This window comes from Fringilla coelebs (assembly GCF_963513975.1).
Source record: "Fringilla coelebs genome assembly, chromosome: 4".
NCBI lineage: Eukaryota > Metazoa > Chordata > Aves > Passeriformes > Fringillidae > Fringilla > Fringilla coelebs.
Genome location: NC_140032.1, coordinates 68464209 through 68536297, shown reverse-complemented (window position 1 = coordinate 68536297; position 72089 = coordinate 68464209).

Genomic DNA, 72089 nt, shown 5'->3' with positions numbered 1-72089 from the left:
CCTAGGTAGAAGTTCCTTTTGCTTGGTCATAGCACATAACAAGGTTTCATGCCTCTCTTTTTGGCATGTGTGGTGCCACAGACTCCCCAGGAAGCTTACTTAATTCTGCTTCTTAATGAGCTGATCTCCAGAGGAGCAGCTATTTACTGATTCGTTGCTGGCTGACACCTTCAGCACATGATTTTCTCTCACAGTGGTCCAGGAAACTCCCTGCACCTCAAACCACAAGCACTGGCAAGAATGCTCATGCAGCCATTGTGGGATTTCTTCATTGTGCTGCAGATATTATTTAAAAATGGAATAATCCCTTCAAATGGCTTCGGCAGTAATGAGGGACTCAGGTACCTTAGAAAAAATACAGTGTAATTAAACAATACTGTTTTAAACATCAGTACATGCAAAAAGTCATGGAAGGGATTTAAATGTCTGTCTCTGGTTTATGCCTTGGACTGTATGTACTTCACACCTCTTCTTTTTTCGGGCTCACATCTTTGAACAGGAGGAGACCACCATGTATAGGCCAAATGGTAAAATGCATTTCTTTCCCCATTCCTTCTGTCCAAACTCTTGGAGTCATGGAAATGTTCAAACACTCCCTAAGTGAATTATGGCTGTATGAGAAAGACACTTCATTACTTGGCTCCTCCCTGTGGTCTGTGTCCTAATTTTTCAAGTCTTGATTTAAGTTTGACTGGTTTTTTTATCCAGAAATGCCCCATTTAAGGTCAGCTACCTCCTAAATTTACCATGGTGCCAAAATAACCCAAAGATGGCTTTCTCAGCTAGACATCAGCAATTAAGTGATCAATTTTAAAATACTTGTTTTTCCTTATTATTCTTTTGAGTAAAATTTCTTCTTGAATCAAAAAGTAGCAAGAGATGAAGAGCAGTTGGAAGTATTGAGCTAACCAAGCATGCTCAACTAATGAGGCGACCCTGCTATTTGTAACACCATTAAAAGGTAACATAAGAAAAGCTTTGCTTGACACAGAGTATAGGCACAGTGAAAATAACAATTTGTATATGCAAGTACTGTTCTCTAACAAGATTCTGAGTAAGTAAAGGATGAAGCTAAAGTCATAATTGGTCTCAGTTTTCCAGACGAAGGAGAAGGATTCAGGATTAATGTAAAGATTGTTTAGTTTTGTCTCCATCATCAAGCTACAAAGATAAAAAGTTGGGACGGAGAGGAGAGGTTTTCAGGACCCACAGCTGCTCAGAAAGCTTCCTGTCCTCTCTCTTTCGCAGACTCTTCTCTTCTTTTCAGGCCCATTTGGACAAACATCAGTCAGTCTCCTTTAGTCTGTTTTGGTGATGTTCTGTGGACTTCCACCTTATTTCTGCATAGCCTGAAATGTCTGTATTTGCATCCCAAGCTGCCCAAAATGTTCTTGAATTATTTCCCAGGAGCTTTCCTTTGTTCTTTGAGGGGGCAGCACTGCATTGCTACACCCAAGGTCTTGTCAGCATTCCCTAGAGATGTCTAATCTCGCAGGATACTGTAACCCAGGTGATTTAAATGCAGAGAGCTACAATTTGTTCCCAAGAAGACTTGGGAACAGATGCCAGTTATTTAAGGTGCTTACACTAAAATAACTTGTTGCTTTTTCTTTCTGTTTTTTTCCCTCGGTTATGTCTTTTTGTCTCTCACTTCTAATCCTCCTGTGACTTTGAGAAAAGTATTTTCATATTTGTGAGGCCTCTGGAAATTTTCAGAGCATTCAGATTATGTTCTGATAAAACTCTGACTTCATGAGTAGATACGTATGAAAAACCTTATTGAGATTTATTATCTCATCTTAAAATTGTCAGTAATATCTTCTGCATTTGTTCAGTCCAAAGGGATTTTAAAAAATCACATCAGAGCAGCTGGGGGTGAGAAAAGTTCATTCCTTATCAGTCATCCAAACTTGCCAAGTCGGTTTTATGAAAGCAGTGAAATGAATGCAGAAACTAAACCCAGCTTGATAACACTAAGCCAAAAGCGTAACAGGAAAAAGAGCAGTGCTGCGACTTCAGTTTTCCTCATCTGTAACTGAAATGGAAGGGATGATCTGGATCGAAGGCGTGTCAGCAGGGCAGGCAGACCCGCAGCACGGAAAATAAAAGGTCAGACACAAAACTCTTTCTTCCAAACTGGAATGCAGGGAATTGTCAACCAGGCCCCGCACACACAGAATGAGTGTAAATGTGATGGTGAGGGGCCCGATGCTGATCCTGGCACAGACGCTGTTCCCCATCAGCCTGGTGTCAGCTCAGGCTGTGCTGGGGCTGCTCCGTGTCACTGGAGCTGGAGCAGCTTCAGCCGTGTCAGAGCACACTGATCCCCACGGAGAACGTGTTTCACCATCACCCCAGCCCTGCTCCAGGCTCTGGTCACAGCTCCCCTTTGGCGCCTCCTCCGGGAGAAAGATCCGGCAGCACCAGCGCTGCTCCCCACGAGGCAGTGGCAGGAGGAGATGAACAAACACCATTCTGTCTCTACTTCACGTCTTAGACTTACTCAGAAAATGTTTCTACATTAAAGCATATTTCAGTATTTCTGGAGGTCAAATGGAAAATACTGAGTTTGCTCTGTTCAAATCAGTAATGTGTAAAAAGAAATATATTTAGAATAATTATTAAATACTTTAGAAGACAATTGAACATATAAGCTGCAATTTCTCTGTAGATGTTTAAGTAAAAAAATCTGTTAAAGGGAAACCTGTTAGATCTTCCCTCCTGCTTTAGCAGTTAGAGGAATATTTATATAAAAATAATGAATTGTAAATCAGGCGCTGGGTTTGAGGGGCTAAGAATGGGACTTAGTCCTGGGTTTGGGGGCCTCAGAATTGAGACCTAATCAGGCAGTTTTGGGCTTTCTCAGGCCCAAATCACTGCTGTGTTTCAGGGGCTCCGAATCAGACCCACTTGATCCATTTCTGGGCTCTCAAAGAGAGACCAAAGGGTGCATTTAGGGGGTCTCAAAATTCAGGTTCAGCGCTTAAAACCAGAGACTAAGTCCTCTATTTTGGATACTGAAACCAGGGTCATATGGCTGGATTTGGAGCTCAGGAACATGACTAAGCCTTGTGCTTTTTCAGGGCTTAAGTCAGAGACCAAATGTATATCTGAGGGTCTCAAAAACAGACCAAGTCTGTTGGGACCTTGAAAGCACTCAGCAGGGCTTGAGGGTCACTCAGCCAGGAGACAAAGTCCTGTATTTTGGAGGCCGGCGGCGGCGGCCCGGTGCCGCGTTTTGGGGCTCGGCCCGGGACGGTTTTGGGGCTCAGAGCCGAGCCCGAACCCCGCGTTTGGGGCCACGGGATCGCGGGGGCTCAGCACGGGATCGCGGGGGCTGCACCGGCAGCGCCCCGGCTCCCCGCGGCCGGAGCGGGACAGCGCCCCAGCCCCGCGCCGGCCTCAGCCAGTGCAGGACACCGGGAGGATCTGGGCGCGAATGTCCGGCTCCCGGCCCGGCCCCGGCGACAGCGCCCTCCTCGGGCCGGAGCCCGCACAGCGCAGAGCGAAGGTCCCAGCGGGACAGGGGCGGGGCGGGAATTGGGCACGGGCGGGCGGGGCCGGCGCAGGTGCTCGGGATGGGGCGGGGCCGGGCAGGTGCGAGGGGCGGGGCCGGGCAGGTGCGAGGGGCCCCAGGGCGGCTGCGCGGGGCGGGCCCGAGGTGATTTAAACCCCGGAAATCGCTGCAGCCGCCATTTGCTCCCCAGCGAGCGGTGGTGTCGGCAGCGGCCGGTCGGGGCTCCCCGGCGGGGCCCAGGTGAGGTCTCCCCCTCTTATCCCTCTTTTCTCCCCCTCCTAGCACTCACCCCGCTCCCTCTCCGCTCCTGAACACCCCTGCTGTCCTGTCCTGGCCCCCCTACACACCCTGACCCCCCCTCTACCCCTTCTTCCTCCCTCTCCTACACCCTACCCGGCTCCCTCTCCCCTCCTGAATCTCTCCTTCCCTCCCGTCACTGCTCCCTTCCCTCCTCTCCCTGCACACCCCGACCCTCCAACCTACCCCTCCTCCTCACTCCGCTCCCTCTCCCTTCCTGAACCCCCTTCCCTCCACTCCCTGCCCCGTTCTACGCACCCCGACCCGTCCCCCCATTCCCCTTTGCCTTTCCTACCTGCACCTCCCTCCCCCGCTCCCCTACAAACCCTGACCCCGCTTCTGTTCCTCTTTCTCATCCTCCTTCCACGTTCTATGCCCCTCCTGACCTCTGTTCCTTCTGCCCTCTGCCTCCCTCTGGCGCCTCTATTCCCCCGATCCCTCTGTGTCCCCTGCGACCCCTCTTCGCCTCTCCTCTTGCTGCCCTTTGGCCTCTATTCCTCCAGTCCCTCTGTGTCCCTTCCTGACCTCAGCTCTTGCTGCCCTCTGCCTCTCTCTTGTCTCTCTGTCCCCTTTTCCCCCTGTCTGTTCCCCCCGCAGCCGCGGGGTTCGGGGCGCCGCACAATAAAGCCCAGAGGGCCGGAGCCGGCGCCCCTTGGTTCTAAAAGGGTGGGGGCCCGCTCTGCGGGTCCCCCCTTACAGATCGCAACACCGCCCTACACCGCCCGCCTTGGGCCGTCCCTGCATCACACCGGGGTCAGGGCGGGCCCTCCTCGGGAGAGGTCCTGGGCCGGGTGGGTCAGCGAGGGCGGGGGGCCCCGGACGGACCCCCTCGTTAGGAGGGGGTCCTGGGGGGGTTTAGGATGGGCCCCCTCCTTAGGAGGGGGTCCTGGGGGGGTTGGGGGGGAGGGAGGGGTGGGTGGGGTGGGAGGGCCCCCTCCGGAGGAGGGGGTCCTGGGGAGGGGGGCGGGGTGGGCCCCCTCCGGAGGAGGGGGTCCGGGGTGGGAGGGGCTGGGGGGGGGGTCCTCCCCCTAAGCCCCTCCCACCTCGGACCCTCTCCTCCGGAGGGGGTCAGCCCCGGCCCCCTCCCTGGGACCCCCTCCTCCGGACGGGGCCCGGGGGGGAGGGGGAGGGTGGGTGGGGTGGGGGGGATAGGAGGGAGGGAGGACACTGCTGTTTCACAAAATTACGGTTCAGAGTGACGTGACCCCCTCTGCTTCCCCTCCCACCCCACCCACCCTCCCCCTCCCCCCCGGGCCCCGTCCGGAGGAGGGGGTCCCAGGGAGGGGGCCGGGGCTGACCCCCTCCGGAGGAGAGGGCCCGGGGTGGGAGGGGCTTAGGGGGAGGGCCCCCCCAGCCCCTCCCACCCCGGACCCCCTCCTCCGGAGGGGGCCCACCCCGCCCCCCTCCCCAGGACCCCCTCCTCCGGAGGGGGCCCTCCCACCCCACCCACCCCACCCACCCCCCTCCCCGCCCTCCCCCCCAACCCCCCCAGGACCCCCTCCTAAGGAGGGGGCCCATCCTAACCCCCCCCCAGGACCCCCTCCTAACGAGGGGGTCCGTCCGGGGCCCCCCGCCCTCGCTGACCCACCCGGCCCAGGACCTCTCCCGAGGAGGGCCCGCCCTGACCCCGGTGTGATGCAGGGACGGCCCAAGGCGGGCGGTGTAGGGCGGTGTTGTGATCTGTAAGGGGGGACCCGCAGAGTGGGCCCCGACCCTTTTGGAACCAAGGGGCGCCGGCTCCGGCCCTCTGGGCTTTATTGTGCGGCGCCCCGAACCCCGCGGCTGCGGGGGAACAGACAGGGGGAAAAGGACAAGAGGGACAGAGAAACAAGAGAGAGGCAGAGGGCAGCAAGAGCTGAGGTCGGGAGGGGACACAGGGACACAGAGGGACTGGAGGAATAGAGAGGCCAGAGAGAGGCAGAGGGCAGCAAGAAGAGTGGTGAGGAGGCCGGGTCAAGAGGGGCAGAGAAGGTGAAAGGAGGATGAGAAAGAGGACCAGAAGCGGGGTCAGGGTTTGTAGGGGAGCGGGGGAGGGAGGTGCAGGTAGGAAAGGCAGAGGGGAATGGGGGCGGTCGGGCTGGGTGCCCGGGGGAAAGAGAGGGAGGAAGGAGGGCTGGGAGGGGTACGTAGGACGGGAGAGGGAGAGGAGGGAAGGGGGGGTTCAGGAGGAGAAAGGAAGAAGAAGGAAGAAGGAGGAAGAAGGCGAGACAGAGCGGAGGGTCGAGCTGTGCAGGGAGGGGAGGAACAGGGGAAGACCGGGTGCGGGGCAGAAAGAGGAGAGCAAGGGGGGAGAGAAATGGGGGCTCTGCGGGCGGCAGGGAGGAGAGAGCTAAGGCGGAGAAAGGAAAGGAGGAAAAAGGAGAAGAGAGAAGCGGGGGGGGGGGAAAGCCGAGGCTCCCGCGCCTCACCTGGGCCCCGCCGGGGAGCCCCGACCGTCTGCTGCCGACACCACCGCTCGCTGGGGAGCAAATGGCGGCTGCAGCGATTTCCGAGGTTTAAATCACCTCGGGCCCGCCCCGCGCAGCCGCCCTGGGGCCCCGCGCACCTGCGCTGGCCCCGCCCCGCGCACCTGCCCGGCCCCGCCCCGCGCACCTGTCTGGCCCCGCCCCGCGCACCTGCCCGGCCCCGCCCCGCGCACCTGCCCGGCCCCGCCCGTCCCTGAGGCGGGGCCGCTCCCGGCCCGGGGCCGCCGCTGGGGGGCGCTGCCGGTGCCGCCTCTCCCCGCGGGTCACGGGGCTCTGTCGTGCCCCGTCCCGGCCTCCCCTGAGCCCGCAGAGCCCCGTGCCGCTGTCACCCTCCGTGTCCCGGCGCCGCGGGCGGGAGAAGCGGGCGGGGAGCGGGAACGGCCGGCCCGGCCCCGCGGTCCCGTCCCGCTCTGTCGGGCCCGGGGTCGCCGAACGGGCGCGGCCGCTCCGCGCAGGCACCGCAGAAAGGCTGGAAAGCCCCGCCCGGGGCCGCCCCCGCACCTTGTGCCCGGGCCCGCCGTGCCCGCAGCGGGGTCCCCGAGCACCGTCCGGGACCCGCCCAGGCCCAGGAACAGACACCGCGGCTCCCGCACCGCCTCCTGCCCCGGCACCTCCCCGCCCGCCCGGGAACGGCCCTGGGGCCTCCGGCACCCGAGACCGCGGCGGGGCTGGGCCCGGAGGTCGGCCCCACGGGCCCCGCCAGGCCGCGCTCCCGGCTCGGCACCCACCGCCCGTCGGCACCGGGGAGAGGCCCCCGGGTGTCCCGGCTCTGGGAAGAGCCTCGGCCGGAGCTCGGGCTGCGCTGCGGAGCCCCACGAGGGAGCGCCTGAGCGCTGCCCTCAGCCCCGAAGCCGCCCCCGTGAGGCCGGGGCCGAGCCCGGACGGGGCCGGGCCGAGGCTCCGTGCTCCGAGCGCTCGCACGCAGGATTTGGGCTCTGTCCCTGGGCCCCAAAATGCAGGATTCGGCCTCTGTGCTCAAGGCCTGGGCGAGCCTCGTTCTGCACTCCCCAAACTCCGGGCTCAAGTCCCTGCTTCACAGCCCTGCGCCTGGCCAGGTGGGATGGGTCCAAGTGCCAACAGCAGAGGACCTCGTCCCTGAGCCCTCCTCACCCTCACCCCCCCAAAAAAAAAACCCAACACCCACAGGAGTTAAGACTCCGATTCTGAGACCAGAAAAATGCCCAGTTTATTTAGTCTCAGTTCACAGGGTCGTGGAATTGACGGCGGACATCCCCACAGATGGTGACAGGGATCGGACCTCTCACACATTTGAGTCTGTTGTGAGAACTGCTTCAGACTAGCACAAAACCACCCGTGGGACAGATAAGAAGGTAGGGAGCCTCCCCTGAAAGGATGCCATAACCCGTAGCCTCCCTGCAATATCCTGTTATCCCAGCAATGAGACATCTATCCTATTATCCCCACCCCGGGTTTGCTGTGCCGCCTCCAGCTCACTGAGCGATGCCGCCGGCGGCTCCGGGCGCTCCCGCGGCGCAGGAACACCCACGGATCCGCTCGGCCCGAGGGAACCGAGGGGGTGCCAGGTGCCCGGGCCGCAGCGGGCAGCAGCCGGTGACGATCCGGGTGCTCCGCTCCGGGCCCTGAGCTCAGGCTGAGGGAGCTCCCGCCTGCCGGGAAGGAGCAGCTCCCCAAGGATGGCCGCGCTCCAGTGCCATGGCAGCTGCCCGGCCTCCCTCAGGGACAGCGTGTGCTTTGGAAGAGGAACTGGAGCCCCGGCGGTCGGGGATCGGCGGCAGCCGGCACTGAGCCCCTTGCACCGAGCAGGAGCAGCGGGACGTGCTCGAGCCCGGGACTCGCATCCCGCACGGGGACGCGGGGACGCGGAGTCTGCTCGGGCTCCGCCAGGAGGAGGAGGCGGATGCGAGCGCCCGGGTGGAGCCCGGTACTGGCAGCCGACAGGTCCTGAGGGGAGAACTTGCTCTGTGTTCCTTGAGCGGGATTAAGGGATGGCCAGAAGCTTTATTATTCATTTTACAGACTATCACACACCGACCGATACCAACGTGCATGATGCAAAACAGCCACAAAGTCTGCAGGCTCCAAAACAAAGATAAACAACGCTGTTCTCCTTTCCTTCTTTATGCAATTACACGTAGCTTAGATTAATAACACCTGATGCCATTTTCTTTGTAAAACTCTGGCCAACACCATGCACTGACTAGGTTTCAAAAGCAGAAAGATGACAGCCATAAATTAAACCCGATGCCAGGTCTTTGCATATTTAGCTTTCCATTACAGAAGTCCCTGGATGGATCCACGTGCTCCGCTGCTCCCATTATCTGAGATTTTGTCTCACTCTAATCTCATTAGGATGCCCTAAATCCAACCTGTTCTGCTTCTCGGACCAAAGCCTGCTGCCATCTCTGCTCGTGGCATTTGCATGGCACACGTGTCACCACACAGAAAATGGCAAAACAAATCACATCTCCTTCTTTCTGCAATAAACAGTTCAGCTTTTGGGGAGCTGGAGTAGCTCTCAACATAATCTAAACCTGGAGCTGCTTTTTTTCAAGTCTTCCCCTGTAGAAAACAGACGTTGTAAAATGTCACCAAAGCAAGAATTGCTGCTGAAGCTCTCTTAGCACACAAGGGAAGGGCCATTCATGGGGCTAAAAGTGCCTCATTCCCACTTTTCACTGCTCTTGGATCAACCTATGTGCTAATTTAGATCTCTCTGATAAGTCTTGATCTTTTGTAGTGGAAAAGACATGAAAGCAAAGCACAGGCGAGCAAAACCCCACCTGTTGGTATGATCCTTCCAACTGCTTTTATTTATGTGGTTCCAGTTGTATTTATTTCATTAAATAAAAGGCAAATCAAAGAGTTTTTCTATCTTGTCTTATCTTTATGTTGTCTTTTGCTTGCTCGGACTTTTGCTTTCTGCCCTTTGCCAGTCTTGGCACGTTCACCTTTCAGGATTCCCATCCTCTGCCCTGCCCGGGCTGCCTCTGGCTCAGCTCCCAGGGCAGCTGCTGCTTTCACCTGAGCTGTTTTCCTTCAGCTCGTGTCCCTTTCCATCGGCCACGCCTCCCAACTGTTCCAGCCCGGGAATTCCGCCTGCGAACGAGCAGGGATTCCCTACCCTGGCCCAGGGAAGCCTCCACCCCTGCACACATTGCCAAGGTCAGGGGGCTGCTCCAAACCTTTGGTGTCCCAGCGCTCCCGGATCACTCCCAGGGCAGAGCTGAGAGCCTGTCCTAAGGACCGGGACTGACGCACGCGGTGGCTGCAGTCACCTGTGGACACTGGATCCGGTTCAGGAGCAGGTGCAGCCAAGGCAGCCCATTTCCTGCCCACTGAGAGATGTCCAACACTTCAGCCCGGTAAGGCTGGCACACAAACCCTGCTCTGGGGCACAGCGGTAACTGCAGCGCATTCCGGAGAATGCAAACGCAACGATCGCGGCTCTCGGCTCTGAGGCTGTGATCGAGATCCATTCTCAGCCATTTCAAACAATGATTTCACCCCACTGCTTAGTTCTTTCTACAGCTGGGACTCCAGTAGGAGGAGAAGGAGGCAGTTTACTGGAGCCCCTTTCCTGCTAAACACTGAGGCTCGTTCGGGTCCTGAGAGCAAGCACAGCCAGGGAGAGCTGCGCTGCTCTGCTGGGACTGCACCCGGCACTCACGAGGGAGAGGTGTCCTTGTGAAAATCGGTCTCAGTTTTTTTATGGCTCATAGTTCCCACTGAAATGATTTTGACCAGAACTGAGACTGCTGAGCATCACTGAGCAGCAAAGGAGACATTCAGCACTCCCCATGACCTGGCAGAAACCATTGCTGCTGATGGCCTGAGCCCTGGGCTGAGAGTTACAGTGGTACCAGCAGCAACAGCCACCCCGATATTCCCCAGAAATACGGGAAACTGCCTCTTCCCTTTGTTGGGAGAATGTCTGTTGTGCATCTCCCAGTTACACCCTCAGCACTCACTTGGCTTCTGCAGACATTAATTCCTTATACCTTCCTCACAAGGCATCCCCACCAGTTCCATTGTCTGCCTGCTGGGCAATGCTCCTCTCCTTATTTCAAAGGTGAGAGCGAGGAACTTGGCAATTGCTCCTCACTCAGCTCCTCTCACATCATCTCCCACTGCTCTCACTTCCTTACCAGCAAGGAGAAACATTAAAGGGGGAAAAAAGTGTGTTATGATCTATGCAAGGCCAGAAAGTGGCCTGAAGAGACAGACTTTGGATTAACTCTGGCTGTATAAAACTAAAGTCAATTACTATTTCCTTCATAAAAAAAAAAAAAAAAAGAGGAGATTATTGAAGCTATTTATAGATTTATAGAGTCAGATTAAGGTCTGTTCCTCAAGGTTTTGGCTTTTGGCACTTCTGTAAGCAACACAAAACAGACTGTGGGAAACTGTGACAGACTGCACAGAGGAGGACTCAGAGGAGGAATTCATTCCCCCATCCAAATCAAATGAACTGACTAGGACAAGGACAGGAATTCCCTCTGGAGTGTCAGTGCTGCCCAGGTACTGGCAGGGTGACTCGCACTGCCACCCTGGCACCTCTGGTGCTCAGTGGGCACGGCTGAGGGGCTGCTGGGCCTCACTGAGCTCACTCCTTTGAAGGGAAGCTTTGTGGCATTGCTGAGAAGACGCCCTTCCCTATTTTCCAGGTGTCTCCTCTCCCAGAGAAGCCCCTGCTGCTCCCACAGGGCCCCTGCCTATTGCTGGGAGCCAGCAGAGCAGAGGCCTCAGTCCCCAGGGAGTTCCCGTTCCCCGGCTGGGATGTCCCATCGCAGGGGCCGGGCGGGGAATGGCACAGGGGGAATGACCTGCTCGGGTGCGCCCGCAGCTCCAGAACAGCTCCGCTGCCAGCGGGAGGAGCCCCATCCCAGGTGGCTCTGACACTGCTGGAATTCACTGCCACAGGACTATGTGGGTGTCACCTCACCATCAGAGGGACCCCACGGACCCCATCCAGCACTTTCAGTGCCTCTGCCCGAGGGCTTTCGGCAACGGGGGCACGGCTCTGACCGAACTCCTTCTGAACGTTCCTGTACAGGAAGGAATCCCAGTGGATGGCTCGTTTGCTGTAGCATTAGCTGTCAAGTGGCCCAGGTAGGTTTTTCTGTGTCTCAGTTTTAGATTGAACCTTTATAGAGTTAGATTCATTTTTTGTACAGGATGATGTGTCACATCACTCCTGAGCTGGGCTCAACTTGAAACAGCCCCAAGTGCACGGCGCTGCCGAGACCCAAGGCAATAATTTCTTTGGGGGCAGCCCAAAGCCCATGTAGTATTTCACCATTGGACCCAGTGACCAAAAGGGGTTTTTTTCCAACCCAAATGATTCTATGATTCCATATTCCCAAACTCTGAGAAGCTCAAACATCCATATTAATTTTACTATGCCAGACACTCCAGCTAAACCTGCAGTGCCACTGTGGACATACATGGAATCAACTGAGTTGGTTCGGGGTTTTTTCAAAAAATTTTAAAATTCCTTTGTCTGTTTTTCAGCTCCAGAACACAGATTAGAACAACATAAAGTGCCTTTTTTGGAACTCTTTTGCCAGTGAGGTCCTGCAAATCCTGTTCTGTCTGGAGGGCACCTGTGCAGATTTAGTTATGCAGTCAGGTTCATTGACAGAGTAATCCTAAGTGACTGGGAAAACTTGGCATGTGCCTTGATCCCCCAATGTTTCTCAGCCACGACATTGATCAGTTCTGGTCTGCTTCAGCAAAGCTCAGGCTGAGCTTTTGACAGTCTCAGAAGTGCCTGTGGTCAATGTCCCCAATCCCTTTCCAAGAGCATCCTCTCAGGCTCAGCTGATAAAGAGCAGATTAACCCATCACAGATATTCTCATTTGTCAGATGTGGCTGGCAAGGAGCAGCTTTGACCTTTAAGGCAGGAATGTGTCAGGTGCTGTCAAAATGAATCAGAAACTCAAACCAGCTGCGATACAGAGTTTCCAAGACTGGAGAGAGAGATCACTCCTCATGCCCCCAGAAGACCGCGTTCTCTAGGAACAGCAGTGGCAAACACCAAGAAATCCCTGCTCTACTCAAATATATTTTGGTGAACTTTACTGTGCTTGCAAGGAGAGGTGCCAATAAAACAATGAGTGATGCAGACAAAGCTCTGTCCCCTGGCAAAGGCACCTGACCTTCTGCAGCCCTGTCACCTCAGCCTTGGCACTGAGGATTGCTGTGTGCCTTGGGGAGTCTGTAAGGTGAGTTACAGCAACTGACAGGGAAAAGCTCTGCTTGCTCAGGTATCACTGAGTTCCACATACCTCCAGGTTTCTGTGGACAGAATCTGTTTCTCCTGGAACTGAAAGGGCCCCTTTTAAAACACCCCCACCTCACTGAGCCCAGCCGTGCCCTGCTGAACAATAATCCTGCCCAGAGTGGTGAATATCCCTGCAGGCCCAAGCCACAGCACGTGGCCATTGCATCTCCAGCCTTCAAGAGCCCCTGGGGAGCAGGGGAGAATTCCTGTTTCTGCCTGGGAAATGTTCTCTCCTGGAAGGGGAAAGCAGCATTTCCTTGCCCATCACCGACCGTGGCAGCCCTACCCCTCTGCCTGCCAGCACTGCCAGCGGCGCTGCTGTGGCTCGGAGGGAGCAGAGGAGAGGATGGAAGGTGCTGCTCCAGTGTGGTGCCCACAGCTCCTGAACTGCCTCTGGCCCTTCTCAGGAGCAGTTATGGGATCTGGGCGATCTTTCAGTTGGATCAACTCCTTTAACTTCTCCTCTACCTACTCTAAAAGAGAAGAGCCATCAGAGGGCTGTGAAGCGTTAGGGCAGAGGTGATGAGCTGCCTTTATGGGGCCTCTGCAGGGTGCCTGACACCAGAGGTCTTGAGGCACCTTCAGTGCTCTGTGCTCAGCCAAGGTTCCCAATCCCCAGCTGGAGGCAGGTGGAAATCCACTGCTGTCACACCTGAGGCTGTCAGGGATTTTGGCTGTTACCCTCAGTCATATTTACCCTATTCATGGTAGCCCAGTCTTAGGAAGGACAAGTTCTGCCACCAGTCCCGGTTCCAGGCTGTGCCAAGAGGGAGGCTTTGCAGTGTGCAGAAATTAATGCTGTGTTTTCAAGAGAAAAGATCTGTGTTTCCCAATTTGATTTCTAAAAATCTGTTAATTTTAATTTATTCATCCTAATTTTAATACAAGGTAAAACTAAAAACGGCTACACAAAGTAGATTAAGATGGAAACATTAAGAAAGATTAACAGCCTGTGAGTGAATCAGCAGCTTGGCCTGGCAATACAGGTGCTGAGGGTGCCAACTTAAGCTAAAAAGTCCCAGACAGTGCCCAAGGGATGCTGTATGTGCAGGGGTTCTCTTACTCACATGGCTGGAGTTGTGTTCTCCTGGTCAGGACCAGAGTCTCCATCGCTGCTCCAAGGCTGGTAAGTGAAACCAGACAGGAATTATTTGTGACTCCAACACTGAGGCAACAAAAGCATCATGGAGAAGTGCTGTTCCTTGTCCTTGAGGCCACTGTAAACACAACTATGAACAGAACAAAGCAGGCATTTGTAGGATGGTGTTTGAAGCTGTGTAAAAGATAATGCAACAGTTAATTTTCTGTTTACTTGGGCTTTTCCTCACCATCAGTTGCTACTTAATAAGTCCCTAATATTTTTCAGGGGCCTAACTTACAACAAGACAGCAATAACCATTACCTATTGTTTTCAATAAGATGCCATTTTCCTTTCTGGCAGGCAGTGATGGGCTTTTAATGGGTAACATTTGTTTCATAAAACTCCCAGATGCTGCCTTGACAATTGCAAGGCAAGAAAAGAGAAGAAAACAAGCCCAAAGCAAGGGCAGAAAATACCAAGAGCAAATGAAAGATTCAGTTTCCATTGCAATGATCTATTCTGTGTCCCAGGCTGATGCAGAGTTTTGCTGGATCTGGCATCTCTGGTGGCCGTGTGCTGCAGAGCTCCACTGAGATCCTGGCTCTCCCACCTGGTGCAGCCCTCCAGACATTCTGAGTCACAATGGGAAATCTTGGAAAGGAGACACCATGCAAGTGGAGCCAGTCAAGTAAAAGTGAAAATCATAGGGGATAAGCTTTCCAGACTATAAAAAATCCCAAATGTAGAAAAAAATACAGATGATAAATGAATGGCACCAACCTCATTCCAGGAGATGAAGTGCACTCTGAAGTAGCAGCAGTTTAACCTGAGGAATGGGAAAGCCAACATCTGTGAAGAGCCAGGACAGTAGCCGTGGCCATTGCTTTTCCATGTTAATTTTTTGAGCCCTCCAGCATATCTGGTGAGTGGCAAGAGGCACATTTTTTTTCCCTGAACAGACCCAAACCACGAGACTTTGAAGAGTCTGTCAGCACTGCCTCATGACTGGTGCCAGGGAGCTAAAGACAGGCGACTGAATGCTTTGGTCTGAGTGCTTGGACAAAATCCAGGGACTCCACATTTTCTGTGTTACAAAGGAAAACTGGAATTGCTACCACATATGTTTGAAGCAGTCCTGCTTACCTGCAGAGGTTCTGTTCCCCAGGTCCATGGGGAGGCAAGCCATAGGAGATGGATTTGTTTGCACACCCTAGGTCAGGTTCTCACACTTAGCCGGAACAGACTGGAGAGGGAGCATTTCCTCACTCGCTGCTTCTCTGCTCCTGTTTCTTCTTTTATGCAGAAACAAGAATTTCCAGAGAAGAGCTAAAAGGGTCATGACTAGCACGTGTCCACACCTTTGTTCTGGATGCTAAAATCTCTCACCTTGTGAGGTGTCTGAGTGTTACACAAAGCAAGTTTGTGAATTTTCCCTCATCTAATCCCACTGTCTTTACTCTGAATGACTGTCTATGCAATCCAGTATTTACTCATCACAGCTGGTCCGAGAAATACTGCACTAATAAAAACGATTTCCTAAATTTGGGTACTCTGCAAAAATTCACAAATTCAATTTGTTTAATAATGTGATAACAGCACACCATAATTTTAAATGAAAAACCTGTGTCCTCTCATTACGTCTGCAGGTCTTTCACATGGATGTCACCCAGAAACAAGGCAATGCAAGCTGATCTCCATAGAGAGAGACACACTGCACCCTGACCTTGGTGCACAGAGATTTTTTCACTTGTCACACAAACATTTTACTGGCACAAAAAGTAACTGGAGTGCAAAGGGAGCAGTTCCCTACTGACAGAGCAGCCATACTTCCTTGGATCAGCCCATAACTTGGGATTAAAAAAATTGTAAAAGTGAAAGCAGACTTTTTCTTAAAGCAGAAATGCCTAGTAATACCCATGTTCTACCTCATCTAAGTCTAAGAATTTTTAAGGCATCACATGCTGAGGATGGGACAGGGGAGCATCAGCCAGAGTCACTGGTGTCCTCTGAGGGCTTGCTGCTGGATCAGCCTGTAAGATTCCCAATAGTTTAATTGCAGGCAGGATTCAAAGCTCTGCAGATCACAGCTACCTGAGCAACACAACAGATTTTACAGGACAAGAACAGGTTCTGTGTATGGACAATGGACATTCCCACACAGGCACAGTCCCTGCGCTGCCACGGCTGCGCCACGCTGCCTCCTCAGGCTCCGATTTCCTGAGGCTTTGCCTGATGCTGTTCTCATTCTTCACACTGAGGGGTTCCATCACTCACTCACCCTGGGAGATCATTCCACAGTTTAATAGACATTGCTATGGCAGTTTTACCCCTGATATTCATCCAAAATTCTACTTTTCCTAATTTAATTCCATTCTCTACTAATCTTTTTTTCCTCCATGGGCATTAAGGAGTTCCTTTCTTATTCCAGATAAGTCAAGCTATTAGCAGCTAGAAATCAGTCTTACTCCTTAGCTGGGGAGATGTAACCTTGAGCAAGTACAGGTAGGTAATTATGGACTGTACTTAGGGGTCTGCTAAAGCTTTCTGCCTGATTTCCTGTCCCTGCAGGGATGATAATTGGTGTTCCACATGGAAGCATCCCAGCCCCTCTGGCAGCGAGCAGGGCAGCACTGAGAAGCTTCAGGAGCAGCTGTGTGCAGCCCCCCAGGCTGGGAGAGGAGAGGGAAGTGTGTCCCAGCTCTGCAGAACAGCAGAGACCAAACAGAGCTGTGAAATTCACTGCCCAAGGGACCAGGGCCAGACGAGCTCCTCCGCAGGCTGTGGTGCCCCGCTGCAGAAACAGGGCAACGTGACTCTTGGAAGTGAAAGTCCTAAGGAGAGGAAGGAATGGGTTATGTTCTGATTGCACACTGGCTTCAGTCAGGAGCTGCTCTAATAATCAGTGGAATGGGATGGGTCTGAGTGCCAGCTGAAGGGAAAGGCAGCTCAGGCTGAGGCCATGTGTGTCCCAGGTTTTCTTTTACTTTCTACATTATTTTTCCTTAATATAAATATCAACCACAACAGGTACTAACAGAAGACTCTGGGAGCCTTTCCCAGCTGCTTTGGGCTTCAATCCCCAAAGCTTGCCTCTCATAATTCAGTTTCACCTTCAGGCACTTTAAAGTTAATAGACTCATTTGAGCAAAGGGCTTATTGGAAATCCATGTTGGAAAATAGTGAGCGTAAGTGTGCTGGTGCCAAGCTATAAACACATTTATACAGTGCAGTAAATCAGTGCTGCTGCCTCTCTTTGGAAGGCCCAGGCCAATTAAGCTGAATGTACAGGATATGAGGATGGAACCTGTTCAGCTGCAGGCAGGTAGCAAAGACTGCAGCCACACCACCCTGCTGGGCCTCATTCTGACATTGCCCTGCCTGGCCAAATTTGATACCATTTGCTTTTGGCTTGTCATTCATTGACCGGTGAAAAAGAGCAGGGATTTGGAAAGGCACTGGCAGCATTGTGTGGGTGCAGCATGAGGACAGGCAAATCGAAGAGGCAGGAAAGGTGATGCCTGTGGACATCTACTGGTACAAGGTCCACAAATGTGCTTGGGCTCTGAAATGCAGTAATGGTGCTGGACTCACTCAGAATTCCTGCATAGGTAGATGTTGTGTGATTTGACCAATGACTTCTTACAAACCAGAAAATGTTCTTTGTTATCAGAGCATTTCATTCAACTACCTTAATTACCCCCCTGCCTCCTAAGTGCTACCTAAAATACAAAACGAGGTACAAAAATAGGATGGGATGTTACAGAGAACTGGTTGGCTTTTAGTGCATTTAGTCCCTGGATATATTTCTATTTTCTGTTTGTGTAAAACTGTCAGTGACTATTTAATGGAAAGTTACCATTGCCTGAGTAGGTGCTCAGATCATAGAAGCTGTAGCTGGAAGCTGACAGCTGGCAGAGCTGTCTTGTAAAAACTCTAAAATGCATTAGAATGCACACAAAAAAGTAATTTTTTTAAATGAGAGGGAAGAAGAAAAAGAGCCCTTTGTCCCATTTAAAAGGGCAGAATTCAGACTTTAGGAGAAAATTAAAAAGGGGGATTTCAAAAATTCTTTTAAAGGTTTTGTTTTCCTTGTAAGATTCAAAAAAGTCAAGCACTCTTGCTGCTACCCCAGTCCCTCATGCAAGATGGTCTCGTGCTACTCTGCCAATACCTAAAGCAGGAGGAAGAGATTTCCAAATAAAGTGCCAAAAGCAACTACCAGGTCACCAGCAGTGCCTGCCCAGGTCCTAACCCATGGCACTGATTATCCATCTGCCTTGTCAGCTGCCTGAACAGATCCATCCTATGGCTGGGCACAGGAACAGGCTGCCTTTCCTCTCTCACACATCTTACCAGGGTAGGTTTGTTTGGAATGATTTTTAAACTTTGTTCTAGTTGTTCTGTTTGCACCTTCACTCCTCTCATTACTTGTTTCACTGCCCATTTACTCACTGGAACAAAAATTGTTTGAGACAAGCACTAAAGAAGAGAATGTCTGTGAGAACAGAAACCAAACTCATTCCCTTCAGGAAGTTGGCAACTCACTGCACCATGATAAAACAGAGGTACTACCTTTAAATCCTGGCTTTTGAAAGCAAGGAGAAGCTCACATAAGCACAAAGCCCATAATACAAAACCCCAAATCCACAAATATCTCCTGTGAGCAGGGCAATGCACTCACCATGGTGGGGAGCAGCCCAGAGCCCCGGAGCAGCATTCACGAGCAGCTTGGCACTTGGCAGTCCTTTGCACAGGAAATGCTGCCACTTGAGCAAATAAAGAAGATATCCTGGCAGGGCCCATGGAAGCCTCTCTTTCTGACTTGTATCAGCATCATCTGGGTAGAAAGGGAAACACAAAGAGGTGGGAAGAGCAGTGGCCTCTGACTGCAGCTTCCCTCTTGCAGGCCCCTGGTCACAGCTGCTGCTGCCTACCTTAATCCTTTAATTCTTCACCAAGGCAAGGGGATGTTTTCCACCTTCACAGCTTCTTCACAGCATGAATTAGTGAGCTGACTCTACCCTAAAGTACATCCCAGCTCCCATCCTCTCTGCACCAAAGGCATCATTACCTGCAGAGCAAACAATAGCACAGAGTGAAGGGTGTCGCTGTAGGACACGAAAGAACGCACACACACGCACTGTTCTCTAGGTGAGAAGGAAAAGAGGGCGTTTATTCTCTGACTCTATAATTTATAGTTTTACAAAGGTAACAGTAGATTAGAAGATGACAGTGCTACTTCTCCACAGACACTGGCTTAACTAACAGTCTGTCAACAGTGTCTGTTTTCACAAGAATGTAAATTATAAGTTGTTTACAAGAAAGTGTGTAAGAAAGTTCTTTACAAGAATGTCAATATCAGAAAGCTTTTCTAGAAATCTCAAAAACCCAGAGTGACAGAAGGGTAAAAATCTCTGTTGAGATCCAGAAAGTGACTGCTCCTGGCTGCCTAAGGGCTGTTCCCCTCAGCATGGCACTGGCTGTGCAATGCATTTTCTTTCACACACAGTACTCTTGGTTTCTTAATAGCTCGACTGGCTCTTCCAGTACATTAGTCCCATTTGCTTCTACAGCTACATCCCTAACCAGCCTAATTTGTCCTCTTCATCATCTTGAAGAAATTTTGAAAGGCAGCCCAGAAATTTTTCTATCTGAGTTTTCCAAGTGTGTTTCACTATTCCAGTGTCTGTTCTATTGAGCTTGGAGCATCCTCATATCTACAAGGTGTGAGAGATTTCATTCAGTGCAGATCCTTTATAAAGACTCCACTCAAACACCAGACTGGGGTGGCTCCACATCTGCTTTTTCACACTCACATTAAACAGACTTAAAACAGTTGACTTATTTGTGGTACATGATGCTGCATGATCTGGAAATTCAATATCAGGATTGTATTTCACCCCCAAGTCCCAAGGGGTTAATAAAGGAGTCTGTTTGCTGATTGTTTTCCTGAGATATAAACTTATAAAAGTACATTAGTTCCTCATCAATTTGCAGTTTATCTCTACATTTTCCCTGATGGCCTTCCCAATAGCGTCCTGGGGAGGAGTGAAAGGGCTACAGGGATTCCAGAACAAATCCTTTGCAGATCAATTTACAATATGTACATTTGTTTACTTCTGCCATAATCGCTACGTCTGCTTTCCTGACACTAATTAATTAGGCCTCGTTTAATTAATTGTGTTCTCTGAGGAGGGTGCTGTTGACATTTTGCAGCTGGTACTTGAGGGGGGAGCTGTGCAAGGCAGAGTTCCTGACAGCATCCCTGGTTTGAAGTCCTGCAGCTCCCCACACCCTGCCAGTGCCCGTGGGCCGCGCTGGGCCGCGCAGCTGGAAGAAACCCGCTGGATCTCAGCCTCCAGCCCTCCTGGAACTGCCAAAAAAACTTCAAGTGGAGAAGTAACAGTCCAAAATCTGACTTGAGTCTAAATAAACCCCAAACACAGAAACACAGATGTAGATAGCATACCTTGAGTTTCCTCCCAGTGAGGCCTCCTCCTCTATTTATTTACTTACATAGATTTATCTCAACTTCCTTGGGTCCCACTTGGATGTGATGGGACAGGGCTTGTCCTGGAGCAAGTTAATAACAGCCCCATAGGTCTGCCCTGCACATCATTCCTGTGTGTGACTGCACGTCTTGTTTTACACAGATGGGCAATCATGCATACAAATGCTCCTATAATTCATCCCAGAGTTGCTGAACTGTTTGTACAGGCAACTTTCCATCTATTCCTAGCACTCCACATGCAACAGAGGTGTTTTCTCTTGGTCCCAAAATATTATTCTTCATTAATTGAATTTTGGTAAAACAGCTATACCTTTGAGAGCTGGAGATTCTTAATCTCCTAACAGGCTCTTTGAGGTCAGGGGAAGAAGAAAGTCTAATATTTTCCACAGTGCTATGTAACCTACTAATTTCTTGTCAAAATGGCATGTGTTTACCATCCCTCACTGATACTCTGACTGGACTTTGGCAAGGAAACCTTTGCCAACAACCACTTTATGAGCAAAACCTGCACGTTTCTCCCTGAGAGCTATTTTTTAAGAACACTTCTTTAAGGAAAATTCTTCTCACCAAATTTCGTGGCTGACTGAGGTGTCCTGCTCCCAGCCCGGCTGCACGATTTCAGCAGCATCGCACCAGAAATAAACGGGATTGTTTTTGGTGGCACGATGTCACATGCATTGACCATATCCCTGGCAACAGCGAGCCTGCCCTGTGGCTGTTTGAGAAGAAAGAAATGGAGTGAATCAGAATAAGCCACAGTCCCTGCGAAGAGGGGGAGGAAGAAAAGAAAGGAAGAAAGGAACAGCCACAGAGTGGGGTCTGGGAAGATTAGGTGCTGGTTTGAAAACACTGAGGAAATGGACTGAAACCCAAAAGATTACTTGTCTACTTTCTAGCTGCAGCAATAGTCATTCTCTGCTAATTACCTTCCCCTTTGTGCCATGGGTGCCATTAGCAGCGTCCCAGCAGTGCCCAGGCGTGCACAATGCATGTGCTGGGGGACGTGCCATGGCACAGCCACATTGCAGGAAGGACTTTTAATGCCTGAGTTCATTTTGTTTTGCTTGCAAACATCTGAGCTCTCCGATTTGGCAAAAAGAAAAAAAGCCAAAGAAGAACTGCATGTCATTCTCTTTAGGGCTCCACATAAAAATCCTAGCAGTGCTTTATAGACAGCAGTATGGTGGTTTTCCTAGCTTCAAATGCTTTCCTGTTCCTGCTACTCATCCAGATGGAAACGTTCTGCAAACAAAAGCAGTGCAGTGAAGGCATGTGTGAGTTTGCTCCCAGACACTTCAGATTGCACATATTTGTCTTACTCTCTGCTGTTGGCAAATCTGTCAATGAAGGCCATAACTACAGGTTTATCAGAAATGCAGAAAAGCCCTCTGTTCCTGTCTCTTTCACTTTGTTTTTCCTGCAAAGCAAGTTGTCAGCAAACAGCAGACAACACTCAACTGCTGTGAGACAGGTGATTACAAGAAGTAAGAAATACTTGATGTTTCTGAATGTTTTCTGTCTCGGTCTGTACCCAGGGTGCTGCTTTCACTTGAAATTGTTTTTCATGGCTGTTATCTAAAGCGCACAGCTTATAACAAAAAGAGCTGATTATGTAAAACCAAAATGCCACGGGGCTGTGAAAGCCCAATAACCTGAGTGCAAGGCCCAGGCTTGGCCTGGAGCCTCTGCACTCGAGTTTCACAAGGGCTTTTGCTGGCTTCCAGATCAGAAGGGGCACACAAGGTAGGGAGCACTGGCATCCTCAAATTTTTCATCACTAGAGCATCTTAATCTGATGTTTTGTTGGGTGATTTTGCAGTACTCCTCCTCCATGTTACCATAAACAGTGTAAAAATGTGTGAAACTGCTCCCTCTTGCAGGATAACGTTTGAATTTTAATTTTTAACTCATCACTAACAGAAACTATCTTTTCAGAAAGGCTGCTGTTACTGTTAAATTAGGAAGTCAAAAGTAAGTTTTACATAGAGGAGTTTGGTTTTTAGTGGAGCTTATTACTAGAATGAAGACATGGCTTTGATAACTTTGGAACATGCCCAAACTACAAATCAGAGTTTTTAACTTCCAAAGTTAGCATGCAGTCAGCTGCCTTTGTTTTTCTCTTTTTTTTATTTTCCCCAGAGCTTTGGCAACTTCTACTCTAGCTGTGCCAGTAAAGAGTAGTGTTATCTGCAGGATTTCTGCCAGAATTAAAAAAAATCATCACTTTAGACTTTTGCATCAGAGAAGCCCTGTCAAGAAATGGAGCTGAAGAGATCTTTCCCCTTGAGTAAGGCAAGGGAAAGATGAGGGAGTAAAGCAAGGGAAAAAAAGCTGAGAAATGCTGTTTAAAGCCAACATCACACCCTGGGACAAGATCAAGACTCTGGAAGGTTTCTATGTCTTGCAAGGCTGTGTTCATAGGAAGGGTGGTAAAATCAATTTTAATATAAAGAAGAACTCTCTTAAAAAAGAAGATTGAATGAGTATAGGCAAGTACCTTTTCTTTAGGCTCTCTTCAGGACTTGGATGCCTCTCTCATAAAAGCTCCAGATGCTCCTACCTCCTGCTTGGCTCTGCAAGCTTCAGCTCTAAATTATGAACATGATAGTGAACATCAGTGAAAGAAAAACAAATAAGGAATAAAGGGCTTGACTGGGAACCAGGCAGAAGCTCAGGCAAAGCACCTCCCTGGTTACATCCCACTGCTGCCCAACAAAGGCTCCTGTCTGGGCTTAGGTGCAGAGGAGGGGCAGCAGAGAGGAAATCCTCTCTTCCTGCCTCAGCACCCTGTTCTACCTCTGCACACATCCCTGGTACTCCTTGGCAGCAGCTCACACTGAGCTCACCTCCAGTTTGTACTGACTTGCTGTAAACACCAGCCCATGTCCCAAAGCTGGGCAGGAGAGAGGTTCTCTTTACTCTCTGTCACACCGAGCCTTGTCTTTATAGTTAGCTCCAGTGCACTTAAATTATATCCCTACTATGCTTGCACAAGATACTTATGCAGGAATTAGAGGGAATTAACAAAAAATCCCCCAAACAAACCAACCAACCTCAGGCTATGCAAACTGCTCCTCCTCTCTCTCGATGGCAGTTTGGAGGTGTTCTGACGGGGTCACGCAGGTGGCACCAGAGCAGGTGCTGCACTGCCATTCCCAGGTTTCCACAGATCAGCCTGTGCTTCACCTCCAGTATGGCCAAGTCAGCCTCCTTCTGAGCAGAAAATACATGAGATTTTGCTTCTTGCAAACAGCTCCTTGCTGTTAGAAACTGTCTGTGACGTGCCCGGCCCTAGAGGAGTGCCAGGCCCAATTAATATTTGTGTAACAAAGCATTTGGCTCGCCTCTGATGAACAGCAGAGGTCAGAGGGCAGAGACCTATGCTGAAAGCTAATTGCTGAAGTTATTTGTCTGCCTTGTGTTAGGTGCTGGGGTCCTGCTATACAAGTCAGAAGTGTAGAGTACTCTAAGTGCAATAGTGCAATTTAAATGCTTCTAACACAAGAGAGAAACAATTCACTGATCATCTCATTAGAGGCTTAGCTATTTACATCTGGACAGCTTCTTCTCTTTGATCTTCTAAAAAAAAGGAATGGAAGTTTAAGACACATTCAATTGCTTTTGTAAAGGTTCGGATCCAAAACCCACTTAAAATCTGGGAAATAACAATGAGGGGTTGTAAACTTATTACCCTCTGACCAGTTCTAGATACCAAACCAGAGAATTCCAATGTTAAAGAATACAAGAGTGCTGACTCCTGGTTTCTATTTGACTCCCATTACAAACCTCATCTGTATGCTACTAAACAAAACAATATCCTTCTCTCTGTGGACACATGAATGAGCTATATTGACATGGTTTGGTTTTATTTTTTGCCCCTCACAGTGTACAAAAAACTGCAAGCGCTGTAGCCTGAACATTTCCTGAGTAGAGAAATCTCTGCTCCCATCTATTGGTGAACAAGAGAAGAATGCCCATAAATCCTGTAAATCTCTTTGGTTGTTTTACCCAGGTCTCTGGATGGACAGATAATACAGGGGTAGGGGCTCTCTGCTACCATCTGCTTGTTCATAAATGTAGTGGCTTTTCTTTTATTTCACTCCCCATTCTTCCACTTTTGGAGACATGCCATAGTTACATTTCAGTGACCACAGAGACCTACCAGTCTTCTCAGTATCCTATACTGGGATGCTGGAACTAACTCTGTTAGTTCTTGCTGAAGATTTAATGAGTAGACATGATGGGGAAACAGATCCATGATGGGGCTGAACAAAGGAAAGGGTTTTTTTAATGCAAACCATGGTAGCAGCAGCAGAAGTGAGGTATCTTGGAGGCTGGACTTCCAACCCCAAATCATTCTGTGATATTCACTGAAAATTCTTACTCAATCACTAACAATTAATTTGATTTTAGATTAGGTTTGAGGAAGAGATTCCAAAAGCAACAGAATATCCATTTGCAGCTGGCTGGCAACAGGCCTGCCGAGGCAGTAATCAGAATTCTGGGGCTGTGGTATCCAAACAGCTAAACAAGGAAACAAGGAAATTTAGCACAAGGGCAAGGAGAAACGAGGCTCGTAAGGAATGTGTGCCTACAGAAAACTCATGGCATCAGCTGGAAACCAAATCACTGGACTGTTCCAAAGAATGAAATAGATGGTTCTATTTACTGTGGACTGTTTTCCCAAAGTTAATGATATCTTTGCCTTGCCACTAGCAAAGGCCTTGTGTTTTCAAAGAGTTTCATGCTTCCAAGTGATGAACTATTGCCTGAAGGTGTTTGGAAGACATTCCAGGTGGGAAGGGGCACAGTGCTGCATGCAGCTTTAAAGGGCTGTCATTTATGGAACACAGCCTTATTGCTAGCAGTTGAGTTCTGGCTATCCACTGCTTAGGGGTGGTGGCAAAAGTGGAGGAGAAAGTAGTCAAAAGGAAGTGAATTACTGGATTCATATGGAAGGGCTGGATTTCTGAGCTCACCAGCTTCTTTGCTGGAATTTTCTCAGCATCTGAATATTAAGTGAAGCCTCACTGCCATTGTCATGAGCAACATTCAGTTCTTGCCATGCTCTCGTTGGTGGTCACTGCTATTCCCAGATCATTAGGAAGAGGAGCAAGCACAGTAAGGAATGTGAAAGAGGGCTGGAGGGAAAAGATGCTGCTGAATAAATCCATACCAGGGTGAACACAGCGCTGAGACAGAATATCATTCAGCAGGAAGGTTTATCACTACAAACTGGCATGGTGCAGTTGAGCTGGGGTTTTCTAAAGAGAGCTGCACCCACAGACAGCTGACTGATGAGTTCACTGGATAAAAGACTGTTCAGGAGTTCATCCACTGAAAAGCTCTTTACAGGCTCCACTTTCTCACGGTCCCCCTCTGGAAGGAGTTACTGTGCTTGTAAGAGTTCCACAGCCCATGCTTGTCCTCCCATTGTTTCAAGTTAAGGGAACATCAGCTGGTTTTGCTATTGTGAGCAGGGGCCACGATGGAGGGCTAATTGCTTCTGTTCAGCTAAATGTCTGTTTTATGGGGCCAGGCTATTGCAGGCACCCAGCTGGACAATGGGACAGCGGCCTGAGCCTGTGATCTCCCTCAGACAGTGGGCATTTAGGCCACTTTTGAGGGAGCTGGCAAGAAAACTCCTTGTTTCTTTTTCCACACAATAAACAAAACTCCCAAAAGATAATTAGGTAATTCAGAGGGGATAATGATTATCCATGGTTTGGGAGGAATTTCTTTCTGACAAAGACTCCTCTGCTTCTGTGGTACAAACTGATTTTACTGGGAACTTGCTATCAGCCAGAGGAAGCAAGCTTCCCAGAGGAAATACGTAAGGTGGGAAGCATTTGTTAATGCCAGATGCACACAAGAATACATAAAGGTTATTTCTAGCAAGCTACATTGCATCCTTGCTACAGAAAACGTGACAATTTCTACCCCTTGGTGAGAAATACATATTCCTAAAAGAAACACATATTCCTAAAAGAATGCCTTTCTCCAGGGCTTTGGGATTTTGTTTTGAGACCAGTGCCAGATTCTGTAAGCAGCAGGCTATAATCATGCTTTATTGCCTCTGTAGCAAAAAATGGAATCCTAGGAAATTTTAACCAGCCAGCTGATTCTGCAGCACCAAGATGCAGAGCTTCTTCCAACTGCTCTTCCTTTCTTGGATACTCAGGTGACTGAACACTGTGACTGAGCACAGCATTTCAGGGATGTTGAGGGGCAGGGATGAGATAGCATGTGCAGGGTGCTTCTTAATGCTGGCCTATTTGAATGATGAAAATTAAAGTAGCCCTATGGATGTTTACTGGCATCCTGTAATGGGTTCTTCACAGAAAGTCAACCTAAGCAGGCATGGATATTGACTTGGAACTCTGCTTCATTCATTACTTACAGGTGAGGGTGCCACGACACTTATCCAAACAGAGAAGGCTTGCCTTGTGGATGACTGGCCTGGTCTCCCTAAATTTCAAGGCTTGTAGATCTCCCCTATTCCCAGGTCATTTTTTGATTTGAATTCCAAATACTCCTGCCTTTCTTTTTCAATCCAAAATATCTGGACTAAAGAAGGAATTCAGAAAAATTGTGCTTTATCTAACTTGCAATAAAGATATAATTTTCAGGAAACACCATGAGTATTACAGATTAATCTAAAATGGCAAAATTCAAGCACAACTGTTCGTAACATCTAGTGTGCCCAGTTATAACTACAAGAAAGAAAATTAAGAACAGAAAAAAAAGCCATATGTGACTTTTGTCCCATATTATGCCTGTAGCTTAATTACAGAGCTGCATTTTGTGCTTAACTAAAAAGCAGTAAAGGCACTGCAAGAAGTATCATTAATGAGTCAGCATCACCCCCTGAAGATCAGCTTTGTTTCTGGAATTTTTCTGCTGGAAACCCCTTTAATTCCTTAGGTTCACCTTTTCCTCCAGTGGCTCCTACCCAAGTACAAACCAGCAAAGGGTGAGGACAGGTAACAAGCAAGATCCCAGTCAAATCCTACCAGTTCAGCAGTGTGCATCCAGCAGGCAAAGGGTGAACTGGATGAGGAGGTGGGAGCTCAGAGATCCTTGTCCTCACTGGAGATTTGGAAGCTGAGAATGGTCCCCCATGGGATGAAGGCACAGGGGGCAAAAAAGGAGAAAGCACGTGGTGAAAAAAATGCAGAATGGGGGTGATGCAGAGAAGCTGAAAGTTGTATTTAAGAAGTTCATTGTGAACACAGTGCTGCAGGAAGCAGCAAACTTATCAGAGATCTTTGCACTGCCTACAGTATCAAATGTTATGTTCACAGGGAGAGCAGACAAACAAATTGGCAGGATATGTCAATAGAGTCTAGACTGGAAAAGGTCTCCTGAGAAATTAATTTCTAAATCTTTAATCTGCCCTATTTTATATATTTTTATCTACAATAGTGCAGCTTTCCACACATCCCTACTTCAAGAAAAATGTAGTTAAATACTGTTGAAAAAAAAAAAAGGAATTAATGTGTTCTTTTCTTTATGTAACTTCACATTTTCCCAAATGCAACTTGAAGCCTCACCCAGTGAAATATTTACATATGTGCTTGTGTCATTCTGACTGCCCCCACACTTCCTGTACTCACTGGAGCCCATCTGAAGCTTTAAACTAGGTGTTGAAATGCCCTACTGAACCAAAGCCATGAATTCAGATTTTTTTTTTTTTCTTTTAAGGTGGAGAACAAAGAGATATCTCCCTCCTGGAAGCCTCAAGGGTTGGCAAGAAAGGAGATGATGTGGAAAACCTCGTGCCCCTCTTCTCCCTGGTGACATGAAGAGCACTGCCAGATGTACCATGTCAGAAGTACTGCAGAAGTGTTTTCTTCCTATGATGTGCAACCCTCAATCCTTAGGTCTTCTCAGGGAAAAACCCCACTTGATCTGAATGCAACAGAGAAGAGGTATTAGATTGTTTTGAAACGTGTATACTGTGGCAGCTCATGTCATGGGCATTCTTCTGGTATTTTACTCACAGAGCTGTCATTGCATGCACATTAAAAGAAGAAGCAGAAAAAGCACAGCCCCTGAAGAGATCATCAGTATTTCTTTCCTCCTGATCTGGCTCTTTCTTTCATTCCTTTTCCCTTTCCCAGAGAAGTGTATCAGATTGTTCTGAAGAGGATGCCTCAGCTGTGACTTATGCACAGACACCCACCCGTGCAGAGTATCTGCTGATCAGGCTAATGCTGAAATCACTGGGATTTCATGCCATGATAAAACACACCACAGTGGCACTTATTTCCTGTCGCAGACAATCACTCATTGAGCACTCCCCACCACATCTGGGGAACCTGTCTTACCCTATTGCTTTTTTTGTTGCTTTTCAGGATATTTCACTGAAGGAATGAGAACAAATCAACTACAAACTTGCAGGGGAAAAGCACTCAAATTTTAGATGTTAATCTCCAATTACCAGTGACTGAAAGGGCAAAGGACCCTGCTCCTGTGCCATACTCAATATTCCTCACAGGTGAGCTCTTTCTACAGCCCTGACTTTTCTTTGCCAGCTCTTTTCTGGCAGCAGCTAGGAGTTTTTAGTTTTGTGTCTAAGTTTTTTCTGCATTTAGTGTTTTCATCTGTCCATCCCCTCTCTGCTAGAGAGAAATGTCTCCTCACCTTCGGTGCCAAATTAGACAGTCCTCCCTGTGATTCTTGTAAAATTACCTTTATGGTTCTTTGAGGGAAGCACTTTTTTCTTAGGGATGTCTTTAATGTGGCCAGATTGCTCTTTCATTGCAGCACAGCATCCTTACTAAAAAGCAGCCGTTTATTTAGAACATTATGCAAAGGAAAGCACATAAAGATACCTGGAATGGTGGTTCATCAAAAACTTGAAATTGCCCAATCCTCTTTTTGGTGATATTCTGGAATCTTTTCCACAACAATCTTTGCCTGGAAGGCAAATGTGATATAGTTAACAGGATCCTACCAGCACTGAGCACCTCTGAGTGTCTACTGCACTTGTGGAATTTACATTTTTGGTTTCTCATTCCCCAAAAGGTCACAGCTCTTCAGTGTCTGTGCTTTAGCTTCCTGATGCATCACTCCCCCAGCACCCCTCTCTTTGAGCTGTCTGTGTCTGAAGGGTGGTGGAACCAAAGCCAGAACCACAAAGGAGGGCTGGTGGAATATTGGTTTAAACACAGCCAAAGCCTGTGTCTGTTTCATCACTGCATTTACAGAGAAGAGTTCTTTCAAGAGATATTTTTGCCATCCCTGTGAATCTGAGGCAATCGTGGTGTTTTGTGAGTTTCTACCGTGTAATTTCAACATGCAACAATCTCTCCAGCTGAATAATTTGGAATCCATGCACGCTTTGCAGTTTCAAGATAATTTGATCTGAATAGCAGCTTCATGTAAATGTTTTGGCAGCAGTGAAAAAACCCTCAACATTACTACTTGCAACTTGAAACATCAATAACTATTTTACATGCTGGCAATGAAAGAGCTTGATAGGCAGGTTAAAATCATTAATTCCTCCATCTGAAACTGGTATTTTCTCACTGAAAGGTTTGAAAACAAATCTACTTTCAACAGGTTATTTCTGTATTAATGTGATACCAGCAACATCTGTGCAGCTCTCTCTCTTCTCCTGTGGGCAAGAACTGTTAGGGGAGCTGGAAGGAACACAGCTCTTGCTTGCTTCACCCCACAGCTGTGGGGAAAACATGGGATATGATGTTTGAAGTGCTGGATAATTGGAGGAAGTGGATGGAGAATGATAACAACAGCAATAGGGAAGTTTCTCAAGAGATTTGAGAAGGTTGTCTGGTGCAGGGTAGATGTTTGATTATCTGTGCACTGGACACCCACTTCTCTCTACTTGAATAATACAAGGGAACCAAGGATTGTTTACTTTAAAATACCAAAATGAGAAATGACCATGTTCTGAAAATAAAACCTTTGAGTTTCAACTCTGCCACCTCTAGGAAAGTCCAGTGGGAGGGATAGGATTGCTAGAACTAGGGGAGGCCTCCTTTTCCTTATTTGTTATCATTTAACAGAATCTGAAGGCATCTTCCTTTGCAGAGAGCAGGAAATCATTCCTGTGCAGCTCCAGGGCCACACAGAGGTTATGGTGCCCGTTTCACTTGTGGTGTTAAACAACAGAGGGTTTCAGAACTGTAGTGGGGCTGTACCAAGTCACCAAACCCTCGCCAACAGAAAACAGAAGAGCACGTGCATAGTGCAGAGTTTCTGACTTAATAAGAGATGAAAACACCGTGCTCTTTAGCTGCCTTCTCCCTCCAGTGTTCTCAAATACCACTGGTTGTGTTGCACTACAGGGGAAATTTCTCAGGGTTACATTTAGAAGCACGTGGTCAGCAGAGAAAAAATCCCAGCCAAAACATTCCTGTTAATTGGTGATTTTTTTTTGAAACCTGAACGTTATGAATCCATGTTATGCTCTAAGTCTGCTCGGAAACTTGAAGTTTTGTGGCAATGAACTGTGGTGTCCTATTGAGCAGGACTAGTCTACATATTGTGCACAGGCTAACAAACACAACCTGACTCCTGCATGGCACTGGGAAATTAAAAGGATTGTGGTTATGCACATTATCTGTCTATAATGCCTGCATCTGAGACAGAGCATAGCTGCCACTTCAGGATGAGGCAGCCCAAGCACTGCCAAGACCAGCAAGGTGCTTGCCTTCTTATACAGAGTGAAACGTGGTGTCACTGACTCCAGCAGTGATTTTCTCCAGGAGCCTTGTGTTCTGCCCAAGATGCAATGATTTTCCCCATACATGGAAGCAAGTGTTTTACCAGAACAAGCATCATTTGTGCTAATCAGAGAATATGTAATCACCGAAGCGACGTGTAGTGATATTTATGAAATGTGAATCTTGGATTTATTTTTCACAGACCATCTCATTTTTCTCTCCAAAGCTGCTGGTTATGCATACTCTGAGGACTGTTAAATATCCATGACATTCGAAAACCAGAACTTTCCAAAGCCCCTTTTTATTGGCTTTTTTTCCTCTCTTTGGCTAAACCTGTTCTGGGTTAATTTTCTTTTCAAAGTTAACCCTTCTTGATCAGTGCTTTTAATGCAGCTGTTCAAGTCAGCCAAGGAAGATGTTACCAAATCATCTCTCCCATTGCTGCCTGACCAAGGATGTTTCAATGGAAACATAGTCCTTTTGCTCTGATTTATTTGGGAGTTCTTCTTGTGCAGCTTGTATCTCAGCAGAAAACCTAACAATCTGTTTGCTCTTACTGGGAAAAAAGAGATTGTCGCCCTGCCAACATAATTGCATTGGTGAGTTAGGGAATAATGAGTGAGAGCAGATGAAATATTTAGATATAAATAGTCTGTTTTCATGTGCTGTGATTGTCACTAATAAGGCAGGGATGTGTGGTTTGTGGTTCAGGGACAGGATGAGGAACCAGGACATCTGGATTCCTTTCCTAGCTTTACCACAGTGTATTGAAGGAGCCATCAAATCTCTTTGTGCCCCATCAGTTGGAAGTGGATAATAATGCTCTGGGGACTAATTCTTTAATGCTGTCATCTTCACGTGTTCAGGAGGGAAGAGCAATACTAGCGTACACTTTTTAAACACTAGAAGTCAGTCCAACTAAAACTTTAAATCCAGATACTGAAGAAGTTTGTGAATTAATTTCTCCTATCCCAGCTTGAGTAATTTGACACACTTGCAATGAGGGAAAAACAAGAGGAGGATTAAAACCAGTACAGAGTGTTTGAACACAATCCTGTAAGTTTGTGATCTCAAGCTTTCTGGGACAAGTTTGATGGGCTTTGCACTCTTTGCACTTTCAATAAAGAGTTGTCAATCATGTCCTTGACTGAAATGCCCTCATTTGTTCAAATCCTGAAAACTCCTTAGGCCTTAACTCACGAGGCTTGGTATAATTTAAAAGAGGCCCAAAGTGGCCACCTACACAAGGGATGTGCTTCCCCAAGCCTGTGTGTAATTTTTCACTGCAACTGTAAGTAATAGATCACTAAACCACAGATTAAAAGCATGTAATTGCTATAAAAGTAATTAAAGACAAGATTAATCTACCTAGGAGTAAATAAGCAAATTTGGCATGTAAATCATTGTGAAAAAGAGCTGAGGGATTTTTTTAACATGCATATGGTAATGGAGAGTCTTAAAAGCAGAGTTGCTTCTTCAGCTGAGGAGGGGAAGAAAGAAACTGTGCTAGGGAGTTGAAAGCCTTGAGTTCAAACCACTTGGGATGAGCACTGTGTTATTTTAAGGTTTCTACTACTTATTTAAATTTCCAATTTAGTCAAAATGAGAGTCTGTACTGTACTAGTATTTCACCTGGGTGGCAGATGGCTCTACCTACACTGGAAAGCTAAACAGGAGCAGATCCACAGCTGGTAGTGGGGACCCCACATCCACATTTTGCATGTGGCTGTATTTTCCAGTCTAGCCTCTTGTCTGGACTGGCTGGAGCATAGGAAGCATGCTCCTGGAGTACCTTTCTGATGTTGGTTTCATCTAAAAGCCCAGTTTCTATGCTCTGTGCTGAGGTACAAGGAAAAGCATGCTAAAAGTGGGAGAAATCAGGAAATTTGCTTCAGAAGTGCCCTTGTGACCTAAAAGACCAGCCTACCCTCACTTATTTGTACTGTTATCCCTGAATAAGGGCAGCACTAGGGCTTGATTTGCACTTGGAATCCAGCTGGACAGGCAAGGCTGAGCACAAATTTCCCTTTGCTTTCACGAAGGCTTTGCTCTAAATCACGGCAGTTGGGCACCGCTGAAGCAGCAGCTGGAATACTTATCCTGCAGTATAATTTCAGATTTCTTTGAAAAAAAGGCTTAAGGCTATGTGTAAGAGAAATTGGCTTCATTTTGTTGATTTTAATCTCATTTGAGACCATTTTTGGGAACACTACAATATTGGCACAGGAGGAACAATTATAGGGAGAATTAGCTCTTCACCATCACTCTAAGCTAATTCTGGGTGTTCTGTGATGCTGAGGGAAAAGCCAACCTCGTGATGCACAAGAAATGCTCCAGGAATCTCTAGTGATTCATTTATTTCCCAACTGACTGGTACATTAAAACACAGAATAAAAGTCTATGGTTAACCAAGTCCTTCCCCTTTCTTATATCAAATCCATGCTTTCACCAGGAAAAATGTGGGCACATGGCCTGTCAGGAAATCCTTAGCATGGCCTGCAGGGAGCAGCATCCCAGGGCTTACTGCTGAAATCCCTCATCCACCTCCAGAACCTTAAAAAATTAGTGCACTCAGAGTGACAGGGAATAGGTACCTGGAGGCTCATATTCTCCTCCACAAAAATTGCACTTACAATGATTCACATCACACTAATGTTCCTAAAAAGACATCCCAAACCAACACACACACATGCACATAAGCTCTAGCTGTGCATCTGTGTATGCATGGCCATGTAAATAACTATCTTCATGTGGTGATACAAAGCAGCCTCAACTACCAAAAGATTTAACAGCACAAATTCTTTTCCTACGGCACAAATCCCACTAGTAGTAATTTCATCTCGAAATGGAAAGCACAGCATTGCATTATTTGAGCACAAAGGCCAAATTTCCCTGGTTGGCAGTTAGACCCCAAGCTCATACAAACACAGCAGGAGAAACCTGAAATGATTTTGTTTCCTGGTGGCACTAATTCCATTGCTGGAGAAAATGTAATTATATTTATGTTGACATTATAATGGTAACTTTACAGGCCAGACTCCACCCTGTCTGTTAGAGCTGAAGCAGCAGCAGAGAACTAAGGAATGCCTGTTCCTTGGTGGCAGTGTGCCTGGAGCCCAGGCAGTCATTTCAACAGTAAAAGTTCATTCTGTGTAAAAGACAGTTATAATTTAATTGTGTCTCAACTACAAAACCTCTCCTTTTCAAGGGGGTGGGAACTGCAGCCATTCATTGGTGATACCTTATTAATATGTGGTGGCATTTTTAGGTATTTATTCTGGTCATTTTAATTTATTATGTTACAGGAGATGTGCCAGCCTATCCTATTGTTCTCTCCAGGCACTGTGTCAGTGTGAGATGCCACCAGTCCTGAAGTGTGGAACACATTTTCCTTCACCACTTTTCTTGCACAAATGGTACCACTGCCCTCAAGAGAAGCAGAACTTGGGGAGGCTGTTTCAATTCAGGGCTGAAAGATTTCTTTTTCCTTATATAATTCATAAAGAACTCTAGAGCTGCAACTGAACTAAATTAAGCAATTAGAAGACAGAAAGAGCTAAAAAAATTAATAATTTTCAAAACTTAGACTTTGGGTGAGAATAACATTCCAGGACAAGTGGAACATATTGCTTTTTTAACAGGTTAAAAAAACCCAGCTAAGCACAAAAATCCACCCCCTTATTGTTTGTGTCTGCTGAGCCTAATTTTCTTTGTCTTTTCCTTCCCTAGTCATACAGCAGGACAAAAGCCATGGGTACAGTATCTGTAATTAGGATACCAGCAGATGGAATAGTTAATCATGCCCCAGCTAAGCATTGTGTGTGTTGCTGGGGAAGTCAGCTAAGGTAAATTCATTTTTCCTAATTTAAGCACACAAAAAAGAAGCACCTGGTTTAACCTCCCATCCCACTCCCTCTGCCTTCAGCGGGGAGAGAGAGGAACAGACAAGGCTGGGCTGTGGGTGGAATCACTCGCTCCTTGGAGGTGCCTCCTCCACTGCTGGGGAGGGAAGTGCAGGTCTCTCTGGAACTCAGTTTTTTCTGTTAAACTGCAATTTTATCCTGTCTTAGCACACAGAAGAGGCAGGAAGTCGACTGCCAGACATGAGGGCAGCCAGGGGCACACAGGAGCCACTGACAGTGTGTGCACTTCTTGATCTCCCCATCTACTACTGGATGTAGCCAAGAGAGGTGGTCAGTGTTCACATTCCAAGCCTGGGGCACAAACCTGGCTGAGCCTGTTTTTTCTATTTTCATCAATATTAAAAATCTGTCCTGTACATGCTGGTACTTCTGGCATTCACCACACAAAAGCCTGTGCAGGCACCACATTTTCATAAATGCTTCATGCTACCCTGCAGATTTCACAAGATTACATTGGCTTGAGCAGGAGGAATTTTATGGGCCTTACCAATGTTACCTGAGGAAATACAGCTCCCAAATGGTGATTAAGGGTTTTTTTCCCCCTCAAAATACAGTTATAATAGGGGGGCTAATGTAGGTGAACACCAGAACAAACTTTCTTAAAGGACACTTGAAGCATTTGAGATATGGAGCTTTCAACAGCTTTTGCTGAGCTTTTTCATCTTGGTTAGTACTTTGTTCAATTTTTTAAAGGACAATAATACCAAAGATATAATTCTGAAAGCAACAGAATTAAATTGCTAGAAAACTCTGCTATTGAAATCACCTTTAGTTGCTCTCAGTTTGTTTTGGTTAGTTGATTTTTACCTGGAAAGGTTTAGGAGGTCAGTTTTCCTATATAATACATTGAGTTGATAATAGATGGAAAATAAATGTGATCGAATTTATTTTAGTCGAAATAAATAACTCTTAAGTTTGAGGGAGTAACTCTTATGCATGAACTCTTAAGTATAAAGTCACTGGCACTGTTAAATTCTAAAATTACTACATGAAATGTAATAGGGAGCCAGTATATGAAAGCACTCGAGTATTATGGGTCACCTCTTTCTAACTTCATTTGGAATTACTTATCTGCTTGCAAATTTAATTAGATCCATACTATGCAAAATATATAACATACAAGTTAGAAATGTATATATTAATTTGAACAGAATAGCAGATAATGCAAACTTCTTATTTTAATCCCCAAATCATGCCACTTGGAAAAAAAATTGCAGACTACTTTCATATATTTTCTGCCTCTTTTGCACTCCTTGCCAGAGCTAATTCTGCAGTGCAAGGAAGAGCATTTTTGCATGGATCCTGCCCTGTCCAGAGTACTGGAAATGTCACAGTAGCACAATCACAGAGTCCCAGTTCCTTTACTAGAGGAGATTGGAACAAACATCTGTGCATTTGGATGACCATGTAAATGAACCTGAGTGTGGCAGGGCCCTCCTTTAGCAGTGTCCCTGTCACTACAGGAAACCAGGCTGTAATTTCACACAGCCCATTGCAGGAGGGCTGTTCAGCAGCCAAGCAGCAGGTCCAATGTAAAAGGCAAATCAGATGTACCTCACATCTCTGGACTGGTTTTGTTGCACCTCAGCACTTCAGTACTCTATCACATAGAAAGCCTTGTGTTCCTCAAGCAGAGAATTCCTAACCTGTTTGTGTGACATAGAAAAGAAAAAAGGAAATAGCCTTTTTTAAAGTTTTATTCATTCTAAACCAGTCATCATCTGAAGGAGAAAATGTGCTTTTCTTCTTGTGCACGTGATTTTTTTTTTCGTCATATTTCCTGGTGTGCCATCTCACTATTTCAAACTGTGACATTACCAAGATATATAATTTAAGATTACACAGGAAAAGATGAAATATTAAACTAATTTATAGGTGCTTCAGGTTTTGTCTGAGCTGGGATGGATCATTCCTTCCTCCCTCCTGAGCAGTGATTTCTTTAACAAAGGTTTGCTGGGACAAAAATTCACCTTTTATCAAGTCTGGATCACCTTCACACACTGTCACCTGTTTCCCTGCTCTAAGCTGCTAGACAGATACTGAATACTGCACATGACCTGTTTATTGGGATGCTCCATGTGTAAATATCCCGGTTTGATTTAGCTGGCTGTCAGAAAGACAAACAGGAATAATGGAAAGTATCTTCAGCCATCTCATGGCAAACTCTCATCATATAAAATCTGAGCTGTTCACAAAATTCTTACTTTTTTACCTCAGGCACCTGAAGAAATTATTTTGCAAGGACTGAGGGCCAAATAACCAAAAAGACTGTGGCTAGTAAAGATATCCTTCCAAGGAGCCACAGGGCAGCCATTCAAAACCCCATCTGCTGTGTCCCTGTTCAGCTTTGCCAGATCTCCTCCACAGGTATAAATCAGGTGGCTCAAGTACTTCAGGAGAGCTGGGTCACATTGTGCCAATAATGACTTTGCAAATATTTGAGTATTTATGAGGTGCTAACTCTTGTCTCTATGTGTTCAGCTTAGCCTGGATTCAGCTGTGATACTCAAAGCCAAGTACTTAGTGGTTAAGCCTGGTTTTACATGCACAGAATGCACATAAGTGTCCTGCCTTTGCATCCAAAATCCATGTTTGACATCCAACTCAGCCCTGCAGGACACTGCTGAGTCATTTCCCACTGGTCAGAGCCACACAAAATCTCTGAACATAAAATCTAAGTGCACAAAGCAGATAGGAGAGTAACAGTGTGGTCACTCTGCAGGAATGGCCATGGCTACAGTAACTACAGGCAAGGGGAATTAGGTCTTAGGAGTATAAATGCTGAGTTGAAGAATTAATTTTTGTTCCTCTGAAAGAGCTCAATGAGGCATAAAAATGTTCAGGAATGTTTCATCCTAGAGGGAATGAAACTTATTAAGGAAATTTAAAAGGATGATATGTTCACCTCTGGTTCTACAGGCAAAGAAAAGCCAAGAAAGTCCAAGGCATTAACAACTTGGAAGCTATTTTTCATTCTGCCAAGCTGTTTTTCATGCTGCTCTCACTGCCTCAAGTTTGACGCTGCAGTGCAAGGCAAATCTGGTTCTGGCATGCAATCACTAACTTGTGATAAGCATTAGGTTTACATTTAAAGATCAAAGCAAACATACATAAACCATTTTGAGTACATACATATCCTGTGCTTTATGTCCTGGCCCTTGGGTTTATAGCCCCCCATCACTGTGTTTCCCTCTCACATTCCTAGTGGGTCCAGGGACAACTGGAATCTGTATTGAAAAGAAAATGTAGTTAATTTAATTTACAGTAATATGCAGTGGGCTAGGTATTTCAGGCAGAAATTGTATCTATTGGTCAGTAGAGGAGGCCAGAGGAACTACAAGATCTGTTACTGTCACACTCACTGGAGGGACAATGAAGCACTGAAGTGTTTGAATACTCACTGTGCTGTTTTTCTCCCCTCTGACAACAGCCAAATGATCAAGCCATTAACAATACACATGTACTTAGACAAAATTCCCATTTATCTGACAAAACCCAATGCTGGAGCTGCCCATAACTAAAACTCCTATTCAAAGATCATTGTGCCATGAGAGGGTGGAGGGTTGACAATTTTTCCATTTCAGGGTAGATTCCACCAACTCTTCCCACAAGTAAGCCTGGTGCACAGCTTAGCAATCCACAGGCCATCCATCCCTATGACCAAATCCTGAAACCCTTGCTCATGACTGAACTCCACCTGGGATCCATTTGAACAGGTTTTCACACTTCAGTAAATCTGACCTTTTACTTCTGATTTGTCTACCCTTTTCCACTGGATAAAAATAAAGGCAGCATTTTGAAAACCTGTGTTGAAAACTCACTTTTTCCGAGGATTTTATGAAGAGTTTTAGAGTACAGATTTCAGCTCAGGCTCTAAACAAAACTCTCAAGACCTTGGTTTGAATAAAACTCAGTCTACTGTAAGGTGAAGTACTGAAAGCATGCTTCATTTCATGTCTTAGGAGAAACTGCCAGAGATGATTTCTGCACAGTGATTTGCACAGGTTAGGAGATATTTATTAATCTCTATTCTATTTATTACATGTAACAGCTTCTTCTAAAGCCACATGTATAAACAAGCAAACTGATGGCAGATTTACAATCATTTTGCAAAAGGCATTAAAAGTGTGCTTGTAAAAAAGTTTCTGAGCCTGTTCTATGTGTAGCTAACCACTGGGGGAAAAAGGATACCTGACAGCTTGAAGAAACCAAGTTGATCTCTCTCAATTCTTGGGAACCACCTGATCCATAAATGAAGAAACACCTTGTGAGATCACCTACACACACATTTATGCAGGCTGAAAACTGTATCTATGTCTGGATATACAGCAGACTTGCTGCAAAACTTCCAAGTTAGTTCCTGTCCACTCGTGCTAGTTCTCCTGGCTGTTCAGTGTGTGCAGAAACCTCATCCTGACCCTTGAGTTTCCTTTCAATTGAGTTGGGGGTTTTTAAAATTGCAAATCATAAGATGAAAGTGTAGAGAATTACTTTTGTTTTCCAAATACCTGAAGATTTTTAGGTTTGGTTTCTAATAATTGTCCTTTATCTAATCCAGAAGATTGTTTTTTGATGGTCTGAAGTGCACCATTAGTTTTACATGCTCTTAGACGCTGGTCTAACTGTTTTGTTACAAATGGTTTTAGTTTCCAAGTAAACCAAGTGGCAAAGCAATTCAAAACATATTGAATTAATTTAACATATTAATAACCACAACTGGCTCTAAATCAAAAAGAATTACTCTAGACTTAGAGAGTTTTATTTCTGACAGTTCTTACTTTTAAAATAAAGTAAAACATATTGGATATATTCACTTACTTTAAAATAGCAAATCAGTAACACAGGGATTAACATATTCCTTTTGCTCCTCATGTCCAAGACATTTCTTTATACAGAAGAAAATGCTTGATTTCTCTTCAATGCAAAAAAATAATCCTGTAAATGCACTTTTCATGTCCCAATGTGCAGCCACTTTGCTGAGGTTTTAGATTCTACAATTAGATAAATCAGATTTCCTAGTGAAGATCTAAAGCTGTAAACACAATTTCTCTTCACTTCATTAGGGATCTGGGTAATTCCTGTCTTGGGAGCAGATCCTGTCCGTGAACAGCTTCAACAGAGCAGCTGGTCCAGCCATCACCACTACACAGCTCGTGGAAGCATGAGATGCCTTTGTACCTCCTTTTTTTCCCTGTTATATTAAAGATGTCCCACAGTGACAAGCACAGCCTTAGAGCTGTGATCTCCCACCATCAACAGAGGGCACTTGGCAGCTGATGCCAGCAGCTGTGATGCAGAACAGCTCAGGGGGCTGCAACAGTGGCTCTGCAAACAACATCTGCTGAGCCAGAGGCCAGGGCAGCCCTCCTGCCTGGGTGAAGGCAGCAACGGAGAACAAGCCAAGACAGCCCTGCCACGGCTTCTGGGGACTCATCAGCCACTCACAGAAACTGCTGCAGGGAAGGTACCAAAGCCCAGGTCCCAGCGCTTGTGAGGTGTCTGCACCCACACTTCCAAGAAGCCGTGATCCTGGCATGGCCTGCCAGGTGGGATGGAGCAGCTCCAGCACCCTCTGCCCTGTCATGAGCCCCTGCTCCATCCCACCTGGCAGGCCATGCCAGCTGGCACTGGGTCATCAAGGCCCCATTTCTGTCACCCTGGCATGGGGGAACAGCACCCTTCCCATGTGCCATTTGCACTGAGATGATTTGGTGGTGGAGAGCCCACCAAGGAGTCAGGAGGGACTACTCTGATTGTAACTGTGCTGGAAGGCTGGACAGCAGAACTCTGCAATGGTGCCCTTGCCAGACCTCTGTGTTATCCCAACCCACCCCCACTTTATCCTGGCTTTTGCTGCAGTGCTCTTGCACATCACACCTCCAGGACTTGACTCATGCAGAGGCTGCTCCCACAACTTGCCCCTATGACTTTCCCAGGAATGGGAATGATTTAATGTTAATGGCTATCCTCTTCAGAATGGGTCGTGGAGAGTGAGGCTTAAGAGGTCATTATTGTTTAAACACTTTTGTTTTGCCTTTCTTCTCAGGAACTTTAAATCATGAGCTTCCTTACACAGAATGCCCAAACTGACAGCTTTAGGATGTGTGAGAAAGACACAATTAATTTAGTGCAAAAGATAAGACATTTCCTTGGGGAAGCACTAACACCAGGCCTATTACCCCTCAGTGTCATTGCAGATTAGTGTTCTGCAGAGAAAGGGATTCTAAATCTTTTTAATTGAAAAATGTTTCTCTTTTCCTTACTATTATAAATTTTTGCCCAGAGGTTAAAGAGTTTTTAAATTATTTCTGAATTACATCCAATTTCTAGACAGTTTATCAAAAAAAGGAGGATGCAGTTTGTCTCCTGCTTTATTAATTTATGTCAGACCAGAGAAAGCAGAAATACATTCTCCCGATGACCCAAATGAAGTAGTTACCTAAAGAGATGCTTAGAAATACAAAGCCCAGACATCTCTAATATGTAAAGATTGGCAGCTGTCACCAACACATCCACATGTAGGAACACATGCCATAATTATCCAAACATCGGGATGGAATCAGTCAAGAGAAAAATTTTACTCAGCTTCTCTCTCCCTTTTTCTGGCTTCAAGTTTGAAAAACATCAAAACCAATTCTTTTAATCCATGTAGGTTGTTTGATTTGTAAGTCACAAAATTACCTCAAGAAAAGAAGATGCAAACATCCTTTTACCTTTAGCATATCCTGAGCAGGAACATTCAAAACTGTGACCTGGACTTGCTCAGTCCTTGATCCATGGCCTTGGAGCAGCCCTCTTTTTATCCCAAAAGTGAGATTTGATGAGATTTGAAGCAAAGTCCTGGCTTTGAGTGGTGTAGGCACTAACCCCAGGAGCCTCCTGGAAAGCACAGCTCCCTTTGGCACCCATATCCTGCTGGAAAACAGGAAAAGCATCACACAGTTTATTAATTCTCTACTTAGACGTTCATTTAGCTATAAGGCTGCCTGGCTATCTTTTCTAGAGCTCTAAACACAAAAGCAACTTTGTGCTTTGAGGTGCACAATTTGCAATTTGGGGGGAGCATATTTAAAAAGGCACTCTTCAGGTGAATGTTTCTTTAGAGATTGGTCTGCCACAGTCTGTGGGCAGCTGCACAGCCCACAGGCCACTTGTGTGTTAGGATGGTTTGTGCTTTTTTGTCCTTGGAAATCCTTCCAAACAACTGTATTCTTTCCACTTCTCCTAATTGTGTAATGGTCGTGTTTCCTCCAAACTGTACTGAAGAAAAAATATTTTCCTTTTCTAATTCAATCCTTAGTCCTTGTTTTCCCAACCTCTAGTTCTCAAGAAACGTGATTTCTTTAAAAAAAAAAAAAATCTAATTAAGCCATTTATCAAACTTTTCCAAGTGGGTAGAGTGACAAATTAGCCCTATCTTCCACCAGCAATCTGATGGATGGGAAGATAAAGATGCAGAGGCTGTTATTTTAGCTGGAAGCTCTCCACTATATCAATTGTTTGGCCCCAAGCCAAAAGACCCTAAGAGTTGACAAGGACTAATGATGGGTTCATGAAGTTTATGCAGCGTGAGGCCTGACATCAAAGGAATGCAGCCTTATTAGCAATATCTCCATGCCTTCTTGCAAAAAAAAATACTCATTTGTTTTTTCAAAAGATTTTCTTAATCATTCTACTCTTTCAGCAAATGGAAAGAAATTCAAACCGTAAATAAATTTGCAAAATAACATATGGCTGATGAGTTCTGCTCTTCTCTATAACTATGAAGTGATTGTTATGACTTTTAAGTAATGTCCTCCAAGAGAGGCTAAGACAGGTAGACTGCAAATAAGTTTCCCTAGGAGCCTTTCCTTTTACCACTATTTGCTTTGGAATACTTACACTCTTCCCAAGTATGAACTCTTGGTGGTTTTAGGACATGCGGTTTAGGGCTGAGGTGGACATTGGGCCTGACTCTGTGACAGCATCACCTTCAGTGTTTGCAGCTTACACCTTTCTCTCTTCTCCCAGTGTTTTTATTTTAATGTGCACCATTTTGACATGAAATGGAAATGCTGTGGAGAAGGTGGAATGCAATTACTACCTGACTGGAAAGCAGGAAGAGAGGATATAACAGCCAGGATGACCTCTAAGAAAAATCAAATCTACAACTCAACAAAAACCTCTTTTGATATCTTTCTTTGACAAAACAAGCCATTTCTGCAGATACTACAGGTTACTCTGGACTAGAAGTTAAATCCATGTATTTTTTGCTGGAAAACTATTTAAAGACTCCCCTTGATGTCCCATTCTTTATAACCTTTTTTTTCTCTTGTGGAAATAGGACAGTCTTCAACTTGCTGGCACAATGAGAAACTTTGATATTGCTTTATCAACTCCAACTGCAGCAGTCCTGCATATCCATATACCTGATTAACTAGATTTATCTTTTCAACACAACTTTTTACAGGATGGAATTAAAAACAATACTTCAATGAAATGATGACAGCACTGGAAGTCAGTGCAAAGCCACATTCAGCACATCCCATAGTATTTAACCTTCACTTTCCAGTCTGGATTTAATAGTATGCGTGGAAGGAGCCCAGTGCAAAACTAGGGATGTCATCCATCTTCAACCCTCCTGTGTCTCAACAAACTGCCCTGGATTATTCCTCCTCTATTGCTCCCAATCCATCACCAACTTGCTCTGGGTGGCTGGGCACTCCTGCAGCTTTTCTTTCTTGTTGTTTTTCCAAAGGGGATGTGCCATTGCATCTGCCATGCTGCTTTTGACCCTGGGACATCAAGGCAATTTACATCCCACTGGGATATCCACAAGCTCTGATAGCTTTTGGGGAAATACAAAAAAGATTGGAGTCTGTGAGGTCCAACACAAACAATCACAGAAAGAACAAAAGAGAACTTATAAATACTCCAACCTTACCTGGCAAAGTCAAAACCAGGAATTAAAATCCTGGTTGAAAAGACCATAGTAACTCAATTTTTTCTTCTTCCTGATGCATTTAATATCTCTAAGTTCTTAATGTACTTTCTTAGCTGCTTATTGATAACAGGGCTGTTTAGGAACCCTATTCTCTACATGACATTCCCTTGCAACACTCGGAATGAAAACCTAAGTCAAGAAAAATGCACTGACTGAATTTTTCTACTTAGAAATGGAGGGTTTTTTTAATAAAAATGAAGTGTAAGTATTATGGCACTATGCAATTAAGTGTTCAAATGTCATTGCTTCTAACTTAGGAAGAGGATTCCTTGAACAAAGAAGATTAAACATAAATTGGCTGGAAATTAAAAAAAAAAAAAAAAAAAAATCAGTGCTGAAGTGGCCAATGAACCAAACTGTTTGCTTACTTATAATTAGCAGCATGGTCATTGTCTGGCTGCCCTGGCACTCTGTAAATAAGCCTGGGCAGACTGTGATTTTAGATTATTTAGAAGATTTATTAATTATTTAAGATTTATTCATTGCCTCAGGAGACAGGTAAAACAACAACTTTCTCACTCACTCAGCTTGGCTGGGGGGTAGTGGCTACATTTCAATCCTATTTATCCTTTCTTCAGTAAAATAAAGGATTTTCCTTTCCTTCAAACATGGCTCCAATTACTGAATAGAGCAAACTCATTCAGAATTACAAGCTTCAGATTTTTCAAAGGTTCCTGAATCTCTCACACATTTTAGCAAACAAAGTTAAGAAATTTTGTTCTGTAATTTTCAATTTATTACACAATTCAATGAAAGAGCTTAAAAAGACTTAGCTCCATAATAATAATAATAATAATCATCATCATCATCATCATCATCTTACTCCATCCTGCACTGGTCTTTTATCTACCAGATGACCAGTTTGTTTTATTTCTTTAACACAACTTTGAAAAATACAAGTCTGTACATGCACAGCTCCCACCTGGAAGCACAAACTTTAGCAGCCAGCCCCAAGTTAAAACATGAACTCACCTTTCATTTCTGCTGAAAGTAACGTATAATTCAGCTAGAGCTGAGGGATACTCACATAATTTGCCTTTAAATGTTGCCCATTAGATTCTGTGGTAAGCCTGGTAGAAGGGAAGTGAAAAACAGACGAGCAAACCTCCACAGTGCTACTAGAGCTACAGAGGGAAGTGCACAGGTTTACAGATCAGCTGGAATTTGGGCTGTTCCACTGTGCCTGTGAAACTGAAGTGGAAAGATGGGAAATGAATCAGAGTGCAGACATACTGCTCAGCTATGGCAGTGGAAATACACATTTCAGCCATCAAAGGGATCTGATTTGCACTGCTCTTGATTTTTCTTCCTCTAAATCATACTAGTATTATGTCTTTTCCCAACTTTATTTCAGTCTCTTGCATTTGGGAACAGCTTCTGATTTTAAGATGGCCTCAACATGAGTATTAGGACAGAGTTTTTGCTCACTAAATGATACATGAAGAGAATAATGATTTCAGATCTGTATGTCCTATTTTAGCTATTTCCACCACCAGGAAGCAATGGGCTGACCTACTTGTGTGTTACAAAAATAGCCAAGGATCTTTAGCAAAATCAATGCTGCTGAGCTGAACAGAAATGGAGAGGTGCAGTGTGCTCACAGCATGAGCCCTTTGGTGCCCGTCCCAGCACTGCTGTAACACAACACCTCCATGAATGGCCCAAAACAACCTGGGCATTGCTGAAAAACTCAAACATTGCTTTTCAAAAAGTGACATTCGAGTTCTAGACTGAAAACCCACCGAGGATTTTGTTGGGCATCACCCTGCAGGCCTGAAGATACAGACTGGAAGCAGCAGATTGGACCCCTAGGGAACCTGTGCGCTTTCTACCAAAAATGTCTGATTTTACACCGTTCTATCAGCCTGCAGAAGTTCTGGTGCTTGTTTTCTTTACAACTCAAATCTAGCTGCTGTCAATCACTTCTGCAATGCTGATAACATGCACAAATCCTTTCACTGTCTCTATCATCATAACCATTGACAGGATTCTATTATCAAATTTATTGTACCTCCTTTATTTTGCAGGGTTTGCTGTTACCCCAGGGATGAATACCAGACTCTCTGCAGGCAACTGGACTTTCTGTGCCACTAAGATCCAGTTCACTAGCACAATGGTCAGCTGAATCTCAAGGCCTTTCAGAGCACAGTAACTTCACTAGATGGCAGTGGAGAGAAATATTACTTCATATCTATATATTTTTTAATAGGAGAGGGACACATCCCAGCAAGTTCTGCAGTTTATTAGTGCTGTCTGTGTTAACACTACATCACAAGACAGCAATTCTCTCACCCACACAAAAGTCCAGGGGCTCCTGCCCAGCTAAATCTCTGTGTAAATGTTTGGGAAAGCACAGACACTCTTCCAGCACTAATGCAGAGAGGCAAGGAGCAACATGAACTCATCTTTGAAGGGTTTTTCTCATAAGCTCAACTGTACCATGGTCTTTCCTGAAATCCCAGGAAAAGACAAGTTCCAAGAAGAAAAAGTTCCCAAAAGAAAACTTTCCTGAGGAGTCAGAGACACAGTCCTTCAAAGAATCTTAATGCTCATGCGATAAACATGATGAAGAAAATGAGTGAAGAGTAAGAATGAGAAAGCAAATGGTTCAAGGAGCTCTGTGAGGACGACTCTGCAGTCAATAAAATCCTTTTCATTCACAAGAAATCCTTACAAATACATGTTTCTTGGGAGAACTCTATGGTCTCTTACAGGTAACTCAGGAAACAAAATAATTTTTCAGACTTTGACAAAACTTCAAGATGAAATACTTGAAGCAGCAAGTTCTGTAACTTCTAAGGTTCAAAACTTTCAAAAATGCAGTCTTTTGAATACAGAGAACTGATGCCTGCCAGTCTTTGGAAATTGATACACCTGGACAAAAGTAAAGAACTAAAACAGAGTGGATGATTTCAGCCAAGTGCATTACTTCAATTAAGAATTTATCAGTAAAGTTCTCTAGAAACAATGGAGTTGTCTGGCTTTATTTAGAATGCTGAGAAAACACAAACTACCATTTAGTAGAGTAAGGAGACAAAAACATTTGGTTTCTTCTAGCATCAGATGTAAAAAAAAAAAAATTCTAAAGCTTGTTTCTTGCTGTGGGAGAAATATTAAAAAACACAATTCACTGCCTAAATCACACTTCTTTAAGCTATTCTTGCCTTTATCTTAACTATTTCCAAGCCTTTCCCCTCAGAGAGCAATCCATTGTCCTCTGGCATCTCAGCTGCTCCCTCACCAAACTGTTTGCAATAGCAAGCAGAGATTCAGGATATTGAAAGTGCTGATAAAAAACAAACCCAGTTGTGTTGCAAGTGACTTCTTGACTTATGCCTGCTAAGCACAATTCAAAGGCATGAACTTTTAAAGGCATCATTCCCTCTATTTATTTTTGTGTAAATATGAGCAGATGAGAAACAATTCCTTATGGCATTTCAATCTGGGAGACTTCTCTTACTTTTCCTCCTCACTGGCCATTGGGAAACAGAAATATCTGGAGATGCAAAGCCCCAGGGTTTTGTCAGTGACACAAGGAGTTGTATTCTCTGCATCTCTGGTAAAACAAACACACACAATACATGAGACTGTCACATAAATAACTTGTTGCCTAAATCAGCTTGGTAAAAAAAATAAATGACTTCTCCCCAAGCATCAAGACATGGAGATTTCTAGAAAAATACCCACATTTCATATTATCTCAGTGGATTCCCCCAGATGTAGATACTGTAAACAAACACTATAATTTGATTTATTTGTGGAACTAAGTACATCTAGTAGAAATACAAAAGACCAACCTGACAGAACAGCGATGCCACTTGTGCTCACTACAACCCCAGTCCCAGGGAAGTAATTTTCTTTATCATTGACACTAGAGATCTTCATGTTGGATGCCCTGGATGATTCCAGTATGCAATAAGACAGTCAGATACCCTGGAAAAAAAGCCAGAAGTCCTCTCCAACAGCCTAGATAATGACAAAACAGCCCTTTTAGTTATTTATTGCAGTCATTCAGTTCCTCTTTTTAAACTCTTTAATTTCACCTTACACAAAAAGATCTCAATTGCAGAGTAAAGAGAACTGTTACACTGTGTCCTTCCCACTTTCTCCCCAGCACACTCATAAATCACAGAGCTGTGGGTTTGCCTGGAAGCTGTGCCATCCTGTTAGGTTTAATTAAGTAGCCTTAAAGTAAGTGGCCAATCAATATTGATTCATGTGGGTCTCACTACACTAAGTCATCACAGCGTCTGCAGGCATTGCTGATGTGAATATAATACCCTGGCTTGGCCTGTTCACATTCATGTCAAATGAAGATTAAGAGTGAAAAGGAAACACTCACTGAGCTATTTTCTCCTCTATAATGTGCATCTGACTGAATACAGAGCAGAATCCCTTCCTTTTCAAAACTGTACAAGTATTTCCCAGACTACTTACTTTGTATTTAATTCCTCTGCACAGAACTTGAATTTCGTACCACCACAAAAAATGTCATGACCTGCATTTCCTGAAGTTTGGATTTGAAGCTGATAGATACTGATTAGATCTGAGCATAACCTGCACAACACACAGCTTGCAATGAGGTCTGGAAATTGCTGTATGACAGTTATGATAAAATATCATTACAATAAAATCTTCCTTATCAACTTCAAAATATAACTGTGTATCAATCAATTAAAGGCATTATTGACTGACACTTGCATATCAATATCTAAATTAAATTGATCTAACTCTGAGGAACTTGCTCTGATTTCCTAGCACTTAAAGCAAGTTTCTTCTCTAAAGGGAAGCAAGGCTTTAATTGCCCCATGTCTATAGGTGATTTTTGCCACAGCCTAACTAGCCGACATGGGCCATGAAGACCATAATCTATTTTAAAGCCTCTCAGTTATCACCTGATAGGTGCACAACCTATTTTTATTCCCCACCAGGCCACCCCAAAGACTGCTGAAGTCTGAAGCTCTACTTTAAAATTACTGCATACTTTTACAGCAAATTATACCACACCTTGATGGGGTCCTGCAGCTTCATAACAGTGAAACAGAGCTGAAGACAGAGTGCCAATTTACAAACTAAACTCAAGTTTTATACTTCAGTAAACCCATGACCAAAGTGGATTATAACATAAAACCCTGACAAATGAGTATTTACAACATAAGCAGCGAAATAAGGCATTTTTATTATCAATCCCAAGTCAGGTCTCTCCTAGAAACATATTTAATCTCACAGCCTCTGATTGTATTTGTAAATCCTTTTCTAGCTAATGTTTAAAAAGGAATGTTTGACTTAGGGATGTATGGAGCTTATTTAGTTCTTTTGCTACCCCTTTCTCTCACTAGCAATGAAAGTCTGCAGTGCTCTGCTGCTTGCTACAGGTTGTAGATGCAAGTTTGCCGCTTGTACAGTCACACTCACTGTGTTTACTATGCAAAACAGTTGTAACAGTACGTGGGAATGAAAAGCTCTAATTTTTGTGGAATCAAACGATTTGTATAAATTTTACTTCTGAATTGCTCTGGAAACTTGAAGTTGTCACATAATTAAGAAAGCCATTCAGATGTCTTCCCAGTCTTTTATTTTCTGGCTTTGATGCATTTGCCACTGGGGTTTTCACAGAATATTCAGCTTTCCAGATGGTTTCGTTTACATTTCTAAGTTTGCCATGGTGTGGAGCTTAGGTCTCAATTGCAGGTCACACCTAACGAGGGGACATCTAGAAAATGAAAAATTCCTAGCACCTCTGTGGTTAGCCCTGCTGAATAATTGCTGCAGTAGCTGATTTTTGCTGTACAGATGTTGGTAATTTGCTATTGAAAACCACCAGTATCAAACTGTCAGAGTCAAGAAATGGCTTTAATTATTTCCTCCCTGGAGCAGTAATAGCCATTACTTGAGCACTGCCAAAGCTGGAATGTGTTTGTGTGGGTGATTTCTCAGCACATGGAGTGCCGGCAACTTTACCTGCACTTGCCAGCCCTTTGCTCCCTCCTTGTTGAAGGAGATTGCTTCAGTCAGGGCCAGATCATCTGGAGACCACCACGAGCTTTCCTCCTTTTCCCAGGCCACCAAAGACTAACATTGTTTTTCTGCTTCATTGAGTCCTGAAAATAGAAGATAAATCAGACAGAAAGCCCTTGGAACTAAGGATAAGAGGAAAAGTCTTCTCTGGGAGGGAATAATTAAACAAAAATATCAGAAGCTATGGGAAATTTGATGAGAAATTGTACTGAAAAAGAAGGTGAAGTCAGCAGGGCTACTGCAGGAGTCTCCTCCTCACTCTGCTTAAGCACTACCTGGGCTCTCCCTTCTTGCAGTACGGGGCACAAATAAAATACAGTCAAAACCACACAGCTTAAAAAAATATATTAAAATTCAGGAGCAGGTCAAAATATTTTTACCATTTTCCAGCAATTTCAACATTATTCTCTCTCCTTCATCAAATAGATCCAAACCTCAGAAAAATTAAAAACTGATGTTAATGTGAACATTTCCACAGGAGCCTGCAAGGGGCTTTGGCTTGTGCTTCAAAAGAACTAAAACCCTCCAAAATAACTTTTGGGCTAGGATGTTTTATTCCTCATTCCCATGCTGTATTGATTTGGGAAGACAATCTAACCTCTATACCTCCAAAAGCTGTCTTGTCTCTGAAGTGGGATAAGGTTCTTGTCCCTAAATAATTTGCGGACATTTTGTGCCTCTGACAGAGAAGTGCTGAAGCAAAGTTTTCCCGAAGCCTGGGGGAGTTTGTCTCCCAGAAGAGCAGGGAACACCAAGGGTGTTCCTGCAATATCCATGTGCTTGGCCAGCAAGGAGCTGCTGTTCCTTTGAAGTGCTCACTTTGGATATTTGTGGATATTTGTGCATATGGAGCTAGGGTGTGTTTTCCCACATGCAGCAACCTTTCCTTCTGCTGACTGCACAGCCCAGCCCAATGTCACAAGTGTGCCATCGATGCTCTCTGGATTGCTCCAGAAGGAAGAAGCAAAACATGGCTTATAAAAAAAGAAGGAACATGATAAGGAAAAGCAGTATGATGAAATATACTAGAAATACTTGCCAGCTTAAAAGCTTTTAAGCCATTAAGAGCTCACCTTTAAGTCGTGAGCATGTTTGCTATTAATTTATCTAATGTTTTTAAGTACTAGCAAGGAAGAGGTCAAGAATGTTTTAACCACACATGGATTTTCCTAGATTTTTTAAAAATTTCCTTTCTTTTTAGGTCAGCAATAAAATTTAAAAATCTTGGGGGAAGAAAAGAGAAACAGTCCCTACTTTAAAACAAGCAGCTCAGAAGGGAGGAAAAATGGGATTTGTTTGCATCCCAGTGAAGCCAAGACTAGCAGGGTTTGCTGAGTTTGAGAGGCATTAAGATATCTTTTCAACCCAACTTGTGCAGTGAATATTTCTGTGAGGTGATCACTTCTAATTGCTGCTGCTGGTGTCACAGCACAGCAGAGATAAGCAGCACCATCTGTCAGCAGCACAGGCTGACTGACCATCAGTGAGAGAGATTCCAATACTGCCCAACAGAGGCTGATGATCAATAGCTATTCAAGTTCTGCTGCTCTCCCTGCATGACAGCCAAGAGCATAAATAATAATGAGTTCTGAAAAGCTCCCCAGTGTCTCTGCATGGGGAGGAGTTGTTCTGAGTGCAACAGGCACTTCTTGTGTGTGGCACATCTTAACCACAAAACTGATACCTACGGGCAGAGTCTGGTGTCATCAACATCCAGCTCACAGCTGAAACTATTTTGGAGTTTTGTTAAGAATGACAAGATTTGATGAATGGAGATTAATGATTAAAATGTTTCAGCCTGTCTAAGTCCTCACACAATGTGATGGCAAATAAGTCTTCAAAGAGATTTATTTTTGTTCCTAGCAGCTGGATATCTAGAGCCTGCCGTTCCTGAGGGAGTCCCAGAGACCCACTTGATGATGGGAGTGTTTCACAGCTGTAAGAGACTCGGATTGTTAAACAATGACTCGAGCTGGAACATATTTTAGTGACTAGACTCTGCAAGCCCTGAGGTCCCTAATTGCCTGCAGGCAGCCTGCTTATCACTGCAAACCTGGAGCTCCCATCTTGCAACATGAGGCACTGAAAGCCTGTCTTGAAGATGGAATTCAATTACAAGGAAATTATTCCAGAAAAAAAAACCAACAAGAACACACCTTTCCGCCCCATTTTTCTGCTGTCAGAGGGGCAGCTGGGCTGGGGGCTCACTGACATCAGGAAGATGGATCCTTATTTACACTTCCACAGGAAAGCTGCTGTGAAAATTAATTGTCTTCCTCACCTACAGACAACACCTATTTACAAGGCAATTACTCCATTACAAACACTTCCATTTTGAATTTGAATGGAAATTAAATTTGGACAATGCCAGAGGAACATTTGGGAAGTCACAATGATAGAAGCAAAGCTTTTGTAAAGCACATTATAAGCCACATTTAAAAATCACTTTGAAACACTCATCAAAGATTTAATTACGGGCTCTGTAGTGATCTGTATTACCAGGCCTTGATTGTTTCTGCAAAATATGCTACATTAACTTAACACATGATGGAAATGTAGATTTAAATAGCTTTAAAGTATTATAATTAAAATTAAATCACCATAAACAAAATTAATGAATAACATTTTCTGGTTCATAGCCCTAGTTTTTAGGGAATTTGTTCACTAGCTGTTTAGAATGCCAAAAGTGGTCATTTTCTATCATGTAATCAAAATCTAACTATGCAAAATTCCAGTGCAGCCTTGAAATAAAAAAAAAATCTTACAATCTATTTTACTTTGATAGGAGATAAATACATCAATAACGATTTTTAGGAGGCCAAAAAAATCCTCACTGCATCTGGCATCTTTAAAAATTATTTAAGACAGTTTCCTAGATTTCTTCTTTAATTTGGTTGCAATTCTGTAGCAAGATATTCTGGGTGATATCGTTCACCTTAAATGCATTTGCCTTTATAAAACTGATTTTATTCCTGTTTCAGGCAGTGACAAAAGTACAATTAATCTAAAAAAGAAATAGCCACAATTACCGTTGAAAATTCATTTTTTTTACAACATCACATCTAATTGCTATGTGATAAAACCTGGCGTGACACTTTGGGTCAAGGTGAAACAGCATTTTGTATTACAATAATGAATTATTATACCCTTGTTTTGACATATTTTAGTGCTATGCATGTTTTTGGTTAGTTATTTTCAGTGAGCATTGTGCTGTCTTGCCTCAGTCCCATACAACAATTTGACACAAAACAATTCAAGTTCTACTTTGACTTCTTTGCTTCCCCAAAAATACAGATTATTTGGGATGTCTGACTGACTGTACAAAGAATAATTTGTTTGTACAGTGCCAGTAATTTCCAAGCACCCATCGCATTTTATAGGCAGAACTATTCAATGGTTTTGGATTTTAAAAATGCCAGTAGTGGCAATTTTGAAGCCATTAGGTCTGTATCACTGTGCCAGCCATCAGACTGCTGTGTCTGATTCAGTTCACACGGGAAGAGCAACTGAGGGAATATGGAGAAACTTCAGCTCTGAAGGCAGGTGAGATCAATGTATTAAGAATTACCTGAGCAAAATAATGGAGAACAAAAAAGTTTTTCCTATGAATGAGGGAAGACACTTCAAATGAAACCCACCCATTAAAAATGCTACTGCTCATGGAATGAGTGGAATCCCTCATAGCACTCTGTGCACTTTAAAGATATTTACAATAAAGGGATATGTCAGGAGAGAAAATGACTGGTCCCATTTCTCCAGGGACAACACTAAACCAAGGCTTCTCCCTAAAAATATCTCAAATTCCTCAGAAAAAATATCACACTTACGTCTTTTCTGCAGTAATCTGGCATAGTTCTTTCTTGTGTATTTCTTGATAGAACAGTCAGGGAACCTCTCTTCCTACCTAGGAGTGAAGTTGTCACCTTCTCAAGAGACTGACACACAAGGCTGCTCAAAATTATCCTCCCTCCTCTACAAGGCCTCGACTTCCATAAGAATGAAAACCCAGAAAAATCTCACCCAGATGGGGATGGAGAAATGGGGGAGCTTTTTTTCCCCTGTGAGTGACTCATTCCTGCAAGTTCCAGCGACTGCTGGCCTTCAGGTGGCTTTTCCCCTCAAGTGTTTAAGTAGAAATAGATGTAGATAATGATGGATTTAATTACCACCTGAAGCTCTTACAGGATCAGGTCTGGAGGGAAGTGGATTTCAGTGTGTCCTCAGCTGTGGAACGAGAGACAGGTGCAGGCTAAAAAAAAAAAGGCCTGTTCTAATCACTCCTCTTCAATGCAGCTGGTTTAACAAGAGCACAGAGGTTTTTTGGGACCACGCTTGGAAAACAGGAATTTTCATCTCTTTGCTCTAAACGTACTGCACAGAAAGGTCACTTGTTCTGGCAGTGGCTAATGTGCGACATCTGAGCAGCTCCTTAGCAGGGTAAATTGCTGCAGTTCAGAGGTATAAATAACCCCAGCGGCACTCACCAGCCAAGGAGCCGCTCAAAAACGCTCCTGATTAATTTCCTGTTACCGGGTTGGTCTTCCAAAGCCTCTAGAGAACTTCCTGGCAGCGCAGTGAAACCCCATTTGCAGAGTGGCATTTCCACAGTTTTGCCTTTGATTGCCAAGCCAACACTTGATGCCTCCTATTGATCACATTCCCTCACCTCTGCCGGCAGCCTTGGCAGGGAGCCACCTCAGGAACCTTCCCGGTGCAATCTGGACTGGCCCCATGCACACAAGCTGTGGCTTTCATGCCTCTTGTCCACCATCTGCTCATTTCTCCCCCTGTGTCTGTCTGTCCATGGAGTCCTCTCCATGTGTGGAAGGACTTTGTGCCCTTCTTCCTCTGGCACCTAGGGCTGCAGGATATAAATATCCTTCACTTCCCAGAGTACACGTGTGGCTCTTAACCCTTAAAGAATTTCTTGTTCAGCAGCATCTGAGCGACCAGCAAACACTGATTAAAATCCCTTGTTCAAGCGGAGCATTATTTGGTAATTTGGCTTTAATACTGTTGTAGCACACGTGGCATTTACAGTCACAAGATTCATTCACTTAAAGCAGAAAGGTATTTGAGCAGCAGAACCCAAAATTCACACGGCAAACCTTGGAGCAGGATCTTTTTTCTACAAGGTTGTAATATCAAAGTTATGAGCTCCATTTTTCTGACACCCACATGAGTTCTGATTAAGTGCAACTAAACTCACTGAAGCTCCTGATGAAGAATTCCTGCTGTCCTCAGGACAGGCCAGCACCAGCAAGTGATGTAGTTTGTGTACCCACGTGTACAGCTGAGACTTTACTTCAGGCTATGGAAAATGGAAGCAGCTGGAAGGCAGAGGGACAGAAGATTCTTTCAGGGCTTCTCTCCTGAGTCCCAGTGACCAGCCCCAGGCCAATGGAGGTGGGCCAGGAGCAGGACCCTGAGTCGGTGGTTTAGGCACAGTCCTTGCCACCCCTCTGCTTCCTGGCTGTTAGTTCAGCATCAGTGCCCAGAAAAGCAAGTGGCAGAGACATGGGTAAGAGGGCAAAAAGGAAAAGACAGCATTTGATGTCCAATTTTGGGCCACAAAGTGATAGTGTGGAGATGGAAAAGCGTTCACGTCCCAACCTGCCTGTACTCCATCTGTTTGCAACAAGATACTCAGTCCCTGTGTAAAGCAGAGGGAAAAGGGATGGGTTTGTTTTTTTATTACACACTCATGTAGATTTTGAAAGGAGGAAACCAAGCAAGCCAAAATTAAATATAATTTTCTCTTTTTCCCCATAGACTCAGTCTGGATGGATGCCAAACCACATTTTGGAGGGGTGAGAAAGGCCCAACATCTGCTTCTGGTGTAACTGTTTGTATCTTCACTCTAAGAAAATTAGGTTTGAAATAATCTCAAATTGTCTGACACCTGTATCCTATTAGAAGTGACACATGGAAACACCTTCAGCATACTGAATTTAGCACCATGTCAACAGTTTAAAGTGAACAGGAAAAAAAAATGCTAAAACTCATTGCTTCCCAGTTTCTGCTGGAGCAGACCTTGTGTCATTGCACAGGATCCTACTGCAAGCTGGATCCATAAACGTAATGGGGTTTGAAGCAGTAATTACAATATGGTTTGTATCTCTGAGTGTAGCTGGAATTAAATTCAGCAAGGCACCTCAAGGTGACTGGAGGATTTTGAGCTCAATGCAGGCACACCTGTGGGCTGGGTGCCAGCCAGCACATAGGACACGGACACACGGCAATTTCAGGGACATTTTTTCCTGCAGCTTACAAGACTAGAAAGCAGGGATAGATTTTTAACTCTCTTCCCAAGCCTGTCCAACCTCCCACTTGTAAATTCCTGGCTTTGAGGAACAGATCTGGTGACCTTTTCCCAGATAACACACTGATAGTATGATCCAAGTTATTCTGAGAAGGACATTTGTTAAAATTCATAAAACTTTATGACTGCTATAAAATTTATACTACCTAAAAATACGCTATCCATTACAAAGACAAATGTCTTCCCATTTATTTTTAAACACGTTCCTTGGAGAACTTTGAATCTATTTGTTTTGAGAGACTGTTTTTTCATGTTAGTCTGGGAGAAAAGGAAACTCTTTACTTTCTAAATAGTATTGTTTTTCAGGAACTCTGCATCTTGAAGAGACGATATTTAGAGTCAAGAACACAGGACACTGCATTTCAACATGAATTATAGCATGCTAATAAAAATCATTTTAAAAATAGAAAAATGGCAATAATGGAAAGACAGACAAATAACATTGAACCATTTCCTAAGAGAAAAGTATATGTGCAAGACCCTATAACAGGAAAAGTGTCAAGTACAACTCATTTTTTGCCCCAGGACAAGCCAAATGCACTTTCTGGATGGTGTGGAACTAGTGACACTAAACAAAGGATAATATGCAATATTTTACATGCACCCATAGCTGAAAAAGACCAGAGAAAATGTGGAGAGGTTAAATTTATTCTAAGGGCACTTCACAGAAATTTCAAGCCCACTTATATTTGTTAATAATAGGAGCTGAGTCACTTCTAATTTATTGGTTTAACATGACATACACTGCTAAGGTCAAAGTCTCCTAAAATACTTTAAGATCTGTTATTGACCATTTTCTTACCTCATACATGAAAGCTGCCTTATAGCTTCATTCACAGATGGCTCCAATGCATGGAAACACAACCATCAACACTTTCTGCTTTATGTAAATGTTATTCAGTTCATCTTCCTAAAAATTCATTGGCCTGGAAAAATAAAAGGGGTGTTCACTTAATATTTTCAGTGGAAAATGTTTATGATAACATGATTATGGAGAAAAATGCAAGCAGACCAAAGTATAATAATATATAAATGGACATTTTCAATGCTATTGATATGGGGTTTTTTACCTAATTTGCTTTCAGAAAGGCTCAAATGAAAGCAACCAATCCTCTTCACTAACTCAGTAAACTTGTGGTGTCACTCAGAGCAGTGTGAGTTTGAATTCCAAATGAGCTGGAATTTCAAGAGTGGCTCCTGGAGTTCCTTTGGAGAATAAGCATGTCTGAATAGGGCTGTGCTCTGCCAGCCAAGCTCGTGCTTGGTTTCCACAGAATAAATTCAGTGTACATTTATCTGGCAAAAGTTACTCAGACATTTTGAGCAACTTGACCGCAATGTGTTATCACCAGCAGAGATTTTTCTCCACTGACCATGCAAATGCAACTTTTTTTCTGAGAAAATGTGGTTTTGTTGTTCTCAGACACAATTTGAGGAAGGATCACTCATATGCTGACAATATGGCTAAACATTGATGTTGGTGTTATTTGGATAGCAGTCCCATAACATACTGCATCTATCAAACAATTACCTTGTCACTAGCTCTTTAAAGTCCAGAAATATGGAAGTGCACAAACATTTGTTGATCCATGTCATTCCCCACACCGATAACTTGCAGCTGGAAACCAACAGCTTAATTTCTACCTTGTTGGGCCACAAGGCCGCCTGAGAATTCACTGTGCACAGGAAATCCAGACTTCTGAAAGTGTTTCTTGGCTGATTCTCTCAGCTTCCGGTAGATTTTTATTGCACTCTAACCCAGGGATTGCATCCCTTAATCTATAATGCTGAAGTTATTCTGAATTTGCTTACCGGTTTCTGCTGAAACAGAACTGAATTTCAGGATGTATTTTTCCTCACAGAGAATGGCTGGTTTTATACTATGATTACATACAAAGTCTTCATCATTCTCAAGAGATGAGAAAGAGAAATCCATTGATGACATGAAACGTATTCTTTCAATTCTATTCTTTCCTTTTTTAAATGACAACTGTTTGGAACAAGGATCCTGCTCCTCAGCAACCTAAAAGCAGCCAGTGTTAACTTGTCATTTTAGCAGGAACAGTTACAGCCAACATATTAGGAACCACATAATGTCATTTGCTCTATTATGGTGTGTTTGGATAGGAACCGTGAAGTTGCCATTTCTCACAGCTTTAGGAAGGATTTATGAAGAAAACCCCCATAATTTTACTGTTTTCATTACCACACCATTTTTCTAGTGACTTGCCCAGACTTGCTAACAGAAATAACAAGAACCCCTGAAGTCTGCCATCTTATTTTTCCAAGAGTGCAAAGGAACACAGACAGGGGGCTGTCAGCCCTAACAACACCAGGAGTCTCAAACATTGCAGTGATCTCACTGAACTGAATTTAGACACGCTCTCAAACGCCATCAGCGACAAACTGCTCCAGAGCCATCCCTGCCTGCAGCAGCCTGTTGGATTGTACCTGGAGCTAAGGGATGGACATTATCAGTGGCTCGGCCAGTGCTGCTGGTGTAGTGCTCAAGGTCACTGCCCAGCCCACCTCTGCACGTGCTGGGTGATGAACGGCCGTGCTCAGCCGTGCTGATGGGCCCATCCTTTTTCACAGGCAGTGACCAACGCTGAGCAGCTGGCAGCAAGGCTGCTTCATCTTCCCACTGCTCGGGGGGAAAAGAAAAGAAAAAGGCCACTATTAGAAAAAGATTTATCAGAAAACATAGAAGAGCCATGCTTGACCTCCATATCTTCTCTTGTTTCCCAAAGGCAGCACATGTAAGATATTTCCTGTCTTTCATGTTACTGGCTGGAATGCATCATGAAGTCCAAATTTGCAACCTGCTGTCTGTTTTAGTCATTAGGCATGACTTTCTTTGTCTCTTGATATGAACTGCAGCCAACTGTTCACTGTTGTAATAATGCACAATTTCTTCAGTATTCCCCCTTCTCCTGGACAAATAAACAAAAAACCCAGCCAGGCTAAAAGCTGCAGTTCAGTCATCAGCCAAGGCTGCTGTGTCTTACAGTACCTTATTCCCACATCAGCACACTACACTCTGCTCTAGCTCACCAAAACATTAGTCACAGTAGCCTCCACCTGTTATTCAGGGGTGAAAATTCAAAAGTTAATGAACAACAATTAAAAGTAGCTATTAAACTTCAAACAAGCTTATTTGACGACGTGAAAGATGGAGATTGGTTCTACATTCACTCATCTGTCCATAACATCCAAGCAGTGTGAAGTATCTATTATTTTTTAAAATTATATTCACTCTGCAGAGACATACCCTAGGTTATTAAACTACTGTACTGTCTTTGCCAGCTGTGTATCTTGGAATAATGTTTTCAAAACAGTTACTCAGTATTTCAACCTCTGACCACCTTCAAACTCAACTGAAGACAATTTTTGAGAACATTAAAATATACATTGCCTGTAAAATGCAGGTCTGATTATGCTTTGATGGCCACAAGTGATCCACAAGTACTGGTTATGTCTTTGCCCCACTAATTTTATATATACATATATTTAGTAAATGTCTTCAAAATGAAAGAAACTCCTGACTGTATCTATAACAAGCCTTCTACAGGACAGAAAAGAAGAACTAAAATAGGTGCACATGACAAACTGATACCTGATTTGATAACCAGATGAGAGGGATCTCACCCTCACAAAAAAGTGACCTGTGGGGCTGCTCTGCCACTCCAACAATAAAAGTTTACCCCATGAGGAGCAAAATCAGTAGAACGTGATTTCCTGCTAATTTTTGTCCCCTAAGTCTCCTTCAGTGCCCTAAGCCATCTGCTGTCCATGGGAATGAGTGGATACCTGCAGTGGTCAGTGTGGAGCTGGAGCCATGGGCTGGCCCAGCAGCTGCTGTCACACCCATGAGGTAACTGATGGGTTCTGCGGGTGCGTCAGCCTGGGCACCAAGAGGAATCCTTTCCTTCCATCCAGCTCACAGTGTTCCTAGCCATCACAGGCAATTCAGGTGATTAAATCCCATCTCAGTTGAAATTGCTGAGCCCTTTCCAAGGTTATGAAGGGGACCCCTCCCAGCAGAGTGAGGTCAGACCACAGCAGGCTGCCCTGGTAGGTTATGAGCAGCCCATTCCCCTCATTCAGCACAAACATCCAAACCCTCAGCGTGAGAAACAGGCAAAACAGCCTTTGCATGTGTTTGACAAACAGTTCTGCAGCTGCTTTTTAAATTATAATTAGATTTTTTTGGTGTATAATAATTTCATATCACTGCAAGCGAGTTGAAAAGACCTGAAGGTCAACTCATACGTTCATCTCCAAATGCAATCGAGCTATTTATCCATGTCCCTCCTCTGAGTGAAAACCCAGGAACAGGCTTTTTTTTTTCAATGGTTTGGCATTTGAGGACAGAAAACTGATAGACTCCTCTGCCAGTTTTCTTCTTGTTCAGTTAAAACTGTTGGTGTGAAGGGAGGGAAAACACTGAATTCAGTTCTTCTACAACAGCAGCTTCACTCTCCCTTTTAGGAAAAGCTGCAGGATCCCAGATATGAGTCATCTCTTTGGAAGAAAAGGATGGAATATTACAAATGTTTTTGCCAAGGAGCTTCACCAAGAGGTGGGAGACTCTAATGAAAAGTGTCTGGCCATGCCATGCATCTTGCAGGCTCACCATTTCCAGCTTTTGCCTGACCATACCCACTTACCTTGGAAGCTGTGAGCTCTGGTGGAGTAGGGATGCTCAGGCAATTTGGACCTCTGTGTTCCCAGATGCAGACCACACTGTGCAGTTCAGACCCTCAGCTGTAGATCGTGGGCTGATAGTCTAAATCATTAAGTCAGGAATTATTTTACTTATAGCTTGAAGTAATTAGTTGACTCTCATTACCTGTTTTGGTTCTGGATTTTCTCATTAAACAGATCCTAAAAAGATCACTTTTGGGAAGCTTTCACAGTGAGAATTACAAACAGCTTTCAAGCAAGAAGATCTTTGCTAGGAGGCATTTTCCCTTAGTTCAGCCCATTAAATATGAGTGAAAGCACACAGAAGAAGAATAAGATCTGCCTGACTGACAGACAAGCTAGGCTATCTTATTACCAAAAATTATTTACCTACTTAATGGCTCATTTACCTACTTAATGTGCTCCTACCAGTCAGAGGAGTTAGTTTTACAGCTTTATGAGTGGTTAATAAAACCCAAAGAACCCCCATATCTTTAGAGTACCATTGTCATTTACAAACCATTCTCATAGACAGAGATGCAACTACAAACTTATGTATTTTGGGGCCAAAGTAACGCCATCTTCCATACTCATACCAATTACTCAGTGCCCACAGATTGCAGCCAATTTGATAAAGGAAAAAGAACTTTCTGTTTTCATCACTGAGAGAAATACTACTGGGCTGAGGGGCAAACTAGACTGGCACATGAAAAATCCCTGTTAGAAAAAGCACTACTGGCCTGACTGCACCTCCCATGGGATTCAGTCAACTGCCTGTAAGCATGAGATTGGCACTGCTTAAATTCACAGCTTTCCAGAAGGATGAAGCTTGCTCCCTATTCATCTTTGCCACCATCTAAAGAATTAAGAGAGTGGTGGGTGATGACGAGCACATCAATCATGTTTATTGTGACAACCATGACTGTTATAAAACAGACACTCCTATAGCACATGCTAACCTCCCCCATGCTTTTTCTTTCCTTATTAAAAACTTGTTGAGCATTCAGTTCACGTCTCCTGGGACAGATGCCTAGAAAAGTGCTTACTGCAGGAACAAACCCATTTCAGGAGTTGCCCACAACACACTATTTTCAGGTATGGATCTAGGTGTAGTGCTGTTCTCACTGCTGCACTCAGGCAGTTGTTTCTTCAAGAATGGCTTTGAACAGTCTTCAGGAACAACCAGCTGTTAGAAAAACAGCTAACAGAGAGATGTATCTTTGATTTAGCTCAATATTTGGTTCATGTGAATCTTTATCCTTTATGGTGCAATGGCTAAGCAGAGGGAGCAATTGGGAAATTTCTGAACCAAGGTCAGCTCAAGTCCAGTCAATAAGAAATTACTGTCAAAGCTTATATTCAAAGTTCTCAAATAGGCTAAGGAAAGAACACAGAAGAAATGCCTGTGGGCTGAAAAAAATGAGAAGGCTTCAAACTTTGTAGTTTGAACTGACACACAAACTTTTGCCGTGAAAACAACTTCTTCCTGGACACTATGAGGTGTTAACAACCTTTGTTCAAGCAGACAACAGTGGAAGAATGGCTGTAGCTGCCCCTTACCTTCCCTGGCTAAAAATGTACCCTGGATTGATTTGTTTCCTATGCTCAAAAGCTGCACTGGGAATGAACAGGACAATCTTGCTAAAAAATGCACGTGAAAATGTGGTTTTCATTAAGTCTTTGTGAAAAAAAACTCTTCATGAAACAAGGATTCACCAGTAAACATTTTAGATGTACCTTGCTACTGAAGAAACTGGAGAGGACACTTTGACAGATCATGAGGAAGAAATGAAATTTCTAGGCAAGACAACCCAAGAAAAATGAGTCTCTAGACATCAGACCCATGTTATTCTCCCTTGTGTAGAGACAGAGAATCAGAGGCCTAAAGTAAATATTTGAGTCATCTGATCCACATGCTATAGCCACAACTCATTAGATATCTGCTAATTACAGCTTTGAAAGATGCCATGGAGTGACACAAGGCAGCCCTACATGTATTTAGTTAGTTTTACAACTGAGGAGTTTAACAAACCCTTGGGTTCTTTCCTACAGTCAACAGCTCCAACAACGAGCTCTGCATTAATTGCAACCACATCTTGTCTATTTTTATGTATGAGAAACACTACAGTCCTTATAAAAACCATAAAACAGCCATTGTTATTTAGGGATGCTATTATTCATGGTCTTCTCAAGTGCTTCCCTTCTCAGCTCCCTTGCCTAGCTCTCAGCCCCCTGGTTTTTAACTAAAAGCAGTGTGGCCATGTGCAGCCCTTGCAGAAAGCTCAGGATTTTGGTTTCAGTGCAGGAAACACTCAACTGCGATCCCTCTTGCAAAGAGGAGGCCCTGAAGTGTTTGCAGGCATTCCCAGCAATGTTAATGACAAAAAGAATCAATCTCACAAAAAGAATTGAAAATACCCACTTTGTTCTCAAAGTACCTTTCATACTTGACTTCCACTTCTGGAAAATCAGTGCAGCAAGCAGAACAGAAGCTGAATTCTTTTGGCTCTATCCCAAACAGGTTATTTCTGGGATCCTGGAATACCTAGACTCAAAATTAAGAAAAGCTTTCCAAGGGTTAAGGTTGCCTAATGAAGCTGAAGGGTTGTCATTATGTAAGGACAATTTAGACATGCCTCTGTTAGGAATATTAGTGCAAAGATTCTTTGGGGCAGAAGCATAGATATTCTGTCTGTTTCTGGATGCTCTACAACTCAGAAGCACCCCCCTTCCAAGCTGCCACCCTGTATTTTAACAACCTTCAGTATAATTTTTAAACTCCTCTACAATTCTCTCAGGAGCTCTGCACAGACATACTTGCAAGCCCTGAAGAAGATGGAAAACTCAGTTACTTAGTTATAACAAAAGCAAAAAGAAAATAAAAAACCCAAACCCCAAATGGGATTGTTATCTCATCAAGAAGTAAAAATTGAGGCAGAAGACACACATGATAAAAGAAGATACCAGAGCCCCAGCAGTAAAAATTACGAGTTACAAGAGCGATATAAATCCTGTTAGCAGGTTGGCAGAAACCTGACATTTCCAATTCTCCATAAAGCTGTTATACACATCTACTGAACTACAAAATTAAGACTAGTTCTGCCAGTTTGAGTCATGGCCAATTCAGGCAAGTTGCAAAGCTGACCTCTTTTTGAGCCCATGTTAGACACCTTCACTCTGCAGCAGCTAATTTAGTGCTGCAATAGATAAGCTTTGAAGAATTACTCTGAAACATTTCTCAAGGTGTCTAGAAAACAGTTTAGCGTTGGAGGATAACTTTGGAGAGCCTTAACTTCTTTTCTTACCCCTCCTGACAAATAAAATAGGAACTTCTTAGATTCACTGCTTCAGGCTCCTAGTTTGAGATGTGCTTCTGAGAATTGCCATTGGCAGCCCGCAGCCAGGTCACCAGTTATCAGAAACACAGAGAGAGCCACAAGGGACCCTGGATAGTCCTTTCCCCTGCCCAAAAGACCCAGCACACAGGAAGAGGATGGCTGAGTAGGGCAGCCAGCAATAGCATGGTTCATCCATGTGGTTTTATGGGGCAGTTAACTTTTATTACCTGGTAATTACTGAGGAAGGCTTCAGACAAGCTGACTCTACAGCCCACATGGCAGCAGACTTGTGTGGGCAGTCAGCTCACAAAAATCATGCTGCAAGACTAATGTTTCAGAGGGGAAAGCCAGTCCATTAGGAAAGACAAGTTCAAGAAGACAAGTTTAGCCATATTTCAATAGTACCAGAGAAGAATTATAAATACCAACTCTAGTTAAAACAAAAAAAAAGAAAAGAAATTGCAACAGGCAGTTGAAGAATAGGAAGAAGTTACAAGGTACAACAACAAAAAGTATGAAGTATCTTAAAAATAAAAAAGGCTGGCGGGCAGGGATCAGATGACCAAAGAAGTGTTTCTGAACAGAAAGACAAAGAGTTTTAAAGTTGACATGGGCAAGCTAAGGTCCATGCTGCAGAGCAGGCACTTGTTTATGGCATCACCCCTGAAGCGGGCACAAGGAGGAGTGAAGAAGAGGGAAGAGAAGGCCTTAGGAGAGGTAAAAAAGAATAAATACTGAACATGCTGATTTTTCAAAGAAGAAGCACCACAATCCAGAGGCACAATGGCTGTTGCTTTAAAGCAGTGGGTATCATTACCAAAGAAGACACCTGATATTTCCTCCTCCTTTACTGCTCCCTGCTGTGGTACTTTTCACACAGGTAGTACCAATACTTGTAAAATCAGTGCATTCCTCTCTGTAGAGGCACTGAATGTTTGTGAAATGAGCACTTTGGTGAACCTCAGGCTGCTTTGTCTGAGCTGATACCAGTTAACAGGTTTTTATCTTCTGTACCTGTTTTAAACTTCATTTAAATCTTAAACCCAAAAAGATACAAAACAATCCTGAACCACATGATAAACATATGCCAAAGTCATATAATTTCCAATCTCTTGTGTTCATTCTTTGCAATAAAAAGCAAAAATTACAGTTGATTTACTGTGCAGTCAAACATCGGGAAAATACAGGAACATGTGGGATCAGTTTAGGTCAGGATCAAAACCCCATAATTTAGCTGAGAGCAGCTTCCAAACTAAGCTCATATTTTTTCAGACTATATTTATAGTGCAGTTACTATGTGCCAGTACATCATTAAATGTCCTAAGAACTAAACCCACCCTATTCTTTATGTGGAGGGTTTTTCCCCTTAAGTCAGAAATACCCATTTCAGTGGAATTCTGAAGGAACCAGCAGCACTCACAGCATTCTGCCCCCATCCATCTCCAGTCCTGATGGCTGCTAAGCTGTCTGCAGTCTTTTCTTGTTGCTGGTAAGAGCTCAGTCTCCTGCTCTCACTTCCTAACGTGCACCTTGGCCTGGTTAGAATCACTGCTCCCCTGGCCAGTTTGAATTGGAAAAAAAAGCAAAAGAGATTTGGGATGAATATGAGTGTCTTGTTCTACTAGCAGCACATCAGCCTCGAGGATGCTGTAGAGAGGAGGGAGGGATAAACTACAAAGGCAGGAAAAAAAAAACAACCAAAAAAACTCAGAAGCTGAACAATGCAGCTCTCAACATTCATGCTGTTGTCCAGTCCACTGCCCAGAATTCTGGATGGGGAGAGAGAGGACTGACTCCCACTTCCACCACTACATTTGTGATACAGAGCTCTCTGGTGGGCTGCTCTGCCTGCATGGCACAGATAATGATGCAATTGTCAAACCTTCTGCTTCCTGCTCTGTGTGCTCAGCCACACGGTCCAGGTTCAAAGCCTGATTATTTCCAACCCTGCTGCATTAAAGCTGCAAACTGAGAGGAACATTGTGCAGGAGACAAATTGGCCATGCATCAGAGATCTCAGTTTAATGCTCTTACTAGAGGAATGGTGTGTTTTGATGAATGTTCAGAGCTGAAAACTTAGCCTTATCGCACAGAAGTTGCTGTCTGCAGGGAGAGGCAGGGGGAGAGTAATGCTGCCTGGAAAAGCAGCCAGCTGACTCTGTATCTCTCCCAAACAACTCTGGGACATGCTGAGCTCAGGAAGCAGTGGGAGAAGAGGAAAATCATGTCCCAGACTAAATCAAGAGTCACTCCACTTTGCAGAGTCTACAGCTGCTGTAACATCCACAAACACAAAGCACCAGCTGAAAATGAACTATTGCAAGACTTTCTTTTTTTTTTCCCCTTCTTTCTTCTTTCTTTTCTCACTTGAATGTGTGCAAAAGACACAGTCTGATTATTAAATGTTGTTCTAAGAAGAAAATGACAGCCCCAGCAAGAAATGCCCTGGGATTTATGGAGCCAGTGCCCATACAGTGGCAGGAAACTTTGACAGGTTGCTGTAAAAGCATTCATGAAATGGTCTCAATGTCTGACTGGAAAGCACTGCAATATTCAGGGGGATGGACTGAAAGGCAGCCAACATGGCAAACATCTTGGGTGTCTCTATGCCAATAGAAACCTTTTATCAAACTTTAACTACTACTGTCAAAATATTTTTAGCTAGTAGTCATGGAATGGGCAACAAACACACAAGTTTGCTACTTCACACTAACATGTTTGGTCTTAAGAGGTTAAGCACTCATCTGTTTCCTAATAAAAATAAAATAATAACCTCAAACCCCAAAATAAGACAACAGAACAACAAACACCCTCCAAAAAACCCTCACAACCTTTTCACGTCTGTCCATGCTGTCCATAAATTACGGTTTGTCAGGACTTCTTATCTCTGATATTTCTCATGACATAATGCCTCCAGTGTAGACCTGCAAGGTAAAACACAGTTTTAAGCATGAATAACAAAACTGAGCCTTCCATCAGGATTTGCTGACAGGAGGAAGAAGGTTTGGACAGAGAGATAATATTTGGGCTGAAAACAAGTTCAGATTGCTGTGACACAGACAGCAAGGGAACAGCAATATTTTGCCTTCACAGAAACAAAAGAAATAAGGACTAGATTTTCAGCTTTACTTTCAAACTCTGACTTCAGAACCAATTAAAAATATGATTAAAATTATTTTGTGAAGACAACCAAACCTAAAGTCAAGCACAACCCTCTCAGCTGATACTGATTAAAAAGGGCTGTCCAGCTCTTCTGATAGCCCAGTCTTAGTGACATTCATGATGCCAGCAGGTACTTTTGTGAAGGTGGCTTTTCAACCTGAGCATTGAGAGCACCAATAAATTAAATAAACTAAGTCTGCCAGTGATCCTATAGCACCTTCTTTTTCTTTTTATTAAAGCAGTCAGAAAGGCAAAAAAAAAAAATCAAACCCACAAATCTTCTACCATTTCACTACTGAGCTATAATACATTAAATCACAGATATGAGTCAACAACATCATGCTGCTGGGAAAAATGGAAAACCATTGTGGGAAGAATAGCCAAGTGTCATCTGCAGAACACATGGAGCAGCACTCGCGCTCGGCTTGCTGAGGGGAAGCGGAGGGCTCAGCTGTGGGCACCACCATCCCAGGAGGATGTGGGCAGAACACAAAACTCCTGGAGCACAGGGACAAGGACAATGAGGGGCCTATTAGAGAAGACTTAGGGCTGCTTGTGTTGAGGAGCAGAACCCTAACCTCAATCCTCTTTGTGGCAGTCCTGGGACACGTGAGGAGCAGCTGGGAGGAAGGAAGGGTTTCCTTCACACCCCCAGCCCCTGGACAGCATTAAGCTCTCTGAAGAGCAGAAGTGTCAGAGACAAGCCTGAAACAAGCACCCCTGCTGTGACTTTCAGTGTAAGCAGGGATTATAAATTTGTGCAATACAATTTGGCTAATTTCTGAGAAGTTCATCATGATCTTGCTGTGTGTGCTTTCTCTAAGTTTTCTTACCTCACTGCCACAGTGAGAGTGCTCAGCTCTTCCTCCTGGTGTCCACCTGGGCCTTTCTTCCAAGCTGCTCCACCTGGCTCTTCCTCCTTTCGGTGTACTGCTACTGGCTCATCAGTGGTTTGCCTTTCTCCTGAGCCTTTCCTCCTGGAAGCTGGAAAATATGCTGGGTTCCCTTTGCTGACTCAGAAACACTTCCCTTGAAACAGATAAAGAAACAGAAGAAACCCAGCAGTTTCTACAGACTGACCAGATTTCACAGAAGATGTGCTGCAAATTGAACAAACATTTCAGTCAAAATAACTGGTAGTAACTGAAAGTGCTTGAAAGGACAGTAGTGCTATTTTAAAATAGTTCTTTAATTTTTTAAATAACAACTTTGTACAGTAACAGTGAAATGAAATGCAAAGTTAAAATGCTTCCAAGCACCACTATTTATTTGAAGCAGCAGCATTCCCATTAGAAATTTTAAGCAGAGAGAGCGAGTATGGAGAGAAAGAGAAAAGTCTTTTTCAGAATTATGTTGATAAATCCAAAACCAGAAACATTCTCCAAACAAATTTTCTATGTGCAAGTATCCCAGTTTCCCAGCAACTCTGTCAGTGACTTAATGGTAACTTTGTGGGAAAGCAGCTCTGGACAAGAAGCTAAGAGCTTTTTGGAGTCTATTCATAACCCTGCATTTGCATTTGATAAATTGCTTCATTGTTATAACAACTCCCCTTCAACATGATGATTAATTCTTCTTGTTTTACACAAAAAACATTTGGTTTAAAATGCTAATCATTCAGCATTTTCTCTATCATCGCATCAGAAGTTCTGTCAAAATGTTTCAAAACTTCCAGAAAGTTGTTTAAGGTATTTTCCTCAACTAAAACTTGCACGGGCTAAGGTGCTCTACATTTTCTATGAAACTGGCTCTATTTTTATAACACGGTTTTAATAGGTTTAAAACAAAATGCATAATTATCTAGATAATTATTTAAAGCTAAAAGAAAGTGAGTTGTAACACTGTGGTAGCCGTAACACGAAATACGAAATTTTGTCTGGTGTTTTCAATTAATATTCCAGATATTTGTCAATTCCCCAACTGTATTCACAATTTCTTGAAAGAATGGCACAGGATCCAAGTTTCTTCTAATTTATGCAGTCGTAATTTTTCTTACATAATGGAGTTATTCATACCAACATGAACAGGACCACACTCTGAGCAAGCTGGATCTTAAAAGTATTTCAACCCAGCTAATGCCAAGGTGAAGGTTTCTTTGAAACCGTTTAACAGAACTTCATCCAGGCAATTCCTCTGCCACAGTTTCAGCAGCAGCAAAGAGCTCCCCCAGCACACTCTGTGCTACCCAGGCAAGCAAGGTGAGCAGTCAAGTGCAGATTTGGTTTCTGCCAGCATTCAACCACGTTTTTATCATGGCACTCTTCATGATGGGCACAACAGAGACCAGCCCCAGGGTATTTAACAAAGAGTGGCCTCCTGTCCCCTTCTGGGCCGATCCACCCCAGCATCTCCTTGGGAACGGGTTACACAGCAAGGACCCTCCACCTGCAGCTTGACAAACACCCAGCCCACATGTGCTCCAGATCCTCTACATTCATTTCTACTTAAAATTCAGCTTTCCCCCAAGTAGTCTGTAAAAGTTTTCTCCACTTAACCTCAAATTGCCTTTCTCCCCTGCTCATAACTTGAGCTGAAATGAAATAAAAAAATAAGCTTGGCTTGTTTTGCAGTGTCAAGAAGTAAAACCAGCTTCGAAACAACTGCAAAATGGCAGAAGTGGGTTTCAGTGGGACTTCTAATGTGCTGTGAATTACACTGGTGCTTAATTAAATTACCTTGCTGAGCCTGGGCCTAAATTAATGTGAGACACACTCCTCAGGGCTTATTTGGCTTGGGTAATTAAAGAAAGTAACAAAACGAGGGTTTAGAGCTAACATAAATGAAAGTTTCAGTAATTATTTCTTCACTCAAGCACCTGGTATGGCCTGCTTGGTGTACATAGTGAACATAGGAATAGGTGAACAAAATTGTTCTGCTGCAATCCTCTGCTACAGAAACCAAATAGGGTGATTCTTAAGAACCAACCCTACCTCATCCTCATGCATTTATAAACTATTTCCTTTCAGGCCACTAAATGATTTTCTGTGTCTCTTTTGTACCCCCTGGTTCTGGATTCCATTGAAGCCAGCAAGTGGGAGCATGAGCTATTTACTTATTTACTTTAAGCCTGGAAAAATGAGGGAGACTTTGAAAAGGCTGGTGTCTTCTTGAGAAGTGGGTGAAATTTCACACTGGTTCTTACTGAAACCAATTCACATATCCCAGGTCTTTCCTCTCCCTACCCCATCTCTCCCCCACCAACATAATTTGCCATTTATGCTTTAGATCTGGTATAACTATTCCAACTCCCTCAAGACCCTGAACCCATTTCCACTCTGTAACACGAGGGCAACTCCCCCAGGGCTGTGAAATGGCATTAGGGTAGCGGAGAATATGCTCTGCAGTATTAACATGAATTAAACTGGAATTGAAAATAAAGACCCCTGAACAGAGTTTCTTTTTGCAGCACTAATAAAATCTGCATTCTTGGCAGCAGCACCCGAAATCTGGCTGGTGCACTGAAAACAGAAACCCTTCCTCTGGCTGGTGTCGCCCCTTTCCTTCACAGGGCTGCCAAGAACCACAGGTCGCTGCTGGAGGGGAACACCCATCAAGGTCTCTCTTAGTTTGGGATCCCACCAGAATGAATATTAGCTCAGGGATACCAATTCATCTGCCAATGTCCTCAGCTGATGGAAGAAATGGATTTGAACAGGAATGAGTGAATGGGGGGGGAAAAATCCTCGTAAAGTTTTGAAGTTGTCAACGGTTTTGTTTTGATGTGGAGTTCAAGGCTCCAATAAACCTTTCTGCAAGTTTAAATGAAACTGAAAATATGATAAGCTAGACTGTGTGCTTTGCTGGAATAACCAAAATCTATGGACCACACTCATTTTTACTGAAAGAGACTGAGTCAGTGTAGTAGCTTTCTTACACCAAGTTCTTATTGATGTTTCTTTGTTGTCACCTGCATTTTTCATCCACTGTATACATGTAATTCTGAAATCCATCTTTTTTCAATGGCATCTCTTATGTTATTCTAGTGAGACACCTGTGAGGATTCCTGTAATGACCAGCTACATCCAGCAGCTCTCTGTCTCCCACAGGACACAAAGAGGAATGATAAGCCATTCAAAGGGAGCATTGTAACTCTGCAGCAGCAAGTCCTGAGAGGGAAAAAGTACCTGATGATTTGAAGGGCTTCTCTTAAGTTTCCTGCAACATGGCATCAGCCTTCAGATGATCTGCTGGGAGCTCATCAGGCCCCCATGTGCATCATTACGCACTGTACTACACTGTTATGGTCTTCCTTCAGCCAGCACAGGCAATGCCAGTAAATAAACTAAGGAAACCAAATCAGTATTCCTTCAAGATCTAGGAGAAATATTGCCACAGAGGGATCATTGTCTACTGTTCCTCACCATTACAAAAGTTTCATTGGAAAAAACACAGATATTGAAGAGAAAGTTAAAAACAAAAAAGGGGACTCCAGGGCTGTTTCATTTGGATTGCTGTTTCTGGGATTCTGCTGTCAAGTCTCCTGTCACTATCTGGAAACTTTTTAGAATCATTAGAGTGATCTAACACTTTCTGCTAAACTTGAACTCTCTTCAGCCTGCAAACAACTCTGCACAGCCGGACCTGCCTTGTTTCTTCCTGTCCCAAGGAAAACTTACTGAATACCTGGCCTTTCAAACTCATGGATATGCCCAGTGTCCAAAGCCCTACCATGCATTATCCCTTAGTCTCCCAACTTAGCAAGTGGATCCACTCAGGAATAAACCCACCCAGCCGAGCAGTCCATTTTTAACTCCTTTGTTCAGGTGACATAACCAGGTTAGCAATCAGTCATCTTTCTAAATGACAAATATTTTGTGCTACAGACA